General features: G+C 37.9%; 1 protein-coding gene across 1 annotated transcript; it reads right to left on the reverse strand.

Moving 5' to 3' along the window:
- Positions 1–18640: 18640 nt before the first annotated feature.
- Positions 18641–51359, reverse strand: LCP2 (lymphocyte cytosolic protein 2). Its single transcript, XM_009818639.2, has 21 exons — positions 51235–51359; positions 47592–47654; positions 43851–43897; positions 35265–35330; positions 34320–34351; positions 33438–33472; positions 31907–32105; positions 31030–31130; positions 29707–29776; positions 29412–29495; positions 28601–28626; positions 28490–28509; positions 28282–28386; positions 27327–27357; positions 26659–26671; positions 25519–25639; positions 23213–23262; positions 22257–22360; positions 21340–21417; positions 20110–20265; positions 18641–19365 (listed from the first exon to the last, which is right to left on the reverse strand). Exons 1-21 carry the CDS (start codon positions 51310–51312, stop codon positions 19243–19245), a joined length of 1602 nt encoding a protein of 533 aa, XP_009816941.1. The 5' UTR covers positions 51313–51359; the 3' UTR covers positions 18641–19242.
- Positions 51360–72089: the final 20730 nt, after the last annotated feature.

A 72089-nucleotide genomic window follows, 5' to 3' on the forward strand; every position in this document is an offset into this window, starting at 1 on the left:
TTTTCTTTCCTGTGTGAGAGTCACAGGGAGCCAGACTGCCATACTTACTGTTTCTGGCCCAAAATCTCATTGCTTGCATAGCTATCCATATTGTAGTATTAGAGTGAATAGTTTCAGACTCAGTCAAATTAACATCTAAACATTCAGTCCAAAGTGCTTCCATTTACTTGTCGCACCATTAAGGCTTAGACAAATGAATAGGAACAATAGAATTGCTAATTGTTAATACATCATATGTCCTGGCACATGTATGCCTGAGTAATGTGCATCGTATTTTATGTACACCCACATACACAATGAAAACTCCGTATTTTTCAAACCCAGCAAGATCATGTGAAATATGACCTTAAGACTTGTTCTGCTGTCCATCTTATATCCATATCATGGTGAAATACGGATTATTTTTTTTTCCTTCAAATACATTTTATTATTCAGTTATTTCTGATACAGCTCAGCCTTTCTTCGACCTCAAATACAGAGTCACATTTTACTGGCAGGTTACCACTACTTCTGCAGTTACTCAGATTGATTCTTTCTGAAAACAGTTAAATGGGTTGTTACTAGGCATATTAACAAGGTTACCATTCGCATCATGAGCTGTTTACACTGTCCAAAATTTTTAGCCATCTGACAGGTGTACAGAGCTGTTTTTAAAGTGACTGTAAGTCACTTGTCCAGCTGCTGTATCCTGTAGTCACTATGTTACTAGCAGCAGACTTGCTAGCATTGCAAGCTCTGCAGAGAGACGAGGTGTGAATGCATCAGTGACTCATGCTCTTACAATCAAGCTTCACCTTAGACTGAAGTACATTGGTAGGTGGAAGTTTGAATTTCTTCTGCATCAGCTGTAATATTTTATTTGCTCATTTTCAGGTTGCCTATTGGCAGCCAAGTAAAATCAAATTTAAGGAGCTTTTTAAACCAAGATTTGAACCTCTGTGTATTCCAAGAGCTCTAGAGCTGCACTACACAGAATGTTAAAGATGCTTCATTGCTGCCAATACTCCTTCCCAGCAGCAAGGGAAGAGGGATTTAATCAGATGAGAGTGCCTGGGCAAAGTGGTAAATCATGCAACGCTTTCCAGCAGTGGGCAATGCCAGCCTGATGAGGCACAGTAGACTCGACATCCAAAGCATTTAAAAGACCTAACAGACATATATTTTATTGCATCAGCAGTTGCCAACAAATCCTTGCTAATGTGATCAAAGTGTTAATGAACAGTGGTATGAAAGGTGCTTCTTTCAGCTTGTTCAAAAATTGACCAAGGCCATGTTACCATGCTACTTGTGCAGTAATGTTCACCTGCTGATAGACCTTTGTGTCAGAGAAACTTTTAAGAAGGAAGCAGTAAAACAACCTTACATGAATCATCTTGGTGAAGTAAATTGACCTTATTTTGGAATGACTACGTACTTGTATTTGTGAATGTTTTTATGGCACTTTTAGTCTTTTTTTCGACTGGTACAGTTATCAAAAACGAATGTATAACAGTTAGGAGACAGACTTCTTGAGAGTAAAACCATCAAGTAAATAATAAAACATTGAGTATCAGAGAACCGATGAATTTTTGCTTCACCAAAGGTTTATTTGCAAGAGGGGCTAGGATTTGTTATATGTACACAACGCATATTGCTCTGATGCAATATGATGATTGAAATAAGTCAGTGTTGGATTTTACACTTCTAAATTCCTCTCTTTACTGTTTTTTGTACTTTCCTTAAACATTTACAATGAAAGTTCTTGTTAGAGGAAAAAGCTATAAAAAGCAGCCACTGAAGCAATATAATGTAGGTGTTATAAAAAGCTTGGGCAGTAAAATGTCATCATTTTTCTCCAGAAAATAAATGCTCTCATGTCTTTCAGTGGAGGCCTATTGCTTCCTTTAAGTAATAAGGTGGAGCCAGGAGAGCATGTGGCTAGTGAAAGGAGACAAAAAAGTGAAGAGCACAGAGCAGTGACACTGAAATGATCCTAAAGTTTAGTGATCAGTTGTTGGTATCAGCCATGCCAAGGTAGCCAAGACCACAACTTATGATCATATGATAAGGCATAAAAATTACTATGTAGGTTACTGAGGGATATGTACCAGACTAATGTAATTATCTAAGCAGAGCCCTTTTATGCCATGATACTAGGTCTTCCTACTTTCTTTTTTTATTTTAGAGGCACACACAGATTTTAACTGTTCAGTTGCTGAAATGACACAGTACTTTAGCCCTTAAAGGCCAAACTTTTTGTTGTATTCAAATCTTCACTAACGCAAAGCTAAAAAGAAAAATCTTGTACCTCTGTTTGAATACCATTTTTGTGCTCTCACGGATTTAGTTCCAGTTCTTCCACTCTTTAGCAGAGCCTGGATTCTGAGACAGCTCCTTAGGATCCCTCTAGGTCTTTTTCTAGGCAAAGCCCAGGCTGGAGTCTGGGTCCTGCTCTGGGTCCAGGCCTCCACTTTGAGATAGCAACTAGTTTCCATAACTTTTCAAGTCAAGAGATTTTGTGGCTTCTTGGGCTATTTCCTAATTCAGCCACTGGCTTTTTTGGCCTCTCTCTCACCTATGCAAGAACCAGAGAGGTTTATTAAAAGTACAGCTGGGCTTGGGTCATTCTTAAAAGCATTAGTTATCCTGTGGCAAAAGATGATGTTAATTACCTCACTGCTGTGTGATGTTTGCTTGGCTCTTACATCACCTACTCCTCCTGAAAAGGGTGCTTGTGTGAATCTGCTCTGTGCTCTCTCTTCTCCCTGAGACACAGAAATGGACAAAAGTTAGCAGAGCAAGATCTCCGTTAAGTCATATTCAATCACTATCTGTAGTATTTGTGTGATTCCATGCAGAAAATAAAAATACAAACACACACCCTGGAATCTGTAGTCTTGCTTTCTGAAGAGAGGAAAGTTCCTGGGCAGGAAATGAATGCCGCAATGTCACAATGAAGGACTCTCACAATGAATGAAGGAAATGAATGTCACAATCTTCATTTCTCAAGTTTGTGAAAAAAAATCTGATCTAATTGGGACAAAATTCAAAACCTCAACCAAAAAAAAAAAAAGACTTGACAAATCATGACCAAAAAAAAAGAAGTGAAAAAGTGTTTATGTCAGAGTAATGAAAACAGTTACTTGTGATACTTTGAAGATGGCAAGTTGAGATTGGGTTTTGAAATTCAGATTCACAGGTGTTGATTCAATTTTATGACCAATTTATATTTGAGCCTGCACTTTTTAACAGAATAAGTAGGAGGAAAGTTTATTAAAAAATTCTTGATCAACTGTTCTAATTTCCTGAAAAGATAGGTGGCTGATTCTTTTACAGCATTTGTCACTTGCTATAATTGTTTTCAGTCTACTGCGATGTTTTAAAAACAAACCCGATATCAGTAGACGTGCTTTTGTTTTATGTACTACTAAAGATATGTCCCATTATACGTAGCCTGCCTACCAGTAACTGGTTGTGGGGAAAGGTAGCACAGAGTTCCTCGGAAGTATATTTCAGGAAAGCTTTGCAGACGCAGGCTGTAGAACATGCAGAATGGAGCACGTTGCAGAATACACTCATGAGAGAATTGCTTGGGAAACAAAAAGTGAGACTAGACACAAAACTGGTAAAATGTATAAAAAGGCATGATGGCAGTGTCAGGGAGCTAGAAAATCTAATCTGAGGCACAGTAACCTCTGCAGTTCTGTAACAAAAACCTGCAGATTCATTACAACCACAAACAAGGAGCCTGACCAACAGTGAACAATTTGTTTTGCAGCTGCTCATGTTTTTTATAATCTCCATTGTAAGAGTGTAAATTCACAAGAAAATATCTTTGTGCGATAGTAATTCAAATGAAAATTACAGGAGGGGGTATGTGAATAAAATATTGAGATAAGTTTGCTCAGAAGAAGTAAATATTTACACAGGTAGAGAAGTTTTTATTTTCATAGGTTACTTATTTACTTAGAGTTAGCTGTTACAATTGTCAGCAACAAAAAACCTGTAATATTGTGCATAAATCAGCAATTATTACCATTTCTGTTTTACTTAATTTCAGTATATCTCATTTAACTTTAGAAGGGAATTAATAGTGATTTACATGTCCTAGAGGTGTCAAAAGAGATATTAAGCAATATTAGGCATAAAGAAATAATCCTGCTTTATTTTCATTGCTTCTGCAGACTGTGCAGAGGAATAATGTGAATGGATTAGGAAATTGGTGTAACACCTGTCAAGTAATGTTATGTGTGAATGTCTATGAACTCTGAAAAATTAAACTAACTTCCTCAACTGCTTGAGGAAGAAAGGAACAAAAATAACCTGCTGTCAAATTGGCTTGTAAAGATCCACTTTCAGCTGGCCATTTTTATTTTTTTTGGTGCATACAGAGCCTAATCCAGTGCTTTGTAAACACGGTGTTTCTGGCCAAACCAACAGTTCTTTGCTGCAAGGATATTTCTGCATCTTCAGTGAGAGCCAAGCAGAAAAGGGGGTGGCTTTGGACATGTAATTTCAATCTTTGCAGCCATGTCAGAGTGCATGGATCTGCAAATGTTTGGGGGTACGCAACTCTAGTGGCACACCCACTATTTTGTGATATGCTTCTCTGCAAGGCTGAATGACTAACCCTATCCAAGCATGTAGCTGGGAGAGGTTGCTGCTGCTGTTCATGGTTGTAACCTAGTAAACAAATTTTGGGAAGCAAGTCTTATCTAGATGTAATATACGTACAGCAAACAGAGCACCTTTTTATTTAAATATTATGTCATACTTCCAGAGGGTATACCTGTGACGTCAAGGGAGAAAGCCTCACAATGTAACTTTATGAAGGGTCAGGAAACGGACTCGTCTCCTGCTGAGGGGGTAACTAAAGCATCTGCCTGGTCTAGAATAGGATATTTTGACTGCAAGCATTCAGATAATATGCAATTCTGCAGAGGATCTAGACATTCTGGATTTTAGAGTATCTGGGATGAGGGTAGAAGGTACAGTGTGCAGGTATTAATGAGTTCTGGATTTGTTGAAACCCAAGAAAAAGCTTTTATTCATCCTTTTATTGGTGTCAGCTGTGTGGTGACTCCAGCAGAAAATTTTTTTTGTGAGTTTACTGGAGTCACCACACATCTGACATAGTTACAGAAATCAAAGAGGCAGTTGGTGTGGCTAACACGCTGTAACTTGTACCCGATGATGACTGGAATCTGTTTCTTACCCTCCTGGAATGATACACAGGTTCATCTTGTGCAGGGAAAGAAAGAGGTGAGGGGTCTGAAAGGATGCCTGGATTCACAGAACAAGTGTATTGTCAGCTGTTAATAACTCTTGACAACCTTATTTCACGTTCCACTTTGTTAAATTTATATATGGTGTTATTTCTTGTTCATACAATTTGCAAATGTTAGGACTGACTTCCTTTATTTACAGCTAAAGCCAGCTCCTGCATTATTTGTGGGAACTGGAAGCACCTACCATTTCTTTGTGTTGTGATGCTATTCGAGTGTGTGTCTGTAGTATGCGCCAATCTGGTAACCAAATTACACAGATCCTTTTTATGATTTATCTAGCTTCCAAACGTCTTGAGAAATGAGCATAATAAAAAAGGATCGTGAAATGTTTCTGTGGTTAAATGTCAGTGCTAATATATCAGAACGCACAGAAATCGGTATTATGTTTAACTATAGACATTTTGCTGCATTTAAATGTGCCTGATTTGTCATCAAATAATTTCTCTGCGGTTCCAAAGAAATCTAGTAATGTCATAAGAGATTTCACCCATTAGAGTTTACAGGAGAAATTATCAGCTCTCAGATTGGTTCCTGGAACAGCCTTCCAAATTCTCATTTTTCTCTTTTTGAGGGTTTTGTGTTCTTTTTTCTTTTCCTTACACAGTTTGATGGTACATTTTAAATTATTTTTATCAGAGAAAAAATGAAAGCAATGGTATTTATGTAAAATTAATCTGAATAGGACAGACCCTGAAAAGACGCATAATTTTATCACTAATTTTTCTTGAATTTCTTAGCTATAAACCAAGTGTGGTGAAGCAACGAGGAGAAGGACCTCACTTCCCATTTTTGGAAACATGATCAATAACATTACAAAGAGATATGTAATTGTTCACTTTACATTTTAGTTTGTGTAGGAACCTCAAGAGCAACCTTAACATGTAGAAGCATTTGTTAAACACTATCTGCCTATTAATGCTCATCAGTGGAGTATGAAATACTGGGAGGAGGATACTATTGTAACTTAATTGGCCTGTAAGCCAGACAGACTTCTGAGATGTTCATGAGTCCATTTATCCTTTGCAGAGAGCCAAAGCTTGATTAGACTTTTAAAGATCTCTTTTGTGTCTTATTTCAACTGTTTTTCATGTTGACATCTGTGTAAAACTAAACAATAATGTGGCATACTTCATTGCTCGTGATACCTCCAGCAGACAAAACTAAGTTTTTCATCTTTGTTCCCACCTAGACCCGCCCGGCCTTGTGCATTATGTGTGAAGTTCATTCAGTTGGCACCTGCAGCTCAGTAACATGAACCATGCATCAGCATAGTCTCTTGCTCCATGATCCCAGGTGCCAAATGCAAAAGAGAGACAGAGGCCATTGTTGTTACTTCTTTTCCACACTCCCTCCTCTGCTAAGCGATGCACATGCGGGTACAAGCCCCATAGCATTCAGCTTGCAGAGTTTCAGGTATTGGGTCGGAAAAATGTTGAGAGTTGTACCTACTGCATTTATACAGGTATGTTACATTTCCTTCTCCACTTGTCACATATTCCGTTCCTCTTGCTCTCACTGAAAATGTTTTTAACATAAATATTGACTTTTCTTTCTGTTAGTAAGTTCTATATATATTCTCTGCTCTGTATATTTGTTTTCAAGCTAACATTCGCATTTGTAGCTATCCTACCTCATTTAACACAGCGTGCCCATTGTTATACTGTGAGAAATACGAGCCAGGACATGCAAATGTGGGGAGATGAGGTCTTAGTCTTTGATGCTAAGTAGTTGCCACAAAATGATCATAGCTAATAACTTGTTAACTTCACAGAATCACAGAATCCCTAAGGTTGGAAAAGTCCTGTGAGATCATCAAGTCAACAAAGAACTAACTAACACCACCATGCCCATTAAACCATGTCCCACAGTGCCTCATCCACACGTTCCTTGAAGACAAAGGAATTCCTTGACTTACGTCATAGTTATTTCAGAGCAGTCTTGTTCATATTTGAAAGACCGTTAAACTGCAGTTGAAATAACTGATTTCACACATTCTTCTGATAAAAGAATCTGAACAAAATGCTAGTATTTCAGTTCACTTAGTTGTTTCAGAAATAATGTAACTTCATCCATGTCTGCGTGTACAATGTGGCAGCTCATCCAGGTAGACGCATGATGATTTTTGTGCAGACACAGACACAGCCAGGATATGTAAATATGAGATTTTCCACAAGATACAGGCAAAAGCCAGATTCAAAGACTAGCAACTTAGAGTTTGTTAGAGTCAGCAGTCCTCTAAACTTGATGCTATTTTGATGTTATTCATCAAAAAAGTAACTTCAGTAAGGGGAGGTCCAGTTCTCTCAGCTGCCACTGTAGTCAACAGAAAGGAAAAGGCTTCCTTTTGGGTTATTTGAGTAAGCCTGAATTACCTACTGGGGATGGCACTGTGAGGGATAATCACTCACAGTATAGAGAGGGCCTAGTGTGAGTAGCTTCTGTGAGTGTCTTCCTTCCTCTTGCTACATCCCTTCCCCCTAGGATTACAGTATCACTGAGTGGGAAGCTAATACAATATGCTATTAAAGCAGTGGCATTAATTATCTGGCATCTATTACATACCTGTCATTTTCTCATTTGGACTAAATCACCAACCTTTTCAGCCAAGCATATTGCTGCTTTCAATTTACTTTTGCCTAATGCATTTTAATTGTGGGAAGGAGGGCCTCTAGTGGCTTCCCTTTTGTTGCAGGGACACCTTCCACTTAGACCCAGGTTGCTCAAAGCCCTGTCCAACTTGGCCTTGACCAGTTTCAGGGTAGGGGCATCCACAACTTCTCTGGGCAACCTGTTCCAGTGCCTCACTAGCCTCATGGTGAAGAATTTCTTACTTATATCAAGCCTGTAATTTCAAAATAATAATAGAATTTCCCTGAGCAGAATGTTATTCTTTTGTTCTTTTTAATTCTCATTTCTATGCCTCTAACACTTATAGGCTCTTTCACGTAGTAATGTATGCAAGTTGGCAAATGAAAAATAATGTAGATAATTACAATAGACACAGCTAATAGAAGCTGTAATAGCTACATTGTGTCTCTAATAGAAGCTGTAATATCTACATTGTGTCTCTAACCATTACAGTTTATAGTATTAAATGAATTTAAGTGAAGAAGGGATAATTTGCAGTGTAGCAAATGATAAACCTGACTTACTGATATTAGCATACTCCCTTATTTCTCTCTGCAGTATTTCAGGCAGTATGCTGTTCTTGCTGTGAAAATCTAGGAATATAAAACAGCAATATGGGAAGATATTTTTTAAAAATGAGCTATTAAGCAATGCTGTCTCAATCAAAAGGGCTCAGCATTTTCCAAAAGGCAATCTGGAATCACTGGTTTCTTAGGATCTGGAGATAATTTCACAATTCCTTGCTTTATAAACTTTCTTTCCCTGTGCGGATGAGAAAAATCTTAGTGAATGGCATTTGGTGTGTGAATGGATGTAGAGAAGTATATGTGAGTGTATGTAAGAACTAGAAGCAGATATAGTTCTATAGCTCTAGATAGCTGCATGCTAATGAGTAAAGGTTCACAGTTGCTGTGAAATCCTGTGTAATTTCAATGGTTTTATTAGGAATGGGAAAAATATATTATAACATCAGAAATCACTTTTAAGTGAAATCCAAAAAGCATGAGGAATTCCTGAATGATTCAGGAAAATCTTCCACCCAGCGCCCGGTGTATCTGCATTTCACTTTAAAAAGCCCTGCAAGACTAGTTGTGCTTCCAAATTTCATTGGCTCAGACTTTGCATGCCAAGCAGGGCTTCTGCTTTCTTCAGTAGTTCTCCCTTTCCATGATACATGGACCATGAAGAAAGCAAAAATATTTGTGAATCTCCCAAAGTTCCATTAAGCATAACATTGATGATTAACTGCCCAAACTATTCCACCAGAACTTAATTGATATTTAACGTTTATCTCTTCAAAAATTCACCACCTAATAGCCTGACTTTACTAAAAAACTGAACAGCACAAATGTTGTATATGAAAGACTTGCAGGGAATATGCCTTTATTTTTACATCAAAGTTATTCATACCAACTAAGCAGTTTCAGCAGACGGTTCTGTCTGTATTAGCATTATACATGCACTTGTCTTCAATCATTGAATATTCACATCTTTAGCATCCCATATAATTAACTTAAATATTACATTTAAGAACTACTTAAAAGCTATAGTTTAAAACCTATCGCCACATAAAAGAACTTTCCAGATCGCCAAGTGGAGACCTTCCAGAGTATCTATAAAGCATAAGCCTATGCTGTTCATTGTTTTAAAATATTTTTCAGAAAAATATTTCAGAGCAACAGGAAGCACCTTGTAGATTTAACGTTAGGATTTAAACTGTCTATGTGAAAAAAACAGAAGACAAGAACATCTGAGATGTTAAAACCTGATGAGCTGTGAGCTTGAAAAACATAGCACTGACCAGAAAAATATTTACTGGTCAAGCAACAGAAGGAAGCAGGGCCCTGTATAGTGATGTCCATCTTCCACTCAGATGCCAGTGTGTATTTTCTTAGTTCTTTGCCCGCTGTAGGGAAAGTATTACAGTAGATGCTTAGGTATGCACCCTCATGTATGGCCTTCTATAATCTGTTGCTGTTCAGGATCTCCTTAAATGAAAATTAGTATCTAAAATGGAAGGCAATGATATGTGCCTCTAAGTCTGATAATGGTACACATACAGCAATCAGCAAATTTAAGTATGCAGACAAGCACTTCCTAAATTAAGTGCAGGATTTTACGTGATCTGAACAGTTGTTTGGTTTTTTTTAAATGTATGCATTTAATATAATCAGTTTCTTAGAGCAACACAGACTTAATTACATTGCTGCTGTGAAATGCTGTAAGGGTTTTCATTCTGTAGGTGGAACACTAGTGTTTTTAATGTTTTCTTAATCAAGCATTATTAAAACATTCTCAGACAAGTGTATTATGTGTTATATAATTACTTGAAGTTTTTTGGCTGAAAACTCCTCAAGCAAAGGAGTTTCACAAACCAATACACTATGTCACAAATATATATTTTAACTCAGGCTTTACTCCTCCTGGTTCGTGAGTGTGAATTAAGGCGAGTCAGTTCACTTAGTGATCTTTTCTACCTGTCACTCTTTGCCTCAACTAATTGGATTGTAAACTTTTCAAGACAAAGTCTGGCTTTTGCTTTACTGTTTTGTACCACGATCAGGTCAGGCTTGTTTTGGCCTTCAGCATTTACCGGTTTTCATTAGTGAAAATCCCACATGTGCTCGAAAGTTTATGAAATACATTATTTCATCAGAAATAACTGTCGTGTGTTGAGGTTGTGTGATTTTTTGTGTGTGTTGGTTTGGTTTCTATTTGACTTTCCTTGCAATCTGGATTAACATTTTTTGTACTCAGGCAATGGTAAAAAAGCAGTTCCTCTTTTGTTAGAGCTTTTCATGTGAAAGTTTAATAACACACACTGAAACTTCAAACTCTCCTTGTAGATCCACTAGGAAATTTTTATGAAAGCTAAAGCTTTCAAAGTAATGGCAAATGGTTATATTTTCAGTAAAAGTTTATTTCCTTAGATCTCATCTACTATGTATTGCAATGTTTGTAATTATGATTTCCTTAAAAGACAGACTCCATTGATGTTTATTAAGACACTCACTAAAATATTGTTTGTCTTTGAAGTGAATAGATTTTTTCTACTTCCAATTAGAACAATTTTTTTAAAATATTTTTGTAACTGTGAGATACAACATGAGATCACGGTCTCTCTCTTTTTACTTCATCTCTGATTATACAGGAAAATAAATTTGGATATCCTTTATTCTGAAATCCTCCTGTTCAATGATTGTGTATTTAATTGTTTTATTTTTGCCTGAAATTATATTCAAAGTAACTTTACTGCAGAGGTGAGGAAGGCAGTTCTGTAAAGTGATCTGCACTGGTTTATTTGCCTGCAGTGCTTACTGATTCACATCATAATCCTAAATTCATGACCTGAAATATATTTCTAGTCTTCCTGATCTTTTTTCCTCCCTAGAGAACTGGTTTGGTAGTAATTCTTTCTTTATCTGAGATTCATAAAGGTGGCTGAACAGCTTCACCTTCCAGAACCGAATGTAATCTCAGACAGACTGAAGGGAGACAGCTGTTTCATGTGTTAACGTAGCATACACAGCCAGATCAGCCCGTGATTAAAAAAAGTTACAATCAACTTCAACTGCATGCACCTTTGCACATAAACCTGTAGGTTTATTTCAGGCAAAGCTGGAACTGCAGCTCATAAGCTGACATGATGATATGAAATTGTTAGCAACACTTATGAGAACACTCCTCACATAGAGGTGTAACTTAATAAATTAAATTATTAATTTCAATTTTTCATTTTGAAATATTACCTTATAACGAAATCCAGAAAGTATTTCAGTTCCAAGTAAATTTGATTGTAGATATTAAATATCTCTTACTCTCTTTTTTTCTTCTTAGGAGAAAATGCCTTGTACAATCAACCTCCTACACTGTTAGTCATCTTGCTTGTTAATATCTCAAATTATTGAAGATTATTTTTAGAAAGGCCTTCCTTGCCGCTAAGAACCACTCTACTTGGTTCGTCCAATTAGTTCTGGCAGCTCAGTTTATTGTACATATTTTGAATCTGATTTTTCTGGTGGCTACAATATTCTATTTTTCCTTCTACAGTTAGTTCACAGAAGAATTCAAGTATGATGTGAGAGATTATTTATAGGATGTGGAAAAAACCACAAATGTAGAAAGTAAGCTTAAATAAAATATTTGAACAGAGGTCAATGTGGAACTGCCTCCCATGTTTCGAAAAACTCCCCATTACTTGATAATTCACTTCTGTTGAGGTCAGCTATGTCTTTCCCCTTCCCTAGTACCATCCTAGGATACGACACCTGTTTTTCATAGCAGTCCCTACAGTAAAGCAGGTGCCTGTTTATCTTCATTATAGGTTCCTCTGGTAACCCTATTCCTGGCAGCCATTTAAGCATTCTCCTTTACAGGTTATTGAAGAAAATAACTTCTGCTTTCACTCATACAAATGTTTTCAGGAACCTGCTAGGCTACTGTTTTACTATTTTGTACATATATTTTATATAGACTTTTATATATTCTTATATGTATAGGAGATATATAAAAACTCCTTGTTGTATATTTGCTTTGTACACACCTATACTCTAGTATTCTGGCAGCAAAATCACCAGCTTCTGCAAACCATGGAGGACTTTTTCCTTAGATGAGTACAGAAAGGGCACAGCTGACTTGTTTGCACTGGGGTCCTTGCAAGACCTTATAAACTGAAAGACTATAGTACAGGAATTAGTGCATATGTAAAGTGTTTCCTGCTCTGCATTTCTCATCTCCAGAAAGCCCCACAATCTAAGCAGCATATCACGTTTTCTCTTTGAATCACAGTTTAATTGTGCCATAACAGCAAATGCTATTCTGAGTTGCAATTTAGCTTCACCCGCAGTCACAAAACAATACATTTAGAATGCTTCATTTTAAAGAAAAAGTTTTGTGAAAGCACATCCCTGAAAAAGACGGAGAATGGAAAAGTAAATGGCAAGCAGCTGACTTCTCTGTCCATCTGTCCTTTACCGCACATCCAAGTAATTCCACTCTCCTCTGAGGTACTGGTAACCCTTCTCCACTAGTGCCAAACAGCAAGTTCAAAATACAGATGAATGCTGAGCAGCAGGAAAAGTGGTTGCAGTAAATTAAATAAAAGTGCTGACAGCCATTCCCTTGCTTGGTGTCCCTGGCTTTAAGTACTACAGGGCACACACTGGGGAAGAAATGAACGGTTCCCATCTCCAGGACACTATTTAGCAGTTTTTGTTGATTTCAACTCAAGTCAGATATGTGCATCTAAGGGCAGCTATCATTCTTGTTGTCTAAATTGATAAATCTGTATAGCAAAGTGCCTTTCTTGTCTTCCTTGAATTTAGCTTAATTATTTGATCTTTACTCGTCATAAAATACTCTTACTCCATGTGAATTTAAGTCAATGAGAAAAAGGAACTGACTGCTTACAAATTAGTTGCTGCACCATGCAATAAGTGCTCCACAGGCAGGGCCTCAAAGGACAAGAGGAAATCACCAGTCACCACTCCCCCGTTGACACTTCAGTCCTCTCTTCTCCATTTCTTCTTCAGCTCTTGCAACATTTGAGGTTACTTTTTACCTCCCACTCCTAAAATCACAACTCCTACAGGGCTCTTGCAACCTACCGATGTTTCAAGTGCTGGAAGAGGAACACATCATGGGGCTTTCCTTGCTGAGCAAAGCAGAAGGCAGCGAAGCACAAGGGCTGCCCGTGCACAGGGGCATGCACTTGCTCTTGCCTGCCCGGGCTGCTGCCTGCCCCGGGCCAGGGGAGCCGCTGGCAGCACCCCGGGGATCGGTGCCTCCCAGGGCCGAACTGGAGTGACCAGCTCGTCCAGCTGGGGAGGAAGCCGTGGGGCAGCCGGGCTGCGGTAAGGGCAGGCTCCTCACCCCTGATGGAAAGGGCTGTGTTGCTGCCTGCCTGCAGACCCCACCAGCCCCTGTGAGGTGCCGGGGGTCAGCCAGGCTGCCGTTTCCTCAGGGACAGCCTTGCTTGCCTCCATGGCGGCAGGGGAGGAGGAGCAAAATCATCCTTTGGTATCTGGTGTTCTGCGAGTTTTGCTGCTGGCACCCGCTGTGCCTGCTGGGGAACGGGGGCAGCCGGGAGGCCTGGCTGTGCCCCCGCCCCGGCCCTCAAGAGCGGATGGGCCATCCCTGCAGGCTACACCGGGAGGCAGGGCCTGGGGCACCAGCGCCCCGCGAGATGTGAGGCTTTATAGCCTGTGTGCCATGGGGGGTTGGTGCCGGTGGTTCTGACTCTTAGCAAGCGTACCTACCCATGAAGCACCCCCGAGAGCAGGCGAGTGCTGTCACCACGGCCTCACCAATCTGTGAGGTAGCTGCCATGGCTGTATTTCAGTCCTTGGGCCTCCTTCTGTGCTCCTGCTTGTTCAGGGCAGCCTCTGGTGACAGGGAAACCCTCAAGCCTCGTGATGCTCCCTCATCGCATGCTTCATGGTGGCCCACACGGACATCAGAGCTGGCGCCTCCAGGGCAGGTGCTTCCTCCTGAGCAGTACGCAGGTCCCACCGCCAGCCCCGCGAGGGCTTTGCTGTCGCTACAGGCCGTCTCTGGGGGGGACTAAAAGAGGGGCACGCTCCTTTGGCTGCCCTTTTAGCTAAGAGCAGGGTCTTTTGCATTTCATTGCACCCTTTCTGAACACACAGAGTACCAGGGTGAAATAACCCCTTTTTTTTTTTCCCCTTTTCAGTGTTGAAACACCTTTCCAGTGACGTCATACAATTAAACTTGCCTGAGTGTGTCCTAACGTGTAAGGGGAGAAGAGCAGAGAGAATGGGGGAAGAAAGAGCCCAAGGATCTGGTATTGAATCTCAGCTCCATTACTAACAGCAGACATTCAACACTTGCCTTTTTTTGGGTGTGCTTTAGATTCTCCTTCCATAAATTGATGATAGAAACCAATTGCAATGCCTTTTTAGATCTTTTATAAAGTTTTCAATTAAAAAAAATAGAGAATTCTGTTTGAGGAATTCTTTGTCACTATTGTAAATACATTTATTCACTATTACTAGTTCCATGTTTAACTCCTAAAAAATTTCTGAAACACTGTCTCTGAAATGAAATAAAATAAAATAAATAAAATCCAAGATTTAAACAAAAAATATTATTTCCTCAAGAAGAAATAAAACTAATCAACCCCTTAGGCTCTACTTTCAGATAACACTAATGAAAACAAGGTCTAGTCATTATATTTATCAAATGTTGTTGTGTATTTGATATGAGAGATATATGTATATACTATATATATATTACTCCATAGTAATTTGGGGTTTGTCCTTTTAGGATCTTTGGCCCTGGCTGATGAGCTCAATGCAAAGCCACTGTCTGAAGGGAAGAGAGACTTGGAAAAAGAATCTATGCTAAATGTATGTTCAATTTTTTTTGTCATATTTCTCAATGTGCTGAGGTGTTCTTCATAGTGAGCATTATTTATGAATCACCCAAAGTTTTTCCAGATTTTATTTTTAGAATTTCTGAATTATAAATGGAGAGCTGATAACTAGGCCAGAAAACATGATCTGTGCAATTTTATTTAATATTTTTCCTAAGAATAAAAAATCCTAAAATAGAGTGTAGCATAATTTTAAAAATTCAAAGTATACTTAATTTCAAACAGGTTATAGTCTTAATTGTCTCTAGATTTTGATTTTTTTTTAATTAAATGTTAAAGGTAGGAAATATGATTTCCAAAATAAGCAAAAAGATGTTGATTATAAAATAATTAGCGATATAGACCTAAATGTTCCTGGGCAGGTATTAGCAGATTCATTAATAGTCAGTGCTAATAGTGACATTAATTTTTTTTATGCATGTTAATGTCACAATAGCTCCATCTTGTGGTTGACTGAATATTACTTGACAATTAATTTTCATTTAGATTCTATAGGAAAAGTAAGGTCAAAAACAGAAATAAAAAAAATGCTGGTGAGGAAAGGAAATTTTAGATATGATTAATTTCATTGCAGTTGTTTGTAAAAAAAAAAAGGAACAGAAAACAAAAATAATGCCTGAGTGTTTAGTAGTTGCCTTCAGTAGTTGCAATTTGCCAGATCTGAGTGGATAATTATAAAAGGGGGGAAGTTTTAGTTAAAATATTATTTTAGAAAGTCAAAGAAAAAATTTCATGAAGATTATGATTAGCTGGATTACTGAGTTTACAAATCATATGTACACTGCCAGTTATGTTTTGTTTCCATTTCATACAGGCATTCAAAAATGCTGCTGCGGATCGGCAGTTTAACCTTGAAGCTGTGATTAAAAGTGTTGACAACATGTCCAATGAGCTGAAGAAACTAAATGGTAATTCTGAGTTCATCATCCAGCTAAACAAGAGTGTTAAGGCACTGTTATAAAAAGTGTGCAGTTGTGAATGGCTCGTGTATTCTATGTCATATAATTGGTTTTTAATCTAAAGAAACAATAGGGTTTTGTTTTGAAAAATTAATGAAACAGTGGTTACATAGAAATGGAATCATGTTAGCTAACCATGGAAAAAATCTGTCAGGTTGTCAAAGTAATTCCTTTGCAGGAACAGTAATGGTCTCCTAATAGAAATATTACCAGTGTGCTAATACCAAACTTTATTTAACAGTCTTGAAGTAAACAAAACATGGCAACCCTTCAAATTTTTGAAAGAGTTGATAGATGAACACTTCAAAAAGTGCTGTATATAAATTGCCATTCACTTAGCATATACCATTCAATAAATACCATGATGATACACTGCGCTTTGTCTTTCAGTGGAAAGCCAGCTGCTGCTTTGTGACCTTATCTTGAATTTCAGCCTTCCTATGAAGGCCAAAGATTTAAGAGAAGCTGAAGATAAAGCCTGAAGTTTGACAGATTAAGTAATAACATCCATTTTCATGCATCGTCTTCTATTAACACTGCTTCAGTTTGAATGTAAAATGGTAGTATGGTTTCTTGCAGTTAGGCTATTTTTATTTTAAACTGAAAATGTTGAGTGCAAAAATGCTCTAAGTAGGTTATTGATTTTGAGAGGGTTTTTTTAACCCAAATTTCCCAAATTAAGCCCCCTAGACCTGGAAAGACTGATATCATCATTAACTAGAAAGGTCAGGAAACTGGGCACGAGTTTTTCACATGTTGTTGTCTCCTTTTAAACAGACCTATTGTAACAGTAACAAAAGATTTTAAATTACTTCAAGTCAAGTCATTGCTTTCTTATCTCAGTTGTGCTCCGGAAAATGGGATAAGAAACAGACAGTAAAGGAGGAACTGCAACTTGTCATTTGATCTGCCTTCCTCATTCTAAAAATGTTGCTGACAAAGGGGGCCAAAGAGCAGATTACTCCTGGAAAAGTGAAAGCACTTTCATTCTAGTTTCGGTAGTGACTTTCTAATGCACCTAGCTACAAAAGAAAGAAAGAAAGAGTTTGTGGTCTAAATACTCTATCCTGAAATCTTCTTGGCCCAAAATTTGAGTAGCCAGTATTTTCGTGTAGTTCATTACAATTAATATTCCATCACACTTTATTTGCAGACATGTTTGAATGTTGAGGTGTGTTTTTATTCTTATACAAAATATATTTATCCTAATAATCAAATCAAAATTTACTCTACTGAAAAAATATGCGGTGTTATAATTTGTTATGCTGGTTTAAGTTTTATTTCTTGTTCACTAATGACATGATTTAAAACAAATAAAACACAATTCCATAGGAGGTATTTCTGGGTTGTCAGACTTTTCAAGGCTGTGCAATGGAATAGAATTACAACCTCCAGCTGACAGAATCAGTGGTAATATGGGGGATGTTCTTAATTCTAGCATTTTTTGAAAAACATACATTATAACTGACTTTTCTTGCACAAGATTAGCAGTGAGCTTTTAAAAAATACTGGGCCAGAAAAAGGTTTTGTCAGCTGAAGAATTTTTAAAATTTTATTTTTCATCTTTTTTTATTTTGACTCATAATTGCATGGAAATGAAATTTGCTAACTTTGAACTCCAGCTCCTAGCTAAATGTATTAGAAAGGAAGATATCATTTACAAAACATATGTATTTAAAGTAAAACTGCTGATGAAATCTGATTATCTTATCAGGTAGCTGAGAATCTATGCAGATTACGTGGAAGATATTTTTCTGCCTTGAGTTTTGGTTCAAGCGTTTCATACACACAAATGGCTTTAAAGGAGAAAAAGTATGACAAAGTCTAACAATTATCAAACCAAGGTCTTGTCACAAAACAAAGGTTACTAGAAAACCAAGGCAAAGAGTTGGACAAATCCCACTTAACAAAGGAGAGGGAAAACTCTTGATATAATATGCTTCAGTGGTCCTCAGTTGCAGCTTATATTTTAGAACTGAGAAAGTTATTGTTTTTCTTGGAACAAATGCAGTAAAACCAGAAAGCAGTTGTATAAGAGATACTAAGTTTAGCCTGATTGTGTCTGTCAGCTTTCTAAGAGGAGACTCGGGCGTGTTCTGCCAATTAAGAATCACACCATGACAATCTTGTTGATGTGTCTCCTGTAAAAAAGTCGTTGCTTAATTTAGAGTCAGAAAGACACAGCTAAAGAGAAGTCTGTGTTAAGGGAGAAAAGCTTGTTTCTGAGTGAGGTTAGAGGATCCTAGGCGATACGTGACTCCAATCTGTGGGCTAAGACATGTCACCAGTGAATCATCAGTGGTATGGCAGACAGAACATGATATCTGTAGATACTTTATTTTTCTAGAAAGCTGTGAACAAAGACATTTCATTTTCATAATTGAATAACACAAACACAGATCTTGACAGGCAGCTGCATATACAGGGTTGGGGTTTTTTTTGGTGCTGCTGAAACCTAGGTGTCTAGGATCCAGGTCGGAGTCCCAGTCTTTTCATAGAGGTGGCCAGAGTTAGATTTGTTGGGAAGCGGATTGTGGGGGAAAATTGGGCTTTTACTGTCTCTTCTCTACTCCTCAGCTTTGACAAGGTTTGGGTCTACTCTGTATCACTTTAAATAACATAATTGCTGCTGCAGTTCTGATCTCAAAAATAGCTTGGGTTTTTCTTTTTTTCTCCCATGAAAGCAGAAACTTGTATCGGTATTTATTTCTGGGTCCTCTGATTTGGTGCGAATATCATTTCAAGAAGATACACATATGTTGGAAGATAAAAAATACTCATGTACTGTATGATTAGTGGACAGTAATAAACACATTGTAGGAAAATCAGATTTATAGAATACTGCATTTAAGGCATAATTTAAAAATAACATCGTCCTTCTTTAAAAGGATTTTTAATGACTTCATGATTTTAGTTTGCTGAAAAAGGAAATATCCTGAAGTTTACAAACTTCACTAGGCTTCGATATAATATGTGATCTTCATCAAGGTCTCATTTAAATATGTCCTGCTGCATATTTTAACATGCACTGGTTTCTTGAACCTCTGTCTTTTCCATCAATCAGAAGAAGGGGTGTTCTTTGGAAGTAATCGATGATATCTGCTACAGAAGAAAAATCCTGTGGGATGGAAAAAATGAGAAGTCTATGGCAAAAAATGTCAGAATTATTAGTAATTAGTAAAACCAAAAGGTTTTTTTTTAAACTCTAAATACTTAGCAGTCTTATAAGGTCCAGTAAATACTATCAGATCAGCTGTTTTCATTCCTGCCATAATCTGTAGCTCAATAACTGTTAATCTAGTGTCTGTACAACCTACTGCAATGTTGTATAATTAATTTATGCAGTCTTGACCTGTTTAATACATGATGTTGTCATTCTGCTTGACACGATGATTGCACTTGAAAGTTCAAAAAGTTGACTGATGAGTTCAGAGAGTTCTGCCTCGATCAGAACTGCAGTATGTGTGCTGACCAGTCTGTCTGGTGCCAGTAAACCCAACACAGTGCTGCTGGACGTAAGGAAACCATCAGTCTGGGAGCAAAGCAGTAAAGTTGGCAGATATGGATTTGCTCTCAACTGTGTATTTCCCTTATCTGGTATCTTAGTGGTAAACCAACATTCCTAACCAGGTATATGGATTTCTAATAGGTGTATTCTAAGGCTATCCCTTCATTCCCTGAGTGCAAACAACAGAATCTGGTTTTACTTCCAGCAGTAACATATTCTATCAGGAATAACTCTGAGACAATAAGCAGAATTCCACTGAAGTAAAACAGCTGCCAGGTTAAGTAGCCCCACACTTAGGAATGAGACAGGAGATACCTTAAAATGGAGGGGGGTAGTGTGAAAAACACATAGTACCTCTTTTCCTTTTAAGCCTGTTCCTAACAAATATATGTGATTTTGCTCCTGATAACGAATCTGGATGTTGTATACTTTATCTCTGTACAACACCATCAGGACATACGGATGAGTAGCAGTTTTTCTTGAGCTGTCTCGTACCAAGAATGTTCCATCCTGAAAGATTAAGACATGAAAGATGACAAATAAGCGTCACGTCTGGGTTTGATCAGTATAACAACCTTAACTAGAGCACTCATGCTTTTAAGTGTTTTTTCTTTCTGAATCTCTTTCCTCCTGGTAAGAGAAATTGCACTATTAAAGAGTTTAGGTCATTTCTCAAATGTTTTATGTTTCAGCTTGCTACTTAAAACTTTCCTGTCTGATACAAATGCAGATTTTTAGGGAAGGGAGGAATGATGTTCTATTAGGGAGAGATTCCATTAAAGGAGGAAGTAAAATAAACCTCACATCACTTTAACCAGAAGAGAAGTTCATTTCTGGTAAGTGCCAATCAAGGTTCCTACGTGATCTATTTACAGACAGCCTAAAATAATGTTAGTGTCTGTGTAATTTTGGTAAAGGCAGTGATACTGTCTTGTGTTCCCTCTCTGCTTTTCTTCATTTCAGATCTGTTTTAACAAGCCTTCCATTGAAACACCCTTTCTTAAAGGCATTGACTGTGACCTCATAAGCTGGACCTTAGTACAAGTCATTGAAATGCTGTACATGTCATCTTCAGCTCATTGCGTGTGCTGTGAAGCACCATAGAGTAAACAGATTTCCCACAGCGGTGGGACACAATTTGGTTTAGGGCCACACAGGTAAGCCTGGGTTTCGTCTGTTTGAATCTGTACTTCATTTTGCTGGTAAATATGGCCTAGAAAAAGGTAGGATTCATCTCATCTAATTCAAGCTATCTAAAACTTGGAATTTGCAACAAATTCCTCACTGGTGATGGAGAAGTATTTCCAGAGAACAAGTCACTCCTCCTAAGAGAGGCGAGGTGAGACTGATTTCTGGAGACACAGAATTTGTTCTCTTTGACTATGGGAAACAACAGCCTTCAAGGCTGGTTTAGACTAGATGTGTAACTTTTATGTAGGTAAAGATATTCAAGGTGAATCCCTCACTCTGAGTAGCTATATTGGGCCTATAACCTTACCGTGTTACTTACCTTCACTCTTCCCACATGACTGCAAGGACATCTAGCTAGGAGATGGTGAGACTCACCAACAATTTAAAGAGTACCTTGTTTATTTTTCGAAGAGCTGCTTCTGCTTCTGGCCGGCTAACATAAGCAACATACCATTCATCATTTAGTGAGTCCTATGTTTTTTGTGAGAGAGGATAAAGGAGAAAGTCAGCTGTCAATGAGTTAGCTTGTGATGTTAGCGACATACAAATAAGAGAGAAATTTGAATGTGAGGGATATTTGGGTTTATGTGCAGAATCTCAGAAGGTATGTGCTTCAGGGATCATACTAGTATATATTACTGTGTGGTAAGTGGTACTAAATTATTTTAAAATTATTTGCTCACTTTGATAAATTTGAAAAGATTACAGACCTAGCTATAATATGTCTGCAAGTAAGCTAGGAAAACAGATATTTCCAAATATTTTCAGTAAAGATTTTCTCTTTTGTCTGCCTGGGACACTAGCATCTTTGCCTTCGTTTCTCTGGGGTTTTTTAAAATATTTTTATTTTTTCTTTTTTAACTGAGACAATAATGCAGACTTCCTGTGAACGTACCACGTATGGTTGCCCAGCAGTGTTATCACCAGGAGTGGTTTGCTCTAAACTTGTCATATTTAAAGAAATGTGAAACAAAAATGCACTTAAAGGGTATGAATTTTTGACTCACCAAGGTTTTGTGGAAGGAGAACTGACTATGTAATGATGGTTGAAGGCAATTGTGCAAAACATGTAGTCCAGCAAACAAGTATTTTTCTTATTTTGTTCTACTGTGTTTTTGCTATTGTTGGTTTTTTTTGGCGAAGTCAAAATAAGGCACTGAAGTTTGACACAGAAAAGGAAACTGAAAGCACCTACTAACATCCTGACAGTGACTACTAACTAGAAAAACAACTCTGAAAAACGTTCTCTCTTGAAATCAGAAAATTAGCTGTGTTTAGCAGTTATGGTTAATACTTGTAATGTTTTGTACCTCATCTTCCTCCATGTTCGTATGGTGAGCAGTCTGTCTGCTAGGAATTGGCAATGGAGGTCTTATGTCAGCTGTGCCTCTTGAAGGAGATCTGCTGTTGTTGCCTTCAAAGACACAAAAGTAGAAAAAACGTTAAAACCAGGAAAATAATTTCATCTGTGGAGTGCATACAGGGTGTACAATCTTGATTTTATGAGGCATGAAAATTTATATCGCTCTGATACTGAGACATTTTGAATTGGTTAGAAATCATATTTAGGCTACTGTTTGAGAACCAGGTTCTTTACATAAATTCATCCTTGGTGCACAGGGACTTTAACAGAACTCTTGCAGTTCAGGTTTCCTTAAAATCAGATGAACTCGAAATAGAGGTTACATCTTTTTAGCTTCTGTACCACAATTACTTAGTTGACAGCATCTTCGCTTTCTTTAGAGACAGTCAGAAGTAATGTCTCTTTGCATTCCTTGTCTTCTTAGCATGGTGAAACTAAAAACGGTCACTGTAAGGCATTGGCAGCTGTTACCATATGTGAAAAATTATCTGCAAAGCAATTGATTTCTAAGCTTCGTTTATTTTTTACTTGTTATTACAAGATAAATATGCAGCATACTTCACATGGAAGTGTTTTCTCCCTTTTTTGAGGGTATTAGTATACCACAGTTACTTGCAGGTAATGTTGCTCAGCTCTCAGTAGTGTTAGCTATATTGAAAAAGATGCTTATATGAAGTTTTGACAATGGTTTAACTAGGCAGTATGCCCAAACTTCATGGGGAAAAAAACATCTTGGATTCAGACCAAGTTACACAAGATGCCTTTCAGGACCTTCATAGTTTTTTGTTCACAGTTCAGCCAGAAACATCCATAGAAAAAAAAGATTATATTAACTGCACTGAAACCGCCTTTCAACCTTCCGTCATTTTTTGTACAAAAAATGCAGGAATGCAGGATACAAACCTAGATGTAAGCGTGGTGGTAGTGAGCCACTTGAAGACAGGTTTCTAACACTGTTTAAAAAAAAAAAATAGTAGTTAGTATAAATACAGCATTGCTATACACCATTTCTGTGCTCTGAAGAACTGATCTGGACTTTGTGCCTGTTTCACAGAATGTGAGTTCCTCTTGAGACCTATGCAGGATGGGGATAGCCTTCTCTTTGTTTTTCTTTCCTTCTTTTTATGTAAGTAGATCCACCATTAAGATTACTAGAAGCTCAGGATCTGGGAATAAGGTAGAGGGAATCAGTAATGGGCCACCAAGACTTCTGTGTCAGGATTAATTCAGAAAACTACTTCGGCTTGTTGAGTTTTCACGGGGAATGACTACTTTATTCCCCTAAAGCAGGAAGCACAGGCAACAGCTTGCTAGATGTTTCTTTCTGTGGGGTTCCACTTGCAGTCATTTTTCTTTTGGCTTCTGTAACATTGTTGATGAAAATGCAGTTTCTCATCATTAATGTTGCAACTGTTTTGGGGAGCTACTGGAAAGAGTCCAGTGAAGGGCCACTAACATGACAAGGGACTGGAGCATCTCACATATGAGGAAGGGTGGAGGGAGCTGGGACTGTTTAGCCTGGAAAAGAGAAAGCTCAGGAGGGATCTTATTAATGCATATAAATACCTGGAGAGAGAGCCAGGCTCTTTTCAGTGGTGCCCAGTGACAGGTCCAGAGGCAGAGGGCACAAACTGAAACACGGGAGGTTCCCTCTGAACATCAGGAAACACTTTTTTACTGTGAGGGCAACTGAGCGCTGAAGCAGGTTACCAAGAAAGGTTGTGGAGTCTCCGTTCTTGGAGATATTCAAAAGCCGTCTGGACACGGTGCTGGGCAGCCTGCTCAAGGTGACCCTGCTTGAGCAGGGGGTTGGACCAGATGAGGTCCAGAGGTCCCTGCCAACCTCAACCGTTCTGTGATTCTGTGAGCTATGAGCTGACAGTGGCACAGACTTCATACCCACAGCACCATAACACTTCCATGAGCCTATGCTTTCCCTCCTGCGTTCATTTTTACGCTCTTTGTTAGAAAATCTACAATTTCATTTTATGGCCTGATCCCAGAACCCAATACAAAACTTCTCAAAATGAAGAGTCCCAAGCTTCAATTTTTTTTTTTTTTTTTTTTTTAATTTCTTCACCTAATTGGGAACAAACTGCCTGCATGCTTTTCCTTTACAGTCCATATTTCTCTTCTGCTTAAATGAACTATACAAAAAGCTTTGGCATGAATATGTTAATTAAATTTGCAGAACAAAAACAGTCTGTCATGACTTGTGATTCATGGGAGAGAACCAGCCAAATGGGGGCCTCTGCTATAGCAAAATTTGGCAACGCTGTTTGAATATAAGCAGAAGTGTTCATCATAGGAATACTTCATATTTGCATATGACCTTGCTATTGCTACTACAATATTTGTTCTACTGGGGTGTCAGCAGTTCCAGAGGATGATGGTAAATGGGAGGAATTTATCAGAGAGCCATTAAAAAACATACAGAGATTAGGAAATGAACTTCAGACTTAGACTCAAGGAGCCCACTCTAACTCATCAAAGGCTAACTCTGTTGCACACTACATCAGAAATCAAAACTTAATTAAGGGCTCTTCCATCTAGCAAATGAAGACATAACAATCTAATATTTGGAAGTTGAAGCTAGAAAAAATCATAGTTGAAGCAAGGTTCACAATTTTAAATAGGAATTATTAACCATTAGAGTAAAATTTAGTGAAAGGGCAGTGAAATTCTTTCAGATTCAACTCTAGACAGCTAAGGTTGTGGGGTTTTTTTAGTTTTGAAGCAATTAGTAGACACAGCTCTGGCACTTAGGCTGCTAGAGTGTGCAGAATCCTTTTAAAGAAGGGGTTCTTTGACCTACATCCTGCATAGTTTTGTAGGAGAAGATGATCCATTCCCAAAAGGGCTTGTCATTCTTATGGATCCTGCAGGCAATGGGAGAGATGTCTCAAGAATGGAAGCATTGTACCATGTAGGCCCTAAAATACTTTTTTGACATAAAACTGAGAGATTTGCATTTTTTTCTTGGTTGCCTGATGTACACCATCTGCTTCACTGAATACAGAGCTTCAATTATATGAAGGATTCTCCTTGATAGTAGGAACGGCACAAATTAGCCTGAAAAATAATGGACTAGTTCAAGTAGTTACCTTGTGTTCACCTGAGAACTCTGTAGCCACATACATACTATTATTTGCTAAATTGCAAAGACATTGAGATTCAAAAGGAGTGACACAATAATGGGTGAAACAAACCTTTCTGCACCGGACATACTGTTGGATCCTGGCTTAGGTGGAGGCTTGACAGATTTGGATGGAAACGTATTGGAGCTGTATGGGGGCAAAGATAGCTGTGGCACTGGTCTTTGGGGTGCAGCTGTGGAGAGGAAGAGAAGGAAACTTAAAACTTATGTGAGACATTCTTAAATGAGGTAGAATGAAGAAATGCTGTCACATTACTGCTGTTTAATTAGATAAACATGATGGAGTAAACTGTGCTATAAAAAGTCCTTGATATGTTAGTTACAGAGTGTAAACTCATATAGCCAACTGAGAATGTAAAATTAAATATTAGAATTAAAAATAAACTGGAACAGTCTTGAGCAACATTTAGATTTTTTAACTTCTGTTTTGGTTAAGCCACAATTCAGATACCTCAACTGCATCAGAGCTGAAGGTGGTATGTAACCACGTGTTCTGTCTCACGTTACTTCTAAATAGTGGATTTGAGGTTACCTTTTTGAACTTCATTCTTTTGTGAGATTTCTCCCATATCATCATAAACAACAGCATAAAATAAAACATTTTCTTTCTGCAGTGTCCTCAGAGCTCAAATACTGGTAAGAGGGGAACAGATTAACTGCACTCTGCACGGCTTAAATAGCCCTATTCTTTATGGTGTCTTAGAGGCAGTGATAATTTGTAGCGACTTGGCCAAATGTTCTGCTTCTGTACCGGGATTCTGAGGTAATTTATAAATACTATTATTACATGAAACAAGTTCTGCTTCTGTTTGTTAGAGTAAATAACATTACACAGAGGACTGTCACCAGCAGGGTTTGACTGAACGTTTTGTTGAAAACTGGGAGGATACGAGGTTTACCTGCCTAGCTGTTTGCTGCTGTGTGCAGATCACAAATCCCTAAAATGTAATGGTTTCAAAATAAGAAATCCTGCTGTCTTGTAACTGGCTGGCTGAAGGAAGCTATTAGCTATTGATTTCCTGTGTTTTGTGGCTTTGATATACAAATCTGCAGGAGGTACTTTATAAGCATTCTACAACCTGTCAAGATACCACTTTTTGAAATGGCTCTAAAGAAAAAGCTGCCTTCTTTTTTTTTAGAACTAGGACAAAGAAAGACTTCAAGTTTTAAAAATAGCTGTAGAAATACTTACTGTCGTCTTCTTCCTGGGGAGCCAAAAGAAAATAAACATTAGCAACGTATTATAGCACAGTTCTTAGGAACATTCTACAAAACAAAAACCTGGAAGTTGGTGACTTCTGAGTATACAAGGACTCTAATATCTATACTGTCACTTTCATCTAAAATGCTGGGGTTTCTTTCTTTATGCAACACCAAATAATTTTTAGTGTTCTTGCATTAAGGTGCAGCTATTATTTACAAGTAAGTTGTGAGGTAGATGTCCCATAATGGATCTTGACCCAAAGTAGTCAGAAACTCTCAGCAGATGTAAACTTTCCTCACTCCTTCAGTAAGTGTAGGCTCTCAGAGTTATCTGAAAGTGAAATCCTTAGGTCAGCTTAAGCTGAAAAAAACCCTGAAAACCCAAAACCTAATGTAAGCAAAATCACTTCTCCCATGTCATAAAAATTACTGGCCTTATTCTTCCTCTTATCTAAGATAAAGTACTCCGGGAATAAACTGAGCTTGACATAGAAGAACTGTTTAAAAAGAAACCATGTGCTATGAAAGATCCATGAGTATGCGTTATAACTGATAAAAGAAACGAATTTAACTTTTCCAAAATTATTAGTTTATACAGGTACTTCATTTTATTGTACTCCCTATACCTTTAAATATGTGCTTTGAGACTATACTTACTTCATTTTTTTTGTGTGATGGCCAACCCTGCCTGAAATGAAACAGAGAAAATGAAACATGAATCATAGGTGGAATATTACTCACTCACTTTGTATGCATTGGGCCACATTTTCAACTAAGAGACATGAATTTATAGTAAGTTTTACAGACCCAATGAATGCAGAAACATTCTTTTTCCTCATAAAAATATCTAAAATTCTGATTTTCACCCATAATCTAAGACATTATGTTAGTCCTTAGCCCATCTTGATTCTATCAACAAGGAAAATGTCTGATGAATTGATTATAAGATTAGAGCTTAAAACAAGTTTTTACAGTGATGAAACGTTAAACTTCAAGTCTTGAACTCATTTATAGTACTTAGCAACATTGCTGGAGCACGTGATAAGCCTTCCAGTCTTTGTTTCTCTGATAAATTATCCTGGCTGATTAGCAGATCTCAATTACTTGCTTATTTTGTTTTAAGATCAGTCACACTGTTCAGCGCACAAGTTATCTAGAAAATGCTAGAGAACGATCTAGTTCTGCTAGAGAATGCTGTTTGCTATTAAGAAGGAGTTTTGCAGGCTAGTAAAATCAATGGTAGGAAAGTAAAGCTTTCTTTTTCTAACATCCCCAAAAAAATAGCAATAGAACTCATGAAAGAATGTTCCCCAGAGCAAGAACCTGATCTGGTGGAAAAACCATGGATCATATATTTCTTTGTGCAACTTGGAACTGAGTCATGCCCTATGTAATGGCTGTTTCAGATACAACTGGAGAGAGAGCTGCTTCTGCATTTAGACTTTTCTCTAGCTTACAGCACATCCCATGCATATGCATAAAGCAAAACTTCGGTATCTGCAGACACTGCTGTCATGCAGTAGCAGTAAATTCGACTATCCTGTGTAGCTTATCTATATTTTTGTTAGATTTAATTTAACCTTCATGAAATTTCAGTTAAATGAACACTTACTTGACAGGGGTTTGCTTCCTTAGAGGAGCTGGATTGCCTCTTTCATATCTGTCACTTGGTGGGACGGGAGGTTTTGGCATCATTGCCAGCTGTTCCCCCAGGGATCTAAAGCACGAGCAAGATGATGAAATAGAGGCAAAAAGCTGCTTACTAAGAAATAACTGGGTAATACTGGCACCAAATTCTCATTTCCAGAGGCAAAACTTACCTTAGCTGCGAAGTCAGAGGCTGTAAAACAACAAGGAATAGTTAAGAGAATGTGTAAGCGTATCAAAAAAGGCAAAAATTATCAACAAGCACCAAACAAAAAAGACCTTACCTTCTCAGAAAAGCCTGGCTTCCTCCCTGAAAATAGTAAAAGCTTACATTTAGAAAAAATGAAAGTTAAGATAATTAATTAAACTTTCTCTGAAACAAACAAGTTTTGAATATCACTGAAAGTGAATTTTGCAGATTGAAGCACTCAGCCTCCTGAGATGTAAGCCGGAAAAATATTTTGGCTTTGCAAGAGATGGCAAAATTGCAGTATCTCTTATTGAAGGAAAATGTAAACATTTTTAAAGTGGTATGTTTTACAGTTATTTTCTATGGTTCAACTTTGAATTACTGGATACTTTTATGCCATTATATAACAGACGAAAGTGTTAGATAATAAATAAAAAACATAGAGTATTCTCTTTAGATTCTTTGTAAAATATGGTTTTCAGATCTGAAAGAAATGCCCTTTTTTTTCTTTGTTTTTTCAGTTCTCAGCATTCTTTTAAGTCTGGTCACCAAATTACGGACAGTAGTGTATGCAGAGTTTCGTTAGCTTTGTATGCAAAAGTTATTTCCTCTTTTAACCTACTAAATATTTCCTTGTTCATTCACTTAAGTATTACATCAAGCCTTTATTGCACAGGGATCTCACAGTATCTTTCTGTTCAACTAGTCCTGAGCTACTATTGCTACTTTCTAGATACAAATTATAAGTACTGCTCACATCATTATTTATTCATAAACAGATCACCTTGTATACGATTGGACTACAGTACATTTGGTTGAGCCTTGTTCTTTTGCATGAATGATATTCAAGCTGATAATTTTGAATTAAAAAAACCCCATTGATATTAGCATAAGCAAATACTGACCTGATACTGGGCTTTCTCTTTCAAATGGTGGAGCAAGGCGATCCAGAGGGGGTTTTGTGCTTCTGTCTATAGAAGGAGCTGGGGCTAAACACAAAAGTTGTGTAAGATAATTTGCTACTATAGGTCAATATATCTTTATTTCGCATAGCCATGAACTGGTGTTACTTCTTAGAATAACAAGTGAGGTTTCTGTATAAACAGTAGAAGAGGGTGGAACTGAGGAGACACAGGCAAAAGTGAAGTGCTATATAGCCCACGGGATAAGCTTTACAAAGAGAAAACCAGCTGTACTTACGTTTCAAAGGCTTGATATTTCTGTCTCTACTCAAGTCATTGTTGCTTGGTGGAGGAGGAAAAGCTGGCAGCTAAAACAAATATTTCACATGTGGTTAAAGTGTGCCTTCACCTTTCTGTTTTAATTTTAGTATACTAACCCCACCACACCACATCTGCCAGTCTTTGTCTCTGGTACAGCAACAGTAATAGGTCTCTGCTCAATGCAGGAAGGATAGGAGCCATTAACACTGCTGAAGAATGACCTAAGTACATGGTTTTTTTGTTAGATGCAGAATTGCCTCCAGCTGTTTCATCTCACAAGGAATACTCTAGCGGGATGTTATCTTTGGGGAGGGCATGAATATTGTCAAAGGAAAGAAACAGGAGCTTCAACAATGCTATTGTATCTTTGCCCCTTCAATGCAGCAGGTGTTAGTTTTGAAAACTGGTACTGAAATTAGCGGATGTAAATTTAAAGTTGAGAAATATGTAGCCTGTGTTACTAACTGTTGCTGACTGAGGTGTGGGGAGAGAGGACTGTTCTTTGTTACCAGGAGAGCTGGGGTCAAACAGCATTGTGTTGTCAGCAGCTGCAAAAGATATTTACATCTAACCTAGATTTCTCCAGACAAATGCCTTCCAATGTTCATTCTTATTCAAAAAAAAAAGAGCATCAATTTAGGACCGCAGTCTTGAAAACTCATGACACCTAAGAGTACTGTGTGTTTTATATATATGAACTATGACACTGGGTCAGACCAAAAGTCCCTCTATCACATCCTAAAATTGTGTACATCCTTTACTTCTGTACATGGGTAGGTCTAATGTACATCTGTTCTGGCATACAGTGAACCTGTAGTGTCAGTTGTAAACAGCACAATAACTTCAGTTCTGAAGTATTCACAGGACTTTAAAAAAAAAAGAAAAAAATCTGGGTCATCAGGGTTCTTGTTATACTTTTAGGTGGTCTTGATTTAATTGGACAATTTCTAGAAGTATAGCTTGGAAAGACTTAGCCTTTTTTTTCTTTTTACAAATATCAATAAAGAAACAAAGAAGCATCTGTTACAAGTCTATAATTTATGTGGGAGAGGCATTCACAGGTGGGTACAAATCTCCAGTGTAAGAAACAGCCAAGTAATGTGAAATAATTTAATATATTCATCCCATGAAATGTAATTGTTCCATGAAAAAATGGCCACCCTGTAACAGAGTTCAAATCTATTTGGATGGCTGAAATTCTTCCTCTACGTACACTGTCTGAATAAAAATTGAATTACACTTGGACTTCTAAGAAGGTATCAACAAAGGAAATAGGTGAAATATTATGAAAGATACATACAGAAGCACCTCTTCCCCCAAATGAGGCTGGTACTGGGGATGGGCCAGGTCGCTGGGGTGGTACTGGAGGCTGATGTGATGATCTAGCTGTTGGAGGTCTGTCTAAAGAAAACAAAAATCCCAAACTAAATAACTACACAGAGTTTGGTTATTTTATTCTCATTAGATCTTTATGAAAAAGAGCCCTTGCAAATAGCCTGCATACTTAAGTTACTATATCATAAAGACATTGTTTTAGTATCTAATGGACAGTTGCTTTATGATCAATGTTGTTTTGGGAGTTATGGGCTCATCTGTCCCTTTGCTGGTGAGGTGACTCCATCTGCTAGTCTGTTGGCCCACACCATTTGTTTTCATTCACTGCAGTGCAGTGACTGTGTGAAACATCGGCCAGTCTAAATGGCAGTTTTGTACTCCTGTATTTTACTCCACAACTGCAGGCTGCTGAAGAATCAGACATACAAAAAAGACAGGCAGAGAAATCTGATCTCTTTCTTTTCCCAATTTTCACTGGAGTTTTTTGCCACTGTTGTGACAACTTGCTCTGTTCAAAGTTGCATTACTAGAGCTATTACAGTATGCACATATGTTTAACTTCATGCAAATTCAAATCAAAGGCACAAACCAAATAGTGCACACATCACACAAAACTAATCTTTAATCCAACAGAGCTTGCCTGAAGTAGAAAATTTAGCTTTAAAAGTCACAAAGCCACCAACATACAGTAAGTCTGTGTCACTAAATCTTGTTCATGAACTACACCATTGACTTCAAGGAAAAACCTCCTGTATTCCACTACCAGCCACCTAAAATGTGGCTGATAATGTGTGAAAATATAATTTACAAATTATTAATAACACTTATTTTTTAGTAATTACCTATATAATCTGTGTTGTTTGCAAGGGACTTGGCAGGAAATATGACATTGTGGTGTGCTTCATCGTTATTGGATGGAGGTGGCTCATAGCCGTCACTGTCATGTTCTGCTTCCTCAGGTTCTTCTGTTGGTGATTCATAGTCAGCCTCATCTTCCTTTTCCTGGTCATCATCAGGGCTTTCGTAGTCATCATCTTCATCCTGGCAAATGTATATAAAAGATGGGTGCTGTAAGAGGATACTAAACACTGCAGTGCAATTTCCCTGTGGCCTTTCACTGTGGTATTTTTCACTCTGGAGGATATCAAGTTTTTACAACAGTTTGAGTGAAAAAATTCTCTGTTGAAATAGAATGGGGAAAGGAGGCAGCATTTTATTAACGCATACAGCACTCAACAGCTTAAGAAAGGAAACAATTATCATTTTGTAACAGTAACTTTAGTGGAAGGTCAAGATAAGGTGATAGCTTATTGAAAAGCACAGTGCCTTTGTTTTAGGTAACAGACAAGGCACCAGCAAACAATTCAGTGCTTCCTAGAAACACATTGGAGCAGCAGTTGATGCCTGTTGATATTCATTCTTACTTAATAGCATGTACTCTACTGCCTGCATCTCAACTTTTAAAAAATGCTTCGGAAAAAATGAGGTCTTTGGTATGGGTCTCAGTGATCTCCAATGACCGGCACCAAACCGGCTTCATACAACTTGCATGACCTAGTAAGATCACAGTGAAAATACGGTAGCGGCCATTGCACACATCTTCTGTGCAATCTGCCAAGGCTTACAAGCAAAAGAATACTCAATTTGTCATTGGTATCTTGGCTGAAATTTTCAGACTAGCTCTGCATTGACATAGAGCCCAGGTGGTCTATAGGTGGTTACTTTTACCTTTTGTGCTCCTAAAATAGCAGCAAATCTCCTGCAAACTTAGTAGCAAGTGGTTTTTAAAAACCGCTCTCCATTTTTTGCAAAAAAACATTGGCACTGGTCAATGTAAGAGATCTTCATAAACCCGGACTAGGCATCAGTCAGCTTATTCATTTCGCTAGCTGAGTTATGTATGCTTCATCTAATGATGTTCACAAATGCATTTGCTATGCTGAAAGACAAAAGGAACTTTTGCAGTCTAGTTGGCTCCAAAAAATTAGATTCTTCAACACATCAATTCCAGATAATAAAATGGCAAGAATGTGCCACTGAATAACATAGCAACCTTTACTTTACTAGCCAGCTCTTTTAAGAGCTTGAAATAGGTATATAAAATTCAGCTAAGGTTCTGTGGAGACCTGGCTGTAGGCTGTGAGCTTCTACTTGAGCCAGTGCATTACTGGGGGAGACCCTTTTCTCAGTGAAGAAATTTGTATGCAGCTACTCCAATCATTTATGCTCCTGCTTCTTTTTCTCCTCATCCTAACACCCCCTGCCACTACTCACTCCATCCGTGCTGCCCAAAGCAGACAATGCAAGAAATGATAGACCTTACAGCAGAGGTAAGCCATTCAACCAGTAGGTTTTGTTAATCCTGATACTCACAAATGAAGACCAGCCACCGTCTTCTTGACTGTATCCTGCGTAAAGAAGCATAACCACAGGCTTCTTAGCATGTACAACTTTAAACGATCAAGATGCAACTTGACAAAAAGGACACAACAAATACCAGATCAGTTCTGAACCACAGTACTACATCGCAGGAACAAGGCAGGTCTTTCAAAGGCAGGCAGGCAGTCAAGAAAGGTGCTAGAAATAACATTCTGATTCAAAACTAAGAGTATAGCTACCCTTGTATGAGATGATGTATGTGCTGTCACTTCAAGTTTGTCCTACACTTCCCATTGTAAATATAATTTGAAGCAGAATGCTTTCAGAATGAGCACAGGCTTCTTATCTCCTTTTTTAACACTATTTTAGCTTTCATATCAAAAGGGTTTTTAATTTCAGTAGGACTGGAGGAACATGGTAGCTTGCAGAAGTTTTAAGTGCTCGTGGCCTATTAAGAAAATAATTGAAATAAAAATTCAGAACACAGCAGACATCTAGAAGCTTACCTTTCTACTATAAGGTGCTGCTAGGAGTAGGGGCAGGGGGCAGAGGTGTCGGAACAGAAATATATAAGCACTGACACTATGTATTGGGTTAAAGAAAGGCAGTTTGGGAATGCTCATGTAAATGTCTCTGCTCTTCCTTTTCTTCACCGTCTTTTCTATTTAAAAAATATTTTTTCTTACTTGTTCTTCTGTAACTACTCTTTATTCTTCTTGCAACTTCTTCATGCTCTCACCTTTTCCTGTGTGTTGTTTTGGGTGCGTGTGTCCGTGCCCCCCCTTCCCCTCCCCCCACCGCCACATTTACTCTGCCCTGCAGGGTTTAACTTAATACTTTAATATTTTTAAACACTTTTTGCCAGTACACACTTACCTGGATTTTCAGGACTTTTTTGTGTTTGGGCCCTACAACAAAGATACAAAAAAAAAAAAATTCCTTCCATTTGCAATTCTTAAATGTTTGAAGCATACTAAAATCTATTGCAAATAAAGGTAATAGTTAGCTTTAACAGTAGAATGAAGTTTATACAGATGAGTTTAACCCTGCCCAAAATGCCCAAACCGCACTACTTCATATTTCACATACAGGATCCTAATGTAAGCTAAACTGTCTTGAAAAAAATTCAAGTCAGTGAGGTCGAGTGTTTAGAAACAAGGGGACTCAGTAAATAAATTTACCAGGGGCCTCAGTCCTGAAAACAGAAACTTTCTTTCAAATTCCATTCAAGCCGCTGAAGTCAAATTCATAAATATTTGTGGCGTTGATAAACGTTTTTATGGTTTTCAATTCTAGTTTTGAACTCTAGTTAATGCAAAGGTGTAAAATCGTGTTATCAGATCATGTAAAACCATGTTATGTAGACTAGACTTAGATTTTCATTGTATATGAATATAAATTATTCTTTTCTCATGCAATGTTCTTGCAATTTTTGCACTTTTTCTATTGCAAGAATACTATACTCAATGATAAAGTATTAAAAAGTGTAACGATGCATAGGTCTGTGAGATGCGTTAATGGTGATTTATTAATGCAGTACTATGTGTCTAGGCTTTAGAGCATTCCTAAAGATTAATTTACTCGGGTGTAAAATTGTATTAAATTTATATGTTACTTGGTTCCGGACATGGCAGAAGTGTCAAGGGTGTTCATGGGTCCAGGCTTTGCTATTCTTAACAGGTGACATTAACAAAACAGAGTTTTATTTTATATAATTTCCTGGCTGTCCCTCTGACCCAGGTACTATTGAACAGATGAAAAACAGTCCAGAAAAGATACACCTGAAAGCTTTGAAGAAGAAAGCTGAATTGATTTACTTACCATTTGGGAAAGAAAGATAGCCTCCCTTCATTTCTGTTTATTTCTTGACTTAATTTACTTACAATTCTATTTAAAAGAAACACAAAAATAGTTTAAAAAAACTCCTTGAAACTTGTCAGTCATTTTCTTAGCTGCTTTCCCTCAATATTTACTAAATTAAATCTGGTAATTCAGAATTATTGTTTATTATGTGGTAAGAATATTGAATTTATCATCTCATTGCAAAGTTGCATTATAGCATATCCAATTGAAAACTAGACCTTTTTTCACATAGATAAAACCCCATATTGTTGGATCAAGTTTAAAAATAAACATTAAACCCAGCAAGCCTTAGAAACTTTGGGTGTGGTAGATATCACGCACCAGAACGCTGCTTTAAATAATGGTGATTGCATTTGTATTATTTTGCATGGAAAAAGCAGACAATGCTTCAGGAAACAGCTTCTACCAAGCTTATGGTTGCAAAAGCAGGGATTAAATGTACCCTGTGTCTACTCTCTAGTCTTTTTGTCTCCCTCCCTCTGCAACCAAGACATAGCCAATCCAGAATCCCTCCAGTAAAGAAGGTGAAAAGGTTGATTTATTTCCATGTTATAACACATTTGCAGGGCAAGGCAGGGCAGAAATATTCATGGGACATATGAAGGCTATAGCTGTATGTCTAGAGAGATTTTTCCAAGTGGATGTGTTTGTCATCACTCACGCGTAGTTTGTATACAGCCGTAGGGTGAGTAACAACCAATGAAATGCAATCTTGAGTAAAATTTCGGGCAGAAGCATGCATTTATGCTGCTAATGTTGCTGGCATCCACAGCCAGCACAGGCATCTGGGGCTGAGAGTTTTCATACTGACTGACTCCCTGAGAACAGCTTTGAGGTTACAGGACAGTCATTACTCAGGTTAACAGAATTAAGTCCACTGAGAGCAACAGAATTCTGCTCTGCTAGTAATGAAGTTTGCCTCTATGATTATTTTGTTTCAGGTAATGTTTTTGTTTCAAAGAAAGCTTATGATGAGTCATGGTCCGATTCTTAATTCTCAATACTTTTTAAGGAAAGTCCCACTGAGAAAGTCCTGTGACAACCAAAGCAAATTGGTTACATACATCTGGTTAAAAATACCCCATTTTACTTCTAGCTTACATTACTTAGGTCTATCAGAGACAGTAACTGGAAATAAAAGTACTATGAGAAAAAATCAGGAACTCAACATGTCTGTGTATCTCACATTCTAAATTCTGTAAAATCTTATCTTTATTGTTTGTTAGTGCAGAATTCTTTTCCATACATCTTAGATCTGGTCAATCAAACTTTATATCAGTATTGTAAAATCTTTTTTTATAGCCAGGCAATTACCACTCTATTTTGTTTTTCTTCTTCTTTCATGTCTTTTTCTGCTACTCAGCAGTAATAATCCCCTAGTTTTCTCCAAATGACCTCATTTGTGCATCTCTTTCATGTCTAACTGCTTTCCTGGCCTGGGACTTGAGGAAAACAAGCTTTCAAGCAATCTAATATTAAAAAAAAAAGCCAACAAAACCATACTTTTTTTTTTTTTGATACTGAGCCATGCTAAAAACCTTTTTCTTCTTTTAAATATTCCTTCTCTTGCCCTTGCTACTTTCCTAATACTTACCTTACTGTAATTCAGATTAAAAGATAAATTCAAGGCATAGAGTCGCTCTGTTTGATTATGGAAAGTGCTATGGAGACAGATCAGGCAAATATCAGAGAACAAGCAATTTCAGATCAGTATGATTGTGTTGTCTGAGAAGGATGCAGATGGGTAATTTGAAGTTATGGATATGTACTCAAGGATCCAAGTATGAAAATAGAAAGGCAGAGGAAGAATACTTGTTTTTTCTTTTTTAAGACAGTCCTTTGCAATTTTCTGATTTGAAGCAAATATTGTCATACTTGCTCCTTTTGAAATAAGCGCATGCACAAATGTTTATAATTTAAGAAGGATTACAGCTGTCTAAATCTGACATCATCATTCAAGCAAATTGTATAAAGCAAGAAAAATGCCAAGTTATAGACATAAGGCTCCTCTTGCTCTTCTTTCCCATGCAATCAACACTCGTCTGCACAAGAAATTTCCTTCTGCTGCAAGTGATAAGGAAGTTGCTCTGTGAATAATAAATTCCACGTGAAACATCAGGAAACGTTCCGGGGTGAACAGTGCACTGCGTATACCAGTGCTTTGGTTGAGAAGTGTATTACGGAACTCGTGTGTGGCTTACTCGCTGTTGTAGAAGACGTAGCAGAAGGATCTTTCATAATATTGTGTTTATTTTCAGCTAAAGTGGTAAAATGAAGATCACTGGGTTTAGAACTAATAACTCTTTTAGTTCAGACTTCCACAGGTATGAATGAGACCTGAGTGTTTGGAAGCTTTCTGGACTAAACCTGGGCTGGCTGCAATGAGGATTTACACCAACTGGTTTTTGAGGAAAACCTGAAAGGAAAAAGTTGCTCATCTTGTCTTGCTGCCAAAAAATTAATCATTTGCTGCTTAAAATGCAGTGTCTAATCTTTACTTCAAGTTTATTTGAAATGCTTCAAGCCAATGGCTCAGAGAGGTTATTAGAAGAAAGCAAAGTTTAGAATGGTAACACTTTACAAGCAACATTATTACAGAAGATCAATGCACTGAGCAGCTGAGTCTGTAGCCATGTGAGGAAGGAAGTACCAAAACCACACTGCTTTCTGAGTTGTGGGAGTGGATGATAGGAGAGGATAAGGCAACAGCACTTGCAGAAAATGTTACTCAGACTTCTCTTTCTCTTTCTACCTCCTCCACCAGCCGCTTAGCTTAAAACTGGCAGGAAGTCGAAAATAAAAAAAAATCCCACACAACCAACCCCCAAAGCAGTACTCCAAAACTGGCTTTTGTTCGCTTAACTGCAGATACTGTTGTTGTGAGTAGAATCCATTCTACCTGTATTGGGATGAAGGACTTAAGATGGGTGAGAGAGATGGAAGGCAAAGTCCTCTAGGGCCAGGAAGTTGCATAGTTGCACTGGCAAGAGCATAGTTTGTGGTGGAGTCTTTGTTTTGGCCTTTGAGAGAAGTCTGTTGGGCAGTTGCAATACTATTACATTGGCTTCAAAACTGCCCAAATATCAGTTGCGTTCTAAACCTTTCAACAACCTTTAGCATCTCATCTGAGAAAGCATGTGTGCACACACATTCACCTCTGCCCAAGGCATACCTTTTTAAAAGAGAAGGGCACCACAGATTTCTTAATTTTTAGGTTTGCACTTTGACTCTCCTGAAAGTAGAACGACTTTCAGACAGTGTCATGTTTGTAGGCTCTGAACGTGTCCCATTCAGAACTCAACACGCTTACCGTGTTTGAACTGGCAGATGCAATTCTATATTTTAGTGCAATGATGCTCTTTTTATTACTGGAATTCTTCACAAGTGCTATGGGATATGCCATAAGCTTTCTGACCAAGGTTGAAAATTTCAAATCTCAGGTTTGCCAGCAGCCTGCCACTGGGGACAGCCAAAGGCATCAACAGCCTGTATTAGTACCTTGACTTACTGAAAACTTGGAAATGTTTTCTCTCAAGATAGTAAACAATAAGAGTGGCAAAGACTAACTTCAGTGTTTAGACCATGATTCAGGTATCGACCAACCACCAATGTTATTTTGAATGAGATCTTTGCTTTTCCTTGTTTATTAATTTTGACCACATTAAGTAAGGCACATTCTGTTGAATGCACTTTAGAATATTTTGCAAGACTCACAGCTGTTATCCACAAGTATAAACCTTTATGACCCTCTGTGACTGCCAATAGTGATAATGAGCAATAAGAAAACTCAGTGTGTCCCTTAAGCTTTATATTGGCCTTCTGTTTCATTAGATTTATTATCAAAATTTTAATTACACCCTCGTGATTAGATCTAAGTTTCATTTAGCACTTACAACAGATACTCCATGTCTGCTCTGCATAAAATATACAATGTCCCTTCCCTTGTTTCAATGCACCACTTACTCTTTCAGGATGCAGTGTGTTGTTTGTGAAGCTTCAGGTCTGTATGTTAACCTAGTAGTATTAATATTAATTTAAATGGTTCTTTCATAAGATACAGCAAGTACAAGAGTATGATGAGCTCAGCAAAAGAAAATAACACTACAGTTTTTAACAGTTTTTCATATTGTTACAAAAATGCCAATAGTTAAGCATAGTGTATGTGTGAAGAAAACATGTTGCAACTGAGCTAAGCTGTTAATAAATGAACAAATTGTTAGGTCAACCATGATGCTATCACTTACTTAGGATGACAGCTTCATTCATGATAACCCAATCTCTAAAGCCGATGGTCACGCCACAATTATTTATTTTAATTTCTCAGTGGGGAAAGGGAGAAAATGTGTTACCTGTTCATACCAATAGATTACTTGGCCCAAATGTTGCTGCTCCTTAAAGGTCTGTGGCAATGTGATAACTTTGGGATAATGGCTGAATGTTTCCTGAGCCATAGATTTCCACTAAATCTTTGAACAAGTGAGGTAGGGAAAACCCTTTGTGGTCTGGAACCCGGAGACTGGGTTCCACCACATGTAATCATGCAGTGTCAGGTCTTCAAAGATTGTTTGTCAGTGCCATAGCAGATCTGTGTAGGTCACTGGAACAGATAGGCATGTATTTTTTCATAGAACAGTATCTATGCTTAAATTCTTAAGACATGGTTAGTATTCCTAAATTTTTACCTAATGATTTAAAGCTGATACTTTGTATCTTCAAATAGAAATGTATATATTCGAGTAGAAATAACTATGTGGTGGCATTTTCTATTTAGCTTGAAGAACTGCCTGACACTCAGCATGTGTCCAGGTATTGCCTTTTGAACTGGAGCCTTAAACCAGTCCAAGAATCTCTCTTCACTCCCTCTTCCCTATGTCCACCCAGAGCAGTTCAACTACAACACTGAACTGGCAAAAACCAAGCAGCTTTTTCCACCTTCCTCTTGTCTAAAGGAAAATGTGAAAGTGAAGTGGGGAATGGAGCTGTACTCTGCCTTTTGCTTTGGGACCTTGTGCCTGAGCTACACTTTTGATTCTACTATGCACGTAAGTAAGAATGAAAGTCTTCCATGTTAAATCAAAATATAGCATTAAGCAAGGTTAATTTTCTAAACTTTCTCCCTAAGATTGCTTTAATAGCAACATAAGTGCAAGAGGTCTCAGGGTTCCAAAGAGTGACAGCATCACTCAATGTAAATATTGTGAATGAGAGTAAAAACTTCATATTTATCAGAGAAGCCCCAAATGGCTTCCAATGTGTGGGCTTATTTAAAGGCCTAGATTCTGCAAGGAAAGGTGGGCATCTGGGTTTCCAGTCTTGTAATGCTCTGTTTGGTACAGCTTCACGCATAACTCAAAGATGAGGACAATTTGGGGTTTTGATCCTCTCAAACACTTGGTCTTCATTCAGTCTTCATTTTCTATCCTCCACAAGATACAATGCCCCAATAGACACACGGGATGGATTTCCTTAACCGTGCCAGGAAAGATCACCTTGTGTACAAGACCTCAGTACCTCTTGCAGGCATACAGGAAAGTTAGGTGGTGACCACAAACAAGAATGGGAACGCCTTCTGAGGTAAACAGACTATGGAGTTCGTAATGATCCCTCAAGAAATCTGTGTGTTGCCTATGCATATGCAGGTGCAGTGAATCCTGTGCAGACTTATTGTCCATTAACCCTTTTGCCTGAAAAGAGTTGCCAGAATAAAACTTGGAGGACTGTCTGGATGCGTCAGCCGCTTTTATATGGTGCCCTCATATAAGTAAATCTTTTAGCAAAGCCCTTTTAATGGAGAGTTTTAAAGATTTTATGAAGTATTTTGGTTTTCAAAATAGTGTTTAAACCCTTTTTTGGTATTTAAAAATAAGCTAAAAAAAGATTCATGAAGATGTGCACCTGTAACATGGCTGGTGGAGATTAACTTTCAAAATAACAATTCTGTTTATAATAACAGAAGATTGTGGGGTTTTTTTATTAGTTTCAGGAAATGGCCTATCATACTTTGTAGTGACAACTGTTACCTGCTTAGACACTTAAACATTCTTGTAAAAGTCACAGAATCATCCCTATGTAATGACACAGTTATATTCAAAACTCGATCAGTAGATTTGCTCAAATGTATATATTTAGTAAAACCACACACCCGGCTCAGGAGGTCTGTATGGATGTAGGCTGTGGTTTGCAAACCTTCTATAACTGCAAGTGCTGGGTCCTGCTCTTGGTACATATAGGTCAGCATAACCCTGCTAAAGTTACTGGAGAACAACCTCTCTTGTACATGCACTTTTTGTTCATCCCACTGGCCAGTGCTGTAAGTGTGACGCTTGCTATTTATATTAAGCATTCTTACAGAATATGCTCAGATTTTAGCAATGTTGTTAAGTATCAGGTACTATAACCACAATACGTGAATATGTATTTCAGCTTGTAGAAAAACTCTTCCTAGTAGGTGAGGTTTGCATTATGATATAAAAGTAAGGCATGAATGTATTTTAGTAGAAGTCAACAGCAAGCACTTTCCATTTTGGTGAGACCATGGAGATTCTGAAGTAATGAAATTAATGTTAAAAAAAAAGGCAAGTTCTTCTACCCATGAATTTTATTCTGTTGGGGTTTTTTTTGGGTTGTGGGTGGTTTTTTTTTTTAACGGCAACCAGTTCTGTTTCCTATTAAAGCTCTAAATTCTTGTTTTAAACAGTGGCATTACATGGAGGATCCCACATCACGCCAACTTTTTTCCATGTATATTCACAATATTCTAGTTAATTGTTTCCCCATTTGTAAGTGTGGGGAAAGCTGAGAACAGGGGCATTAATTCCAGAACTTTAATTCAGATTTATTAATTTACGTATTTATTCAGTTCTTCAAGTTGTGCACAAAGCTTCACTCTTCTTCTAAAGCTCTTGATTTCAAGTTCTCTTCTTGTTGAGAAACCCAAAAGATCTGACTAGAAAAGGCTGTTCACTTTCTGCTAGAGCGTTACAAGGTAAGTGGACTGTGAAAATCAGATTTTCAAAACATTTTTGAGATTTTAATAGATTAGACAAGGAGATAGGGCCAACTCCACATTGTTAGATTTCATTTTAACTATTCACCTACAACATTAATATCTCTTGTATGTATGTGTTTATTAGACCCTCCACTGACCACTTTTGACTCTCAAATTTGAAAGAAAAATCACCAAAAGTTCTCAAAATTAGAAGTTCAAACATGGAAAACACAAGGCAGTTTTGCCAAAGGACTGTTAAGGAGGGACAAATTATCAGAGAATTAAAAGCAATGTGTTTTACAGTACGGTAATGTGAGTTTTTCACAGACAATCTGGTGTAACTCTGGTCCCTCAGTCTCAGTAACCATAGTTAAATGTTGCTTTTAATTGATGGTAAGTTCAAAAATGCTGAGACATCGGGGCATCTTTTTTTTATAGCATCTGGGCCCCCTTACTAACACATCATATACCACCAATCCCTATTATTGAGCAATTTATGATTTTAAGTGATGTCTAAGGCTTTCAAGTTCAAGTCCTTGCATATCTGATCTGAGCAGAGGTATCCTCCTGCCCTCAGATCTAGCCACCAGCTTACCCATGAGCGCACGAATGTGGCAGACAACACAGGTATCTCGAAATTTTTTCAGTTTTCTTAGCTTCACCAAAACTTCTTACACAAGCTCTGGTGCATCAGAAAAGGTGAAGCAGACTGTATCTCCCATAGCAAAATCAAGGTGTGCATAAAGGGAGTGAGTTTGGAACTGGGAAACGAGCAACAAAGAAACAGCCATTTTGGAACAACTTGAGTTCCTTTCTTTTTCCTCCATACCTTGTTTAGAAGACCATGAAGAGCTCCATGTGTCTCATGGTTAGGAACCTTCTTTCAGCTTAAATATGTACCAGAGAACTCACAGCAAAAGAAAATCCTTTGGTTTTCACCATGAAATATTAGAAGAAGCTAATTTCTCTGCTACTCAGTATTGACTTAATAAGATTATTGTTCTTCATTCAGTAACTTCTGTGAAATTAAAGCTATTCAGATAAGTGCAAACCTTTTTCAAGGTCTAATCCACAGGAGCTAAGGAAAGCTATTTAACACTGAATCAAATGTTCCAGACTGATTTATCTTTAACACCTACCTAAAGGAAAAGCACATGATGTAAATCGCTTGAACTCCTCAACTGCTGGGTACATACCTGACATTGTTTTTCCTTTGAGTTAAAGTCAACAGTTAAGCAGTGAACAGTTAAATCATACTTTGAAGGTAATACTTGCAAAAAAGTTTAACCTTTGTGTAGCTGCTGTCAGTCAAAGAACTTATGGATGAGTTCTTTTGAACGCCCCCCAGACAATTTTTTTGTATTTTATCATTGTGCTTGAGCAGTCATGACAACATTCCTTTTATTTTGAAACATTCTTCTTTTTCTCTCAGTACACTGCAATAAACAGGTCGCTAACTAATCACTTGCATATCATTTGCCCGATATTTCCTGTGAGTTTTCACTGCAGACCAGCTAAGATTATTTTTAATGTTAAATTGGTTTGGCTTTACTTACGGCACTCTGAGTTTGGGAAATTTCTGAATATCATTTTCAGACATGTTCTGAAAAGGAAACACATGGTATATATCACAAAGTTGTCCATGGAACAGCCTGTGACTTACAGAAGTTTGCATATTCAAAAATGTGGCATGAAGTTTCAACTGAGAGGAATATAAAGTGCATAGAAAAGCAATGCAAGATAACAGCCCGCCCATCCCACGGCTCATAAAAGAAGTGAACCCATTTTCATAAAAAATCCTCTACTTTTTCTGTTTTGATGGATTTGGGTTTTTACTTTGTGTTGCTGCCAGTTGTATTAAACCAGCTAGGAGGTTAATAAACACCATGTGTATTTGTTTACACACAAAGGACTTCAACAAAATAATCACATCTAACTTCAAAGGGAAGTATTTCGGTGGCTAGAATGTTTTAATGATAGCTTGTTAAAAAGACCTGTAAGGAGAAGTAAAATCTTAAACCAGCTCTTACCAGAAAAGAGTTTGTTTGTTTACCAGCAGATGAGCCATTCTTCCAGGATTAATTTCAAATTAATGGGTCTCTGTGCAAAGTTAAAGTCAAGTCATTTGCTTTTCTGATTTGGGTTCTAAGCCAGTTCTTTATTGGTGTTATATTGTCACATTGACTTACAGGCAAGTTAAAATCCACCCCTGCTTTCCTTCTCAAAAGAACTGGAAATAAAAGCCTCTTCTGCAACAGCTTTCTCCCTAGGGATTGTCAGAGGTACTTAAGCTAAAGCAGGTGAACAGACAGTAAACCAAAAAATTCCAAAACTATTTTTAAGTCTTCCTTATTTTTCCCCCTCTTTTTGTTCTCTTGCTTTCTGGATATTGCTTTTCACTGTACATTGCCATAACCTAGCATGCAGGAAAACATATCCTTTATGTGTTTATTATTTAAAAATTCTTGAGATACTGTAATTCATCTCAGTGGGCAGTGTCAAACAATTAATAGAGAGCTACATCCTGGTAACATCCTGTGCTACTGATTATGGGTGTGAGCTCAACAGAACATGGACTGTCTGCTTGAAATCAACATCAGTGGCATTCTTCCTGGCAATTTTGGAATTATGCTTCTTACAGTGAATATAACAAGACAGAATATTTCAAATGCTTTTTTAAAGCCTTGTAGTTTTAAGGCAATGTGTAATGAAATGCCCTTTGTAAGGAGCTGTTTCTGGTAGGTAAGGCAAACCTCTACCGTACATTCTGATTTTATGCTATTTTACTTCACACCTTTTTAGTACAGCTAAAAACAATGGTATTTAAGTGACTTCAGAATCTAGATATATTGAATTCCTTCATGTCTGCGTGGTGAAAACAGGCAAAGCTGTGCACGGTTGCAAAGTTTCAGGGTAAAACTGTAAATTTTAAAATAGAGCAGCATTTGCTGGAGTAGACGAGAGTTCTGTGCTAAGAACCTTATCTGTAACATCACAGTATATGTAAAACCACATGTTCTAGTGGAGATGTAGCTGGAAAACTCCTTGGACTTAAGAACAGCTTTGGCAGCCTAAAAAAAAACTTTCTAGAAACTGGGATGGGGGGAAGAGTGTTTCTTCCCCCTGCAACCATGATATAGCAATTAGATTGCAGATCGCTCCTGACCTGAGCTGAGATGTGCTAAGTCTTGAGAGCTTTACTGACGCTCCTGCAGAGAGAGTCGGCCCCTCTCTTCTTCCATCATGTGCAACTCCAAGTTTAGGACAGATTAGCGCATTATGAAAACGAGTTAATCACAAGCTTCGCAAACTCTCTTTGGAATGTGGATGATAGTCTGGTTCTTTCTGTCTTTCTTACTGCCAACAATAAGAAGTTTCTAATTACACATTGGTTCACAATGCTATCGATGATTTCCAGGACAGAACAAATCCCATCTGTGTTTTCCAGCACTATTTTGCCTCTGGCAGTACTCACAGGAGTAAAACACAGAAAAAATATACTCCCTTTATGGAAATGTCCTGCAGGATTTACTGAAGAATTGTATTGTTTTCTAAAGACTTTTTAAGCTTCTCTCTGGGATTCTATTCTGGCAATAATCTGACAAATATTATGGGTTTAAACTCTTGTAAAAGGGCCACGTTGCTGTTTTAAATATTAGAGAATTTTACTGGAATAAGTCACATGGAATCCCTCTGGTTTTAATCCTACTACATCTCAACTGGACTTTCCTTGCGGTTGTCAGTAGATACAGAAATGTGCCTTTGAAACTAGGATGTTATTCTGATGAATAAGACAGCAGTATTTTTACAGGCAGGTTTACCATATAGATCTGACAATAGATACAAAACCTGCAAACCCTCAGTCTTAACAGTTTCTTCTGTGCGAATGTAATTTGGCAGTTGCCAATAACTTACAAAATGTAAAAAGATATTTCTTAGAAAAAACGTTCATACGGAGAAGCATTTTTTTTTCAAGATTGCATTGTACTCTAGAATACTCCATTTAGAGTCCCCTTTTGTTGTTCTGTTTAACAAGGGAATCTTTTTTGCATTATACAATTGGCAAGTAGGTCAAAAACCTAAAAAAAAGTCTCAGCAGATGTGAGCAGCTGCTTGCTTACTTAATAGAAAAGCATCCTTTGAATCTACTAGGATGCTTCTGAAGAAATGCTGCACTCTGAGCTATGTATTTACAGAAACACTCTGGAAATAATAAAAAATTACAAAAATCACTTAGGAATCACACAGTTATTGCTCTTCTTAGTTGTAGCTCACAAACTTCCAGAATTTCATAATGCTTCCAGAGCCAGAACTCAAACTCCAGCCACAGATCTTTAGTGCTTGAGCTAAGGAGAATCTCATAGGAGTTAGCAGGTTTAATCCTACGACACACATCTGAATAATTCTGACTCCACCCAGGAGGAAGGAGGTGTAATATCCTGTTCCTACAAAAGGTGTTTGAAAATTTTTATGTCTCATTTCAATGAAATGTCAAAAAGCTTGATACATTAGGACAAGTAAATAAAAAATAAGAAGGCTTTAGAAGAGGTATGCATATGTTTCCCCACTATGACTAATTACACAGATGATCAAAATGACTACTTTTGGGGAAAACAGAATAGTTAGTATTTGGAAAGAAAATAAAACAGAAGTAAAATGAAGAAATAATAAAAGCCCTTACACATCTTCATGGATGTGTATTTAAGACCTGAAAAGAGCAGCTAGGTCAATGGAAGTTGTCAGCTTTTCTAAACTTAAGCCAAGTTGTTGGTAAAGCCTGGAGCAATCTTGATTTAAACCCACGGGGACTTTGCTTACTAGTTTTAGTGCTCTTAAAGTTCATTGAGTTTGTGTACTGCTCCAGAACAAATCTAATTTTAAGTATAGTGAGGCATGAAATAGTGATTACAATAGAAGGCCAGTCATTCTGACCAGGTCTGTGTCTTCTTTAGTAGGAGAGACAATTAATAACTGAGTTTTCTGTAGTTAGTATTTGAAAACAAGCACTTCCTATAAAGGAAGAGATGAATTCAAGACAAGATTGTGGTTTTATAACTTCCCTGTGAGTTTAAAAACACTAAAATCCATGCATATTAAACAACATGCTTGGGTTCCCAGCATTCCATATTTAAAGCAAATGTCTGGCTGATTTTAGCAAAGGTGTTTACTTCTCATATTTACATTTCAGTAACTATCTGCGATCTAAGTACTTTGCATCTGCCAGTGCAAAGTAAGGAGGCATCGAAACAATCCCTTGATGGGAATTTTACAGGAAGGAATTTTACAACTCTACTTACCAAAAACCTTTGTCCATTTATGCTGTGCTTTCTCACGACTTTCTCACAGTCCTTATACTTTAACTGTCAATGAAAAGAAGATGATTATTGCACCCTTAATTATAAGAATGGATTAAGACACTTAGACATATAGCTAGCTTTGAGTAGATGCTTCAAGTTACCCTTTTTATGCTAGAGCCTGTCTAAATGTCTCATTTTGTTTTGTAAACATGGGTTTTGAAGACAAAGATTCTTCAGTGGACTTGAGTTATTTTCATCCACTTAGGAACATGTAATTCCTCACATTTAAAAACCACCTCACAGTTGCCTGGCACAAAGAAATATTTGGAAAATGGATAATGGTGGTAATGACTGGGATGAGCAGTGGTGGAAAACAGGAAGTACAGCAAAACCCTTAGTGTCTTGGAACACTGAAGCCGTGATCCCAGTCTCTGAATTCATTGTTGTGATCAAAAATCTTCCTCTTCTGTACGGGAATGTTGCTTGTTAATCCTGGAAATTATATTTGGAAAGCTTTTCCACAATATTATGTTTTACAGTCACATCTGGGACAAGGACATGCATTTTAGAAGCTGACCATGTGCATAAGAATAAAAAGCGCCTGGTCCTACCAGGCAAAAATTTAACAGTAATTTGGGGGACTTAGGAAAAAAAGCAAACAAAAAAAACTAGCCACATTTAGCAAGACATGACTCTTAATTATTTCCAGTGGGTGTCTTAAGATTTTTTTATATTTGAAGAGTAATAACATAATGTGAGAACACAGCTTATATTTTTGATCTGGCTAGCATGCATTTTTTTTCTGTTTCAAGTCGATCAAGTCCATACCAGAAGGAACCCAAAAAGCGGGCAGACAAAATGACTTTTTGGAGCCTTCAAGACAGAAGAATGGCTGCGGTCCTGCCTGAAACTTTAGTTAGTGAAAGTTGTACAGACAAATGACCCTGTGCTGCTGGGAGGATTCCCCTAAAGCAGAGACCATCTTATAGGGAGCATTATGTCCTTTCTTAGTTCTATTTATTCATTTTAAGGAGTAATCTTGTAACTTGGTGTTATATGAGAACAGATCCTGAAAACGTCTGAGCAGCTGAGAGAATATTTTTACGAGCCACCTTCAGTTATTTATATGCAGAAACAGACCTAACTTTGCTAATTATTTTAGAATACAGATTAAAACTTTTGTGCAGACTGAGGTCTTAAACTTGTAAATAATGTTTCTTTCCTATAGCGAGTGCTATCATGACATTAACGGCAGAAGTCTGGATTGCAGCTAGTGGGCAACTGCTATACTTGGTAGAACACATCAGTATGACTGAGACCTAATCTCATTCTTAAAGTAATTCATGATTGATGAAAAATACTCTTTAGCTATTAAAAATAACCCTTGTGATATTACTTATATGAACATCTTTGCTTTTTCTAAAAAATAATTAAAGTCTTTAGAAATTATTTTAAGGTTTGGTTCCTTATTGGTCCTTCCCTATTTCGAATGCATGGTTTAAATTACCATAGGCTTTAAGTAACAAACAGAATCATAAATTAGATGTTATTACTATTAAGTATGAAGAATTCTTATTTAACAGAAACTGAGGACTTTATTCATGCCAGGAATACATCATAGTATTGTTACATAAACTACTGATGTGTATGCTGGCTGAATTTTGCTAACATGAATAAGCTAATAATGAATTGACTAAAATCTTACCACTGCCCTGTGTCATCACCAATGACTTCAGGTGAGAGAAGAATTGAATGTGATTGTCCTTTGGAAATCATCCCACAATTATCTCAGTTTAGGAGGACAAAAAATTGCTTATCCCTCTTGGACTTGAATCCTGGAATTTGAACATATGACTGCAGGCAAAATATGTTGGTCAGATGCAAATAAAGCATTCCTAAGGTATAACGTTCGATCCTTTAATGGTATGTGCGAGGGAAATGATACGGGTTTATCTGGGGAGAAGACCTGGTCGCTTACGGCAGTTGCCCAGAGCTGGCTGACTTAGGTTGACATTATTGTCTTAACGCAGATTTCTTAGATGACTTTAAGCAGCTTTTGCCCTGCTTCACCTCCCCAAAAGTGGAATGCTAAGATTATCGCTATCCTGGAGGGTATTTGGGTCAGTAGAGGGGAGGTACTAAAAAATTAATATGTACCTGGGCCCATTCAGTTATGATAGAACTTACAGTTAAACCTTTTATCACTGTTAAGAATATCACTATCAGCTCTTTCAGGAAGCCATTTCCCTTCTTAGTCCCTTGGAAATGGTGATCCAAAGCACCATGTGCCAGTGTTGTAATGTTTTTCGTATTTGTCTGAAATTGCCTGTTGATAATAATCTCTCATCTGTTCCATCTCCAATTCTTCATTTCACTTTCCTGTGCCACTAACCACTGCACCCTAAAATTAGAGGTTGGCAAGTAGTTGGCAGTTTCACTTCTCTGGAGATTTGGTAGACATAGACTTTGCGTTTGATCTGCTTGTCTTTATTAGCTAGTTTTGCATTCTAGTATCAAACTTGCCTCAAGTCCCCAAAGAAAACTTTCACAGAGTTATAGGAGCCACTGAAACAATAAATTTTGCATTATTTCAAAATGAAGCCCAAACTGTGCCAGGTTTTACAAGTCTAGTCTAACAGCTCACTTCAAAATTAGCCAGCTATGCTGGCATTACTTGAAAGTCTTCCCAAATCTTCTGATTGATCTGAATGTTAAATTCCAGGCTGACAGTTCTGGACTTCGGGAGGAACATACTCAGTTGCAAGGGAGATGGAGCAGGCACTATCTCTGATGTGAATTGGAAAATAAGCAATTTACAGAGAACACACAGAAATGAAATTTCAGTAAAATTTGTTCAGTTACACATTCCTGGGCAATTACAAAGGTGTGAGCACTGCTGGGCAGAGGATATGTATTGGCAGTGAATTCCTGTATTGTCTTTCAAAGTATTTCTTCAGCGTGGAAACGACTCTGCATTGTAAAATGAAATTTATAGATTGTCACAAGTGAAAAAGATGTCAAAAGAAACAGAAATTCCTGGCTAATCACAGAAGATAATGTCAGAAAAAGTAACAGTAACAGGAAAGAAGGGGTAACTAGTAATCTTAAGCCATGAGTTTTGCCCAAGAAGTTTTAGAATAGGGAAATCAAACCAAAAGGCGAAAGGTTTTTCCAACTGAGCCTAAAAAAATTAGGAGTCCGTGTATTCACAACTGTTAAGTTCCTGCCGGGGTTCTCATGGATGTGATTAGGAAAGACATTCAGAAGCTCATTTGTCAACACGGAGCAATTTGAAAAAAAAAAATCTCTTCTGAAAATCATTGAAGAAGACCTAGAAAACTTGTAATCTTCACACATTAATGCCTTCTACAGCTGTTAATATATGTTATAGCAACAATTGTTGTAGTAAAGTGTATATTTCCTCTGAAAAGCCATGAGTTTCTCTTATACCCAATTTAAAACACTTTCAGGATTCATTTATAGATTTCACTGGCCAGTTTAGCTCAACTTCTTAATTGTCAGTGGTTTTGCTTTTAGTTTTGCAGCAAGCTTTGCCCATTATAAAAATATGTAAATTTAGCACAAACAATGTTGCAGTAGTTCGCTCCTCCATCATACAAAGATGAAAAACAGTTAAACTTACCGTCCTAAAATATTCTGCTAAGTCATCTGGGTTCCACATAACCACATCTGAACGGTAGGGAATGTTTCGCAAATCCATTGTAAGTTTGCTCCTCTAGGCAGTTAGAGAACATTCATAGCAGTACTGTCGATGAAACAGCCATATATTTATTCCCTCTGTGTGACCACCTCCAGCGTGTCCAGTAACTCCTTGCCTAATGCCCAGATTCTTCTGTTTAAGTCCTGTTTTTTTAAATTTAGAACAACATTGTTAGGACATCCAAGAGAGATACTGCTTCCTCTAATACAAAATGGTCTCTTCTCAGAAAAGTTGTCAGCTAGTCAGCCTTACCACTTCCTTTGTCTGAATATAAATAAGTAAACAAGGAAGCACAGCAAAGCGTTGAAAATGTTCTGCCTGCTACATGTAAGTAAGCTCCTATGGACCCTATTTGCTTGTAATTGCATACATAAATATTTATGTATTTACACCCCCCATACAGTATACAAATTTTGGCATATAATCTGCATAGACGTTGGTTACTGCTTTGGTGCAAGTCTAGCTCAGGCAAGCCCCGCTCCAAAGAAGAAACCGTTCACTTAATAGAAACGTCTTCATCTTACCTCACTACCTGAAGCATCACATTACCTTTCTTTGATTTGTGCAACAAGAAAAGGTTATTGTTGGAGTTGTACATAAGGAGGTATGCATGAATTAGGGGTGGAATTACAATCAGCATTTCTTCAAATAATGAATCTCTCAGTGAAACTAAAGAATGGACAGGCTTAGATGAAAAGGTATTACATTGTCATTGTTTCACTGCTCCATTTTTCAGCTACCTCTAATGAGGATTTTTGTGTATGAAAATTAATCCACAGAACCATAATATTACCACAGGGACATGATAGACTGTATCTGTCACATATAGCCAATTCAGGCACCATCCTATCGGTAGGTCCCTTTGGTGAGACTACATTTAGTAATTCCAAATGTGCCTGTTTTTTAAAAAAAAGCCAGCATGTCCATTCTCCCTTTTCTTGACATGGAGCTTCCCCCCAAAGTTGTGCTGGTATGAGTGCTTGGGGTCACTGTTCACATCTGCTCCAGTAGACTGCACAAAAGGTGGTATTTTGTGAGCTTCCTATCTTAGTGAGAATAGATGCATAGTTCTGAAGCACTGGACAGGAAAGTTTCTCGTCTTTCTAATGCAGTGCATCACTCCTGCTATTTCTAGTCATTGAAGACCTTCTAACCTTGGGTCTGTAATTTGCAAGTGCATTGCATATGAGTGCATGTATTTGAGATCATATCTACAAGTCTCTGTAGTGTTGTATATAAGAGTTCTCCTTTTGAAACTCACAGTCTGATTTAAAGTAGCTTGCTTTTTCTGGAGATATTTTGGTAAATGATGGCAGCGTGGTATTTAAAACTCTAAAACTAAACTGCTGTAACAGCTGTTCTAAACAGTGTAGCATTTATCAAATACATGATGTAGCTGTGTTTTATAGGTTCTTATTTGAAATGAATCATCTAAGGCATGTACTGACAGTATCACAGAAATATCATCACCTCTTCATTGTAAATCTAGGTCTGGGGACAAAATAAGACTAAATTAACTTGTGACAAAGAATCCCCAAAGGAGAAGTTAAAGTTTTGATGGTGCATTATCAGCAGTGGTAAAGGAGAGACTACAGAGCATACATCTCAGACACCCAATCACACACCACACCTTTCAACAGAGAAACAAGTTTCTTACAGTTCCGAGACAGGAAGAAGCCGGTGCTATAATTTCTAATTGTTCATTCTATTACAGTATTTCATTACCTTCTAATCTAATTGGTATCCCAAATCCAGCGTAGCAGCTCTAATTTCAATTGTGTTATTTCTCATTTGTACTAATATAAAACTAATTAGTCCGGTCAAAATTTATTCTGATGATGTTATAGAAGAATCATAGCATCATTTATTCTGATGCTGAGATAGGAGAAAAGCCGTCACCATTAAAGTCAGTGTCCTGGTCTAGAGAACAGCTAACAGAAATTCTAACACATTTATCTAATCCTTATTATATGCTTGGATCCGCTCTATGTCACTGTGAGCACATCATTGCTACCTGTGTATTTCATGCATTTTGCAAAACCCAGCTGCACACGTACTTGAGCTATGTCTTTGTCTAGAACTTCTTTTGTAATGTGATAAACACATAGGATGTGCGGGCCAAGTGAGGCTTGTTGAGGAAACATCACTTCGTATTTTCTACATTTGAATTTTCAGATATACTGTTAGATTAGCGTAACAACTTTAAATTGCATTTCAACCTATGTATGTATTTGAACATATCAATGGAAAATGTTGTTCAACTCACAAATAACCATGTACGAGTCATGGCCCCCAATCCCAACCAGACTGCAGAGAGTTGTTCTGAAGGATGCTTTTAAATGTCTGTCTTTGTGGCCCAGAAGTGCAATGATGTGGCAAATCCCATATTCCACAATGGGAAAATCTTGATCCTGGAGAAAAGACCCCACATTATTTCCTCACGCTTTTAATTGTTCTTATGTGCACTCTTCCCGTATTTTCCCACTTGTCTATTATTTCACTTTCTCCCTTCAGAGTCACTGTTGTTACCTCCAGAATTGGCACTTTCTTCCAGGTGTTCCTGTTGCCTCCAGTGTCCTCTGCTCAAAGAGGTAATTTCAACACTGATGGTCACCAAGAGAGGAAGTCGAGAGAGAAGTTGAATGTCCACAGTTGTACAGGCCCACATGCCAGAATCTCTAGTCAGATCTGGGTAGGAGTGCAAGGGAGGATGTCTGGGAAGCAACCACATCTGACTTTTACAGAGGAAGAGAGAATGGCTGCAGGGATAGTATTAGGGTAGTTAAATGAACTGCAGCCAACAGTCAGGGCCACAGAGAGTTCCTCGGGAAGAATGTCAAGTTTGACAGGCTACGTACAGAAATTTGGTGGGTAATTAAATACATTTCAGAGGTGACAATCCTAATTGTCTGCTGAGAATGATCACATCCTTTGAATCTTAGCAGTTCTATCTTATATTGCAAGACATGAAGACACAATAAGTAGGCAGCATAAGATACGTCTCTTCCATAATATAATTTCTTATGTACTTCAGTTGGCAATCTTCCATTAAATGGATTTTAAGATCTTAGGTTTTCAAATGCTGAGAAACATTGACATTACAACTATTATCACGCGCATACCTTTTCCGTTGTGACCTTTTTTTCCCTCTTTTTAAAGAATTCGGTCTTTTATAGTTGATGCCTGCAGTGATACAACCTTTACATAAAAAATGTATCTCTTCAAATAACAGCTGTGAATGGTACAGCTCTTTCAGATGTTGCGATGGTCTGGTGACTGATCTTTGAAAATGTGGGAGCCTAACCATTTCAGGCACCACAGGAGCGAAATTCTGCTGCCTTCAAAGAGCCTCAATATTTTCCATTTTCTCTCACACCTTTCTGGGGGTGTTCTGTCCTGCAGCACCCTGTTTTAAATGGAGTCAAGGGCTTACTTTGAACAGCTTTCAGCATGGCTTATTTTTCTAGAATAACTCAGTGTATGTGTCAATTTTCCCACAGTGAAGCAAAAAAAGTTCAAACTTCACAAGAATTTAGTCTTCATGTTCATCTCAGTCCCAAAGCAAAGTGGATCTTTATGACATGTGTTTCTTTTGCCCTGCCCAATTTAGTTTTTGAAAGACTTGGGTATGTTCTTCCTTTCATCCTGGCAATATTTACCATTGCCAGCCTAAATTCCGTTTTTAACATTGCATGCCTTATGCCAAAGCTGTATACATACCTATAACACATGGAAAAAACCCGCTTTCATTTTTATACCCTTTAAAAATAACCATGGTATTGTTATATATTCCTTGCTATCTTTTATAATCACTGAGCCACACTTTCTGCTCCTTAAATGTCCTTACCTATTATTTCCTTAATTCTTGTAGTCAGGTGTTAACCTTGACTTTGCAACGTCTGTGTACAAGAACCAAAACTGAGTCTTTGCCAACTTAAAAAGCTCTTCTGTAGGAATGGAACTACGGCTCTTCCTCACCACCTGGTGGATAGGTCACAGACTGACGCCAAACGCTAACTAGTGACTGCTATTTTCAAGAACAGGGATAGCCACTGAATTGCTGACACAGTACAAATTTGATACTTAAATTATATATATGGCACTTCAATGGGACTGGCAGTCACGGTAGATGCTAATCAAGCTGCCTGCATCTGATATATATGGTTTGAATAAAACTGTGTCTGAGATACTGGCTTCAAATCCAATTTCACACAAAAAAAATTTGGTTTACTCTTTCTGAACTCAACAATCAGCAATGATTTTTCCTGGATGGAAAAAAAAAATGTTCATACTTGAAGAAGCATATTTTCTATTGCTAGTGAATCATGTTACTTTGAGGAGGTGGAAATATGGAGTTTAGGAAATTCTGAAATGCCTGAAATCCTAGAATACAGCCACTAGAGTGCAGCTGAACTCTATTCAGAAAACAGAGACACACTCAAATACCTATTTAGGTGCTGTAAAAAAAAAGGCAACCCCAGGACTGCCACGCAGGCCCTGGGAACCCACTTCAGTACTCTCAGTGTCCCAGATAGATAGTGCTTTTGAAGTTAAAAGTGATCTTAAGCTGCAAGGAGGAGAAGCTTTCCCTGCAGTTGGGTAAAATACGTGTAAGACATAGTTGCTTTTGATTTTTTTTTGGTTGAGAGCATGGCTTTGAAAGGAGCTTCCAGGAGCGCAAATGCAGGAAAGGAAATGATTTGTGCAAACCGTGACAAGGGTCGGTCACCTTTGGTGCTGGAAACCAGCGTCAGCGGGCACTGCTATCCCTAGATGGCGCGGCAGCCCGAGGCATTCCCCCCGTGCTTCTGTAGCACGCTTTCTGTTTGCTTCGCCTTTTTGGTGCGTACGTGTTTGTTTATTTAAAAAAAATAAAATTTAAACTGTTCTCTTTCGGCAAAGACGACTGAAGAGTAACAAAAAATATGATTTTTATTTCATCAGCTTTTTAAACAGTGGTATTTCTGTTTTATCCAACTATTCTGTCAGCTAAAAATATGATGATTATTCTAATTCAGCCCATTTTGTTATTTTTATCAGACGAACTATTGACACCAATACACAGCTTATTGTCTCTGACATTCAGATTTTAAGTGACCTCTTTTTATTTAGACAAGCAGGTTTTTTCTTAACCTAAACAAAGCTAACTTTACAGAACTTGCAGAGTTTACACTGCTTTCAGCTCAGATCTGTACTGGTGAATAACATCTAATTTTGTAACGGTACCCATTACAAGGAAGGCTTGACAAACTGCTAAATAAGAAAACAATCGCTGTTCAATTCAGAGTCAAAATCTGGAGTGAATGTTGCAATTGCAGAGCCTCCTGTCCATACACAAACTCAGAACTGGATTCTGATCCTAGTATATTTCAAATTCCCTAAATATTTAAACACCTTACTGAATGATAAGAAAACCACTAGTGATTTTGCAATGCTGAAAAAAAGAAAAAAGCTTCAACAGCTTATACGCTGATACGTATTCATTTCAGACCTTCACGGGAAACATTTTTGTTCAATCCTGTAAGTTTTTGAGAGTGAATTTCATGCCATATCAGAAATACGTTACTTGTGAGACCATTTTGATGAAAATGCTTAGCATTCTCATCTTTGCAGCACACATTTTTTCTTGCAGGCAGAGAAGACACCATCCCATGAATGCCAGAACATTTCCTCCTCCACAGATTTCCTGAGGGTTTCTGAACCAGTAGTTTAAATGCATCTAAACCAGCATGGTCTGGAGGCACAGATGTCTAGAAGAAAAAAAGAGCTGCTGCTAACCAACATAGTCTCGGTTATAGTATTGGTTTTAGTGTTAGTTTTGTTTTCAATATTTATCTTCCTCTCTATGACTGGCTCAGAGTTTCCAAGGAGCTGAATTCTTCAACAATCCATGCTTTTCAAATTTTCAGTGTCGCCTTATCTTCAAAACAAAGTATGTTCATAATAAGAATCTTTTTTTTCTCATAAGCAAGCATTCTCCATATATTTTAATCTGTATACGTGTATAGTAGTACTATGAGTGGACTTAGAAATCATTCTTTTTAATCCTCTGGCTCATTATGAAGGAGGGTCAGCACAGATCAAAAATAATTATCCAGTTGGGGCAGTCCTAATCATTTAGGTCTCTCATCCAAAACGTAGATTAAAGTAACAGCAGTGTCAGAGTAGCATCTCACCTTGCTGCTTGTTGACGAGTGATACAATGCATTCTGTCACTAGGGCCAGGAGTGTCCATTGCCCAGAGCAGTGTAGGGATGTGATTTGGGCTTCCTTCATTGGCTACAGTGGTGTAAAAGCTCAAAACCTCTGAAGGAAGACCCATGACTGCTGAACTTCCACACACACTTAAAGACAACATTAACTGGGGCTGCAACTGCAAGACGTGGTCCTTTCCCAACCTTTGGATTCTGTATTTCTGCTATTCCTGCTTGTGCCAGCATAAACATTGCTGTGACCACATGAGGAAATAGGATCAGGGATTTTGGCGGTGTTAGCTAATCTAACAAAAAATAATGATGAAATGGTTGGTTTCAGGCTGTAGCTCTTCCCTGATATGGCTTTGCTGGGTGACTATGTAAGTGGTTATGCCTGCATAAAGTAGGAGGTGTAGCATAGCAAGGAAAATTTTTGGCACTGGGTCTGCAGGGAAGTCTGGGCTGTTTCTTTTGGCAGCGGCACCAGGTCAGACTGTACATTAAATTGTAACATAGGCAAAATGGATCATCCAGAAAAAAATGGGAACCCCTTTCATTTTTATGGCGTAGTTAATCTCATTTCACCATCTTGTTCTGGCTGATGGGGCATGTACTACTTCTTGTTTAGGATTTAAACTTACAGAATTAAAATCCTATTTCCCAGAGAAAGTTGAACATTCTTCTATGTGCTTCTTACTTTTTGACTGTTATCCTCTGTATAGTTTAATACGTTGCAGAATTGAGACATTAGTTTCAGGTAGTTTTATTATAAGTGACTTATAAATAACAAGATGTGACACTGAAAGAAAGATGAAGGCAGACACTGAAGTGTCTGAACTGTCTGCTACTTAGCACAGTAAGTGTTGAAAGTTTCCTATAACTGCCTATTTTTAACTATCATGCAAAACTCCCACTTGTTTCTCATCCCATATGACTTTTACTCCTAAGTTATTCAGGTTCAATAAAGAAGATTCTGCATTAAGCTCCTGGATGTTCGTGTGAACTGAATATATGATATCAAGTCTGAAGAAATAGAACCGCTCTTCATTATACTTATTTGTCCTTTACTTGGGGTATTTTTTTTGCTATAGAAAGCCACAGTTTGTCACTGATTTTAGATTCTGTGAACAGACTTTCTTTCTTAGTGTACACACACTATCCTCCTGGGCTCTTCTGCTCACCACACTAGATTGCGATGAAGTTCTGGTGATTACAAAAGTCTCACATTCAGACGTGATTTCTGGCTTGCAAGAGTTCAGATATGAGAAGCTGTTTTGCCTTCAATGGTAGTAGCTCTTCATCCAAGGACCTTCTCTCTGGTTATGTCATATAGATTTTACTGTCGTCTACTGTCATCCCATGCCACTGCATTTGGGCTGTCTGCCTAGCACAGAAGTTAAAGAGAAGGAAAGCACGCCCCATATTTGTAAACGTGCTTGCAGTCTTCCATACAGGGAGCTGCTGATCTCAAACAGTATTTATAAGCTAATAGATTTTCCAAGCCATTATGTCACTCACAAATTAATCTTGCTCATGACATGTAGCATGTCTGGATGCAGAAGCAATGACTGTATACCAGGAGACTGCAAGCACCTGCTCTGCCAGCAGAAGTCTCTCTTGTATATCAATAGGAAAGACCTAGCTCTACTTTTCACCCAGTTCTCACTTAGAGAAATTCTGCCATTGGGTCACTCAAGAGTATTTGTCAATATCCTGTGTTCCTGTGTATCAGGGTCCTGAGGGCACTAACAGGCCCTAATGGCCCTGACTAGCTTCAGCTGGGGCCTCCACCCACACCCTGCCCCTAATCTGGGGCTGTATTTAAGGTCAGTTCAGGACTTTGCTAAGATATTTGTCATTGAAAATTTCAATGGGCAGAGAGAGATCTCCTCAGGTAAGGTAATATTTGCTTTCCAGTAAAACTGCTTTCAAGCAAAAGTTTCTGCTTTCCATTTGTCATTGCATCAGCCAGAGGCTTGACATGGCATGTAAGTGAGGATAATGACTGTCTGGATTGCTCTTATTATAGTCATGTAAAGACACAGGCTGCTCAGTGCTCTCACTTAGGTTGCCATGTTACTTTAGGATGGTCTTGAAAATTTATGACTTCTGGTAGCTTCTGGAGGGTGAACTTGAGGATAAGTTCCCTGATGCTGTTATGAAGTGTGTGTGGGACTGTTGGATGCTTTCTCTCTTTCCTAGCATTTCCTCTGATTTAATGGTTTTGGGGAGCTTAACTAGTTCTTCTGTAGATAAGAGGGAGTGTAAGTAAGGGGTTGTATGAATCTGTTTCCTTGCTGTGTAAGCTGTATAAACAGCATACAGGAGCAAGAGGACAGCTATCAAGTGTGCATCCTATGCAGCTGGGTGCACAGAAGCAGCATGCTTGTGGTGTAACTCCAACTGGGAAGCTATATAGCTATTTTAGCTGGCAGTCAAGCATAGGCTATTAATTCCTTATAGGGAGTGGGACTCCATATCGCCTGTGTCACAACTATGCGGCTATAACTGCTTTCTGATTGTAGTTTTCACTGTTCTGGCTGGAGTAGCCATGAGAAAAAGGGCTGTACTTCTTCCCTGCTGTATGTATGCCTACTGTTACACCTGCAAGACCACTCTTGCTGAATTTCTTATGTATTGTCCAGTCTGATTAATCCAGACAGCTTGAATGTTTGTGCAAAGTCCTGTTAAAGGTTGGCTATGTAAGTTTATGTGTACATACATCAGCTATGGAAAGGTTTTTGCAGTCCCTTGATTAACAGGTAAACTTCATAAGGAACTTTGAATTTTTCATGCTGTTGCTGCTGCTGCTTTTTTAAGACCAGTCCAAGTGAGACTGGATGTGGTCAAGATACCTACTACAACCTATGTAGTATGAACCAGGTACTTGTTTACCTAGGCAGGCTTGCTCTCGCTTATTAGTTTGACCGTTTATGGGTCAGAAGCAAGTTAAATGATTATTGCAGAATGAGATGCTGATATCTCTAGTGAAAAGAGTAAATTAAAAACCCTTCCTTAAAACTTGTGAATAGAATTTAAGTGCAGGGTGAGACACCTCCTTTATTCCTCTGCCCCAAAGCAAACACCCTGTAAGTATAATTTGGAGCAGATTTGGGGCCATTTTTTCTTCTCTAGCTAGGCATATACAGAAACTATCTCTGTTCATCCATGTGTGCTTCTGCAGCAACAGACTTACCTTTGTTCTTTAATGTGTTTTGCGGTATGGATGCAGCCCTCCAGAGGTTATCAGGTGAACTGACAGGGTTTTTTGTCTTAATCCAACCAAGACAGAATCATTATTGATCAGCATGAAGTTCTGCGAAGAGATTAATACTGTGTTAAGGTTCCTGGAAATGGATCTGTATTCAAACCTTGAATTTATTGGCCATTCCTCAGATAACATTTCCAAAGTAAAATTGTTACTATTTACATGGAGATAAATATCTATAAATAGGAGCAAAGAGGGGATACCTTCCATGGCACATATCCCATGTAAACAACTTGCTAAGTGAAGTGCTTGTGCTGCTCAGTCAAATAAACAGCTGCCAGTTGCAGACTGCTTTTGGATAATGTTGAGAATCTAACAGACAGCATAGTTCCAGAACAGGCTTTGGCTGCCTGTGTTAGTGGGTGGACAGGTTAACCAGAGAAGCCATTTGTACAAAGGGAGCTCAGGTTTCTGCTCAACACCAGTCAGAGCTATGTTAATACAACATCTGTCTTACTGCAACTGCACATATAATCACATTTACTTTGCAGGAGAGCATGTATTAATTATATATTAATAAAAATCAGTTCTTTCCAAGTATTTTTAGCTTCAGGCTGCAGTTTCTTAAATTTCAACATTTATTGAGACCATTTTTGGTAAGTGAAGAAGTTAATAAATAAAAGCAAGAGTGTGCTTGTGTGGCTGTGAACCAAATCAAGCTTTATTACCCTGGGCCGGTTGTCAGAGCTCAAGTTTATGTCATTTGAGTCTATATGGAGGAGGAGCTGGTGTGTGTGTGGCAGAAGCAACGTGGAGGTGTTGGTGGGGAAAACAGGTATGTGTTGAAGATAGGTCTTGAGGTGACGAGGGCAGCAAGGATGCCCTGTCTGCTCGCTCAGTGTTTGTAGAGTTGTTGAGGAAAAAGTTCACAGGAGTAGTTCTCATGCAAGGAAGTGAAACTGGATTATGAGGGGTGGAACTGGAACTGGTAAGTTCAGGGCCACATATGTTATGGAGGTATATGGCCAGTGATCTGCTGATATTTACCGGTTTTGAAGAGAGACTCAGTGATTCTTCTATGAGAAGAGGGACAAGCCCCAGCCCCTGACTGATGTAGAAAGGGGGTATGACAGGCTCATATTGTCTCCCCATAGGCTCTACTGTGGGATAAGATGTTCCAGCCTGAAGCCAGGTGCAAAGCAGAAAGCTGCATGAGGTTCAGAAAAATGCAATTTGTTGGAAATGTGCCTTAATGACATAAGAAATAATTTCTTCAGAAAGCATGAGAAACTTTATACCCCATCTTCTTAGGGGCAGTATAAAATTATTAAACAGTGTACAGAGTCACTGGCATAGGAAAATAGAGCACTTCTGAGGCAAATGTTTGCAGAATCATGAGCAGTAAGAAACATGAGAGTATTAACTGCAGTCATTGAGGGTTCAAATCAGTTCAAATCTTCTGCTGGACGTGATCTTTTTCAGTCATCCTTAAATACTTCATCTTTGCTTTGTGCTATATGTTGGTCTGAGTCTTTTGCTTATGGGTCACTGACAGGTGACAGAGGGCCTGATCCAAAGCCAGGTGGATGGCATGGAAAGACCCAGGCTGGGGCTTGCTGTGCACTTTGGCTAGAGCTAGAGTATACTTGCTTTGCTATTAATAAAAGTACTGCATAGGCTTTAAAAATGCTTTGGTTCCAGCAGTTAATATCACATCCTGAATTCGTTCTGTCAAATTCCTAGGGTAAAGGATTGTACTAAGAAGTTATTGGGAGGAGCAGGGTAGAAAAAGCACTGAGGTGGAGGCTGGGTGCGATCCATTTCACACATGGCTTTGGGTATTTCTAGGTTGATGAAAGGAAGAAAAACCACCTGAGACTTCTCAAATGGTAAGAGTCAGTCCCGGGTGGGGAATGTGTAAAGAGAAGGCTGGGTGGGAATGGAAAAAAAGTTGATTATAGAATTATAAGTATTCATTTTACTGCAGCATTTGCTGGAAGAGGTAGAAAAGAATTTTGTTGTTTTTTAAATGGGCACAGGCTTTGAGTAACTGCATTGCTTACAGTGAGATGATACTTGCTATTTTTTTGCAGAGGAAGCCTGATAGGCAGCTGTTAATTCTGTAATGTAACCTATGGGAGCAGTTTTACCATGGCGACAATGTGTTTTAAGGAAAATATTTTTGTTTATGAAAAAGTAGTGAGCAAGCTAAAACTGTGGGTAGGACTGGGAAAGAATTCAAATCATGTTTTAAGCATAGTGATTTCTGAGGCAGAGTTAGTTATGTTCATGTCTTGAGCCACAGTATTTCCATTTCCCAGTGTTTATTATACCAGAATTATTCATGAATTTAAATCAGGCCTGAACGCTGATCATTCACAGAAAGATTCTGGCTTTCCTCTCCTAACCAGGCATATCACCATTTTCCAAAGCAAACTGTTGGGAATACGATATGTATAGTATAACATTTAGTAATTTAATTATTTCTAAAGATGATGTTTTTTTCTGAAAAGCAGTAAATCACATTCTGAGTCTTGTAACAGAGAAGGCTAATTTGCTGAATAAGCTACTGGTCAGAGATCAGGTGATGGGGAATCTTGCATAGGGAATGTGTCTGCATAACTAGTGGTTTTCACTACACTTATTTTCCCCTGCAAGCTCTGCATGTGAAGAGGACACACAGCTAATGTGTAGCAGGAAAGAAAATAGTGTCTATTTCCACCTAGTCCACAATGATACTTAAAGCATCTCCTTTACAGCTTTCTCTTACAGTACTGCTTTGCTTCAACTGAGGTATGGGCCTTATTGTAGCAGCTACTTCCTAAAGACACAGTTCTCACCCCAGGTAACTTAGGGAAGGATCCTGTCAGAGTTATAGTAACTTCCTGAGATCCCAAGATCCACAAAGCCCGCTGCCTAATATTTAGGTATTTCAGCCTGCTTAGACATGTTACTTTTTTACTGAAGTACCTTGCATGTATATGAAGCACTGCTGTTCTTGTGCTGGATGGAGTGTCATAAATTTGCATTCCTCACAGCTGCCTAGTGCAAAGTGTTGTGAGACTAAGCACACAAGCCATATCCTTTTATAGACCTTATAGACCTTGTAATATGTATGACTAGCTAAGTGCAGAAGAGAAAGGAGGCTAATTTACACTTTACAAACAAGGGATTGAAAACTTCTCCAGAACAATTTAATTTTCTAGGAATGAGTGTCATCATAGACAGCACCTTCCCGTGTGGGTGCAAGATCTGTTCCTTTAACCTTTCCCTTTTGCTAATGCAAATGTGGATGAGCTGGAGTGTGCTTAGATGTTAGAGGGACGAGCACGGCCTAAGAACCTGCATAGCATAGAATATCACCAAGGTCACACAGAAAGCATATAGCAGAGCAGCAGCTTTAATCCATGTAGTTTGAGATCCAGTCCAGTGCATTAACTGTCTTCCAGAATGAGTCATCACTTGGTATAAATCTGAATGATTTCGCAAACTTGCAATTTTGCAGTACAGAGGTGTTATTTAGTTATTAAACCAGGTATTTCCTGCACTGTGGTAGCATCCTATGCATACTTAGTCAGGAAGCCATTTTGCTATTACTTATCCTTAGCAAGAAAGGATCTCTTGCATGGGCAAGGTGTTCCTGTACATCCATTTACCGCTACAGAGCCTGGCAATAGACTTATGAGAGCACAGGTAACAGTGTGGCTGTTTTGATTTGTGTGAAGATACTGGTATGCCCAGAGCAACTAGTAGAGAGGGAGGGTGTAAAGACAACTTGGAGCCAGCTTTATATAGCTGTGGTTGTCTTTGGCTTGAGGGAGAACCATTCTCTTCCCCCATTCAAGTCCTATTCTTCTGGTTTTACCCTCTGTTACTATCTGTGAATGAGAGTTTGCTTTGAGTGGACGTGAATTCAATGTCAAGTCAGATGACTTGGAACCAACAGACTTTGTTAGGCTCAATGCAGTAAGCCAGGCCCACTTCAGAAGTATTTTGAACCTGTTTATAGGTAGCTTCTGATGAGCTGTGTTTAAAAGGAGTTGCAAGTGACATATAATTCATCTAAATTTAACTTCACCCTTCACAAAAGAACAATTCTGAAAAGGAAAATATGGTAAGAAATTGAATTAGATTTCCCACTGTTGAAAGCTTAGGAACAGCAGCTTAATGCAGTAAGCCCGATAATGAGGATGGAGTGCAGTGTTAGCGAGGCCTTGACATTAAAGGGAGAAAACACATGATTCTATGGGACCGCAGCGTTGCGAACAAATGATCTGTATTCAAAAGAAAGTATAGAGCAAACATTAAACTTTAATGGAATAATCTCAGGGGGAAGGTTATTTTCATGCAGCTGAACATTTTTCTTATTAGCATAACACATGGTCACTTTTGCAACAAGCATAATAATGTTGTTCATCATCCACTTGTTCTCTGTAAAGGTTAAGTCTCCTTGGAAGTATAAGCAAATAAACTAGTTTACTATCCACTTTGGAATGCAGCTCTCCCTGTGATGAGGGCATATTTGAGTTCTAGACACTACTTCAATGCCAGTGGAAACCACGCTTTTTTGAATATTTGAAAGAAAGGGTAGTGCTAATGCTTTGCATTAGCCGCCTTTGGAGATCAAACTTCCTTAAGAAATATCTGTATGTACTCATCTTAATGTGTTTCTTGTGAGATAAATGGGATTCTTACTTTACATGGAAAGCATGGAGATGATTTGGCCCCAAAATTTCAAAGCTGGGTACATGAAGTGAGGCACCTGATTTCTTAACAAGGAATTCTTATGTTCTGAAGAGATCAGTGGTGGCAAGCACTGGCTTATTAAAGATGCCTAGAAGTTGAGGCTCTATTTTGAATATTTTTGAGCCCCAGTGATTGCTGTGGTTGGACAGGGCTGGTTGGTTATAACTTCAGCAGTAATGTTGAGGTGCACAGCTCTGGGAATAGACCATGGATTGCACTGGGAGTCAGATTGTTGGGCGTTGGTCACTACTTGACTCTCCTATTAGTTCAGAAGGATGGTAACCTTTGGAAGCCTTTTCCTTTTCTGTGCTGTTTCGGCTGTGCTGCCTTCTTCACTTGTGAGAAAGAAGAGGAATGGCTTTACAGGCTTACTATGGTCTGCTGTATGGATGGTCTCAATCATGAAACTAAAATACTATTGTTAAGTAGAAAGTTCAATAAGGAATCAGTGAGCACTGAAGCTGTAATTACTGGAGGCTGAAAATCACTTAAGATCTATAACATATGCTAGATGATATCCAGGCCCCAGATGAAACCATGCTCTGAAAATTAAATATTTGTTGCAGTGAAGTTTGTCCTAAGAATATTCTTTGCCCACTCTATGATCCAAGTCTATTACCTTCAGGATTTTTTAAAGAATTTCATAAAATAGCTAGAGGCGATAAGTTGTTGCCATCCATGCTTTGTACTTGGTCTAGTGTTTGCTTTTTATCTATTCTCACACTCGCTGTTATGAGCAGCACACTTACTGCCTTTTTCATACAGAACTTCTGCCTAGCTCTACTCTTTCCATACTCCCTCCTGCACTAGTGACAGCTATTTTTATAACTATTAAAACTAAACCCAGTCCTAAAAAGATGCATTTATACACAGCATAAACACAAACTGTATATGAGTTTAAGCTTTATTTCCTGTCTGCTTTCTTTATGCAAACGTTTTAGTTTCTTTTGAAAACAAGTACTTTAAAGCAATGCTCTCAGGTTTGTAGTGAGAACACTGTACTTACTCACCTCATACCTGTCATTCAAGCCTGCCACAGGCCTTTTCCAAAAAAGTTATAGACTTATTACGGTAGGAAGCTGGGTAACCTAGTGATAAGAGCAGGAGACTAAACATGGATTAAATCAGATAAATGTCTTGCTTTTGATCAGTCATCTGTGAAATGGTTCTGCCAATGTCCTCATCATAGGAGGATTGCATTTTAAGGACTGATCCTGCTAGGTCTTGAGTTCCCCAGCTCCTGTTGAGCTTCCTCACTTGAAACACTGAGTCACTCACAGAGATGCCTAGGATCTTGGTGACTCTGGCTGATAATCAGCAGAAAGACATGTGCAGAACACTTCATTACTACTCATTATTTTGGGAACACTAACAAATAAATATGTATTTGTTGCAAATGTAGGCTGTGACTAATTCTTTTATGAATTCCTTGAATTATGTCTGGTCATATTGTATCAGGAGTTCAATTTTTGCCTGTAAAAAGAACCCACTGTGATTTCAAATTTAAATCAGCAGGATTTGTGCTCCTAACTTGGAAGTTTTCATAAATCCTATGCAGGAAGCTTATTTCCCCTTCTCCCCTCTTAACGCTGTAAATCATGGTTAAACTTGATGGTTGGGCTTGATGATCTTACAGGTCTTTTCCAACCTTAGTTATTCTGCGATTCTGTTTGTATCCTGAAGTGGTGAAAACTGTATGGTCAGGTTTTTTGCTATTTTATTATGAACCTTACAATACTGATTTTTTTCCTTTAAAGCTCTAGTGTTTAGAGTGTTTAGTTTTTTATAAAAAAAATAATTTCTGACCTTTGCAGTAGAGATGAGAATCCAAAGATCTCAAATAACAGAACATGAACACACATGTAAAATGTACTTAAATATGTAAAAGCTTACTATTTGCTGGACTAAAGTCTTATGAGTAACTCTGAGTCATTGTATTGTGGACTTCAAACTGAAAATCTCTCTTGGTATGTATGATCCATGTTAAGCATGCAAGTACAGAGTGCTTAGTGTTTGAAACAGGAAAGTTCTTGTTCTGTGTTTAAAAAATAAAAAAGAAAAAAAAAATCCAACCAAACAAAAAACCCACCTCAGGCTTTAAACACTGAAAATGCTAAGTAATGTCATTGTTCAGTGTTTTTGACAGTTGTTATGGTATCTCTTATTGGTAGGTATTAACTGAAGCCATTACAAGCTATGGAACATTTTATAACATAATCATTTTAATGAAGACATTCAGAACAGTGGAAGCAAACTATGAACAGTTGCTAAATATTTCTGAAATGTGAACCCTGTAGTTTGTCACTCATGGAGAAGTTACATAAATTTATACTCTCTCCATCTTTACTCCTAAATCTATTCTGATGAGCTGAATCATTTTCTAGGTTAAAATTGGATGTCTCTAACAGTAAAGATTAGACACTATGTACTGCTAACACTTAAACTGGTTTTAAAAACAGAGATGATTACTAGGCCTTGGTCCTTTGCTCAGTTTACTTATGCTCTGTTATTCCATTTGAGGACTTGGAATACTGTTTATCATGTCATTTAAAACTGAAGTCGATAATGACAGGAGGCACAATTTAAAGTGACTTTAAAAAAAAAAAATCCCTAAAGACTATAGGGGAGATGACTAACAATGCTTAGGTTTTTGATTTATAACTGGACACAATGCCAAGCTTCACTTGAACTGTGAAGCAAAGTCTGTATTTTCTTACAAACACCAGCCAGCATTGAAGAAGAATGTAAAACATTTACCAGCAGTAAGGACGTGATCAAAAATTACCTAATCTATCAAGTATCTAGCCAAAAAAGTGAATGTCAGCTAGTCGTGACTTTTAAGGTCTATGTTTTCTGCCAGTTTTTAAATGGATGGAATATTTTCCTGGTGGAAATAGTTGAAGTTTTGCAGTTTGTCTTTCCAAATGAAAATGGGCAAAGCATTTATGCAATCCTGTCCTGTTTATTGTGTTCTGAGACTGAGAGGGACTGCAAGATTTTACAGGACTTTTTTCTAGGTTTTGTTTTATATGCTGATCCTCCAGATGACTAATTTGTCTTATGACAGTAGAAGTAACTACAATGTCTTTTACCTGTGTAGCTTGTGGGAAGCATATTGAGGGGCTCACAGTCTGTTTTCATTTTATATGAATTTTGACCTTCTTGTAGCAAATGAAATAATCTCTGTAGGGTTGTACTATGCATTGTAGTAATAGATCAACTCAAACAAAACTAAAAGAATGCTGCCTAAGTACCTGTTTGATTACTGCAGTTATCCCTCTGTGAATATGTAAAAATGCATCTGTGAAGTAGGTGTTTGAAATTAGGTTCATGGTTCAAGATGCCAGATGTAAAAGAATTGGCCTTCCATGGAGGCTTTGTACATTAGTACACTTGGGCACAATAATATTTTGTAATCACTGTAACGTTTTTCAGAAAAGCCATGGCTAGAAAAGGTGTCTCATCAGCAAGGGTTACTTATAATGACACTAGACTGGAAGCAGACCTGCAGTAGGGATTCTCTAAGGAGGACTACAATAAGACTAATATGCTGTTCTACTAATAGCAGCAAAAGGGACTTCTAATTTTCCTGCTTCCAAAAGCCAGAGGTTTTTAGAAGACTTGAGACTTCTGTCTCTGATTTGAAGTGATTGATATAGGAGTAAACACACAGTGATCTTCACATATTATGCAGGGGTAAGATACTGTGTCTGTTATAACAGCCTGTTGTCACTAAGACAAAATAATGCACTGGAAATTTGCAAGTGAAATAGTGAAATCAAATGAATTTGTGTAAGAAGTAATGAGCCTTTCCTTGTCAAATTCACTCACTCCTCATTATAATCCCAGCAGGACAGTAACAGGCTAGACTCAGCAGGTATGTTCTAGCTAATGGAAATTAATAGTCTACACTTCCAGGAAAGAAAAGGGAAAAATTTACTTTGGATTCTTTAATGGAAGTAAAGAATATAAAGCTAGTAATTCTTTAGAGTTACTTAGCGGTCCCATGGACCGAAGTCGCTTAGTATAAACGGTTTCATTATTATTTCCCCCCACCACCATGTTGTGACTGTCTTTGCATCTATCCCAGATTTAAGGCTCTGCATTAGGATAAGTTGTAACAAGTTTAAATGAGTTTTCCTGGATTAGAATACTGAGTTCCCTTAAGAGGATGCAAACAAGCTTAGTATCACCACTATGGTATCAAGAGTCTTACTAGGCCCTTCTATCCTCCCTACTAAACAACTTTGGCACACACCTTGTTATTAGCAGGTTCTGGAAGCTATAAATGGGGGATGGTTTATCTTGTAATGAATCCAATAAAAAGGCTGCCAGTATTCTGAATGGAAACTAAAGCAATCACACAATGTTCATTCTTTCTTTTATTTCTTTACCATTAGTGTCTTGCACTAGTTAGATATTCAGTGTATCATGACTAATATTAGTGACGCTTCTGTGTTCCAAGCAGTTCTTATCACTATATGTTCAATGTAGTTTCAGCTATTTTGCAACTGAAAATGCTCATTACAAAATCAATCCCTGTCAGTGTATGACTTGGGTAACATTACCCAGTATCCATCATCCTGGTTCTTACAAAAATCAATAGAAAGGCCTGAGAACACTTCATTCAGAATTGGACTGAGCCTGTATACATTTGTCCTTTAATAATCTAAATTCTGTTTAAAACAAGGTAAAATTATAAAATCCTTTTACTCATTCAAGTATTACTAACAAAATTTAGTATATTTTGGCACTTGGAAATGGTGGGCAAGTTTGTTCAAATTATGCACTTATTGGAATAGGGAAAGGTAAGGAAAATGAGCCATTATTTTTATTTAACAAAAGCATAGATTAAATGTAACATAGTTCTTTTTCCAGGAATTACCTAGCATTATCTAAACATGCTATCCAGTAAAACATGCCTTTTGCTTTGTGTGAAATCCCTGTTAACAGAGGTGAATATTTTAATTGCTTCTAATGGGAGGTAGGATCCAGTTTGGAAATCAACTATAAAACTCCAGTTAATTTAAAGGGTTTCTGAAAGAAATATATTTAAGTCAGCCTATCTGGCTGTCTCTGGCCTGTAATACTGTGGTAACAAAGACTGTCATGTACCACTTTTGTCAATAAGTTGTACATAAAAATCCTTTTCCCTTGACATTCTGAATGCAGACCTACAACCCTTTGGGGTGTGTAGTGGTAACATTTTCCTGCATTCTACCTTCTACAGCAGTATATGGTTTCTCCTTATCTGAGGCACATGTAAAATATTCTCAGTTCAGGACTGCTGAGTCAAGAAGGAAATGGAAGAAGAGAGAGTAGGCAAATGAACTTTTCAGATCATAGTGGAAAACTCATTTGTTTGTTAAACTCCTGCTGTTTTGTTTAAGAAAGAATCCCAGTATTGAGGGACAGCTGACAGCAGCAGAGAGAAATAGTGTTGTACTCAAGTAAGGAAGGCACAATTTCAAGGGAAGAGGGATAAAATTTATGAAGGAAAAGGCAAAGCCAAGGGAATGACTTGCTGAGGCAAAAATGTATGAAAAGGTGATGAGATCTTCAGAATAAATCTTTTGAAGTAGACACAGAGTTTAGAAGAAAGCCGGTGGGTTAAGAGTCTGGAGACAGTAGTAATTGGCAGATACCCACCCTTTCTTCAGGAAAGAAACAGACAAAAAGCAACTGAAATCTGCCCTTGTTTCCCTAGCCAGTGAGAGCTCTGCCAAACAGGGACTGCTCTTTTCTAAGATGAATTCTGAATAGCATTGTTGTTCAGCTGGTGGGTGCAGGTAGGCATATGCTTAAAATTAATTTTAAAGAGGAACACATCAATGAATCTTTAGCATGAATATACTCTAGCTGTACTGGCCTGTGGTATGTACATCACAGTAAACTACATCACAGGATTTCACTGGGTGAAGTAAGGTTGGAATAATCATATTCAATAATGAATCAAGATGGACGGGCTTTAGCTCACCTATCTTCAGTCATCTGTCTTACCTAATCTTCAAGATGGCATCTATCAAATGGAGAGAGAGAGAGAAGCATCTCATATTTGTTTCTTTATATAGTCAATAGTCCTTTTCTAAAATCCAATCATCTGAATATAGCTGGGTTCATCTGCCCTCTAGAAATGTGCAATTTGCTTCATGGACTTTCAAGGGGGTTGAGGTGACCCACTTAGCCTGGAGGAATAAGGTTAAATTATGCAAATAGACAATAAGAGATCTTTTTGCTCATCTGATAAAGAAGCAGCTTTAATATTTTTAGTTTTAAATTTTTTTTGTTGCAGTTTCACTGATTTCTGCTTCAAAACTCTCTTGTGAGGGATGTGGTGGTATGACTTTTTTGTTGCCAGTGCTTAAAGCATTAGTTTGAACTTATTTAAATTCAGTCAACTTGTTTGTTATCGAGTTGGTTGTTTTTCCTGCACAAGCTTGGGGGCAGTCGTAGTAACCTAACTAATCCAGAAAGGAGTGAATGTATTGATCAGCCCAGAATGAGGGGGAAATTTTCTTTGAAATACGTAAGGTCTGTACTTGATTCCACTTAACTTGTAAAGAGATCAGCAGTGTGAATGTATATTACTGTGCTAGATTGGTTCAGATTATATTTCTTCCACTCGTAAA

The sequence above is a fragment of the Gavia stellata genome, chromosome 16, assembly GCF_030936135.1.
Source record: "Gavia stellata isolate bGavSte3 chromosome 16, bGavSte3.hap2, whole genome shotgun sequence".
NCBI classification, from domain to species: Eukaryota; Metazoa; Chordata; class Aves; order Gaviiformes; family Gaviidae; genus Gavia; species Gavia stellata.

Bases quoted from the DNA above. Each gene is read 5' to 3' on its own strand.
- LCP2 (XM_009818639.2), bottom strand. From the start codon at position 51,312: ATGGATTTGCGAAACATTCCCTACCGTTCAGATGTGGTTATGTGGAAC. The intron at 28,627-29,411 runs GTCAGTATTTGC...TACTATTTTCAG, and splicing joins AAGAGAAAGCCCAGTATCAG to GGAGGAAGCCAGGCTTTTCT. The intron at 20,266-21,339 runs GTACTCTTTAAA...TTAATCTTTCAG, and splicing joins CTCTTCGAAAAATAAACAAG to GATGGAACATTCTTGGTACG.